This window comes from Camelus bactrianus, unplaced genomic scaffold (assembly GCF_048773025.1).
Source record: "Camelus bactrianus isolate YW-2024 breed Bactrian camel unplaced genomic scaffold, ASM4877302v1 HiC_scaffold_28, whole genome shotgun sequence".
In the NCBI taxonomy this organism is placed as follows: domain Eukaryota; kingdom Metazoa; phylum Chordata; class Mammalia; order Artiodactyla; family Camelidae; genus Camelus; species Camelus bactrianus.
The window spans coordinates 541,424-613,512 of record NW_027413942.1 but is presented as its reverse complement, the minus strand read 5'-3'; the positions used below and the strand labels follow the sequence as shown (position 1 = coordinate 613,512).

Sequence of the window (72,089 nt, the reverse complement as noted above, 5' to 3'; positions counted from 1 at the left end):
TCACACACACACACAAAAATCCACATAAGCTATGAAAAGGGGCTGACCTCTTTAGTAATAATGGAAATACGTACTAAAACCACACTTGGAACACCATTAGACATCCACTAGAATAGTTAGTTGTTAAGTGATATGAAGCATTGGTGAGGTCAACAAGCAATGGGGACTCTTACACATGGCCAGTGGGAATATAAATTCTTACAAATACTTTGGAAATAGGCTTTTTGAATGAAAGTTATATATGTGTGTGTGTGTGTGTGTATATATGTACACACACACACATACACATACACACACACCCACACCCTATTACCAAGGGTAAGCCATATGTGTACCCTTCAGAAACTTCTACATCTGAGCACCAAAGGACATCCAGAAAATTCTCATGATCACTATTTGTTATACCCCCAAATAGAAAATGACCCAAACACTTGTCAACAATAAATACATAACCATAAGTGGTGGCACATGCATACAAGTTGTATACTTTAAAGCAATAAAAAATATACTAGTTTACAGAAAACACTAGTGGATGAATCTTACATAATGTTGAGTGGAAAGTACGGGACCAAAAATTTCAAAAGCAAAAAAACCAATCCATGGTGGCTGAATTTAGGATGGTGAGTCCATCAAAGGGGTGCCGTAGTAACTGGGAAGAAACCCAAAGTGGAACAGCAATGTCCTGTTTCTTGACTGGATGAAGGTTACATAGATGTGTTTACTTTGTGAAAAATCACTGAGCTGTATACTTAAGATGTGTTCACATTTAAGCATGTATACTATATTTGCATTTTTTAAAAAAAAGTTTGCTTGCAAAAAAAGATATCCAAACCCCAAGTATTTATCAGTAGGAGAATGGATAAAACAAATGATAGTATATTCAAACAATGGAATACTACTCAACAATAAAAAAGAACCAACTACTGATACAAGGATGAACCTCAAAAGACTAATTTATACATTTCATTGTCAGGTAAATTTTAACTCAGAAGGTAAACAAAACTGTAAACAGGCATGTGCCCTGGGGGGAGGGGTGCTGTAGCCTTTGTCTCCTCAGACCTGTGCCATTACTGGCACATCTCGCAAGAAGAGAGGCAGGGCTCAGCCACAGCTACCATCTCCTCCTGTGCATAGTGCCTGGGTGGGGGCGGGGCTGAGGCCTGAATCTGCACGTGGGGGCTCCACAACCTCCTAGGCAGGACTGAGACTTGTTTATAGCCCGAGGCAGAGAGGATCTTTCTACCCTGACACCTCAGAGAACTTGTGCTGCCAAGAGAAACAAGGAGCTCAGATTTGGCACAGAGCATAGGTGGGGCTGTTCCGCAGTCTTCCCCGAGCCCACCTACAGACCGCCTATCCGAGGCAGAGCAGGCAGCTGCACAGAGCAGCAGAGTGACCAGCACGAGGAGAGAGCAGGTGGGCAGCCACCCACCTTCTTAGCAGGAACACAGCACCTGACCACGGTGCTGGGACGGGGTGTGATCTGCCCACCTGCCTCCCCCTGATCACAGCATCTGACTGTGGCATCAGGAGGGGGAGTGACCTGCCCGCCCACCGGGTAAGAGCTCAGCTCCTGACCTAGTGTTAGGAGGGGACACAATCTGCTAGCTAACAGCCACTGAGAGCAGCACAGATGAGGGCGCCAACAGAAGGCCTATGAAACAGCAAGCTGAGTTCGCGAAGCAGGGTGAAGATACAAAGACCTCTTGATCAAATCATTAAGGGCACACCATCTCCAGGTTAAGTAGGTAACTGATACTCCTTAAGCCACGGTGCCAGAGAGATAGGAGCACTGTGAAGAAGCAGAGAAACCACTCCCAATTAAAAGATCAAGAGAAATCCCCTGAAAGCATGATCAAAGAAAAAGACATTGATGGCCTACTAGATCAAGGTTTCAAAAAAAGAGTGATCAAAGAACTGAAGGAACTAAAAAAAATAGTGTTTAGGGATATAAAATATGTCAAAAATGAAATAGAAACTATAAAGAAGAACCAAGTAGAATTAGTAAACTCATTGTCTGAGATGAGAGCTGACCTAAAGGCTGTGCAAAGCAGACTAGAAAATACAGAAGAACAAATATGTGATCTAGAAGACAGGACAACAGGAAGCACCCAATCAGAACAGCTGAGAGAAAAACAAATAAAAAACAATGAAAACAATATATGGGACCTATGGTGTAATATAAAGTGTGCCAATCTATGCATAATAGGAGTTCCAGAAGGGGAAAAAGAACAAAGGGGATTGAAAAGGTATGGGAAGGACTCATGACTGAAAACTTCCCAGACCTAAAGAAGGAATCATATCCAAGCACAGGAGGCTCAGAGGGTCCCAAACAGGAAGAACCCAAACATACCCACACCAAGGCATATCCTAATCAAGATAGCCAGGGTCAAGGATAAAGAAATGATCCTAAAGGAAGTGAGAGAAAAACAAAGAGTGAGTTACAAGGGAACCCCCATAAGGTTTTCAGCTGATTTCTCTACACTATTTACAACAGCTAAGACATGGAAACAGCCTAAAATGTCCATCAACAGATGACTGGATAAAGATGTGGGGTATTTATATGATGGGATAATATTAGCCACAAAAACTGACAACATAACGCCATTTGCAGAGACATGGATGCTCCTGGAGAATATTATTCTAGGTGGAGCAGAACATAAGAAAGAGGAATACCATATGAGATCACTCATGTGTGGAATCTTAAATATATGCAAGATCTTGTGGTAACTCACAGCAAAAAAAAAAAGTGACAATGAATGTATGTACGTTCATGTATAACTGAAAAATTGTGCTCTACACTGGAATTTGTCATAACATTGTAAAATGACTATTACTCAATAAAAAATGTTTAAAAATAAGTAAAATAAAATATAACCTTTAAAATACTGTATAATGAGAGGTGTGATGTTCTAGTATCTGTTCTAAGAAGTACGTTAGACACACATAAGAATAACCAATGGTCAGAAAGATCACATGTTACCAGCTACCACCCCATGCAAATTAATGGCATTTAGGAGATATTCATATATGTGTGTACATATGTAAAATATGTGTTAGTATATATGTAAATCAAATAAAATATTATAATCTAATGTAAAATCATATAAGCAAAAGCACTGTGCTGACATAAGTATCTTGGTGTAAATAGATTACAATTTTTTATTGAGTTGTCATAATGGGAATATTGTGAACCAAGTGGAAGTTGTAAAAAAAAAGTCATCCAAAAAAAAAAAAAAATCCTGACTACATGAAAAGATGCACAGTTACTATAAGGCCTCTCCCCTTATTTACTATCAGTGTCAGAAAGTCTCTTGGAATAAGTTAGGAGAATTAAAAACTCTTAACAAGACACAAAAATGCACTCTCTGTTAAAGAAAATAAACCAAAAGAAAAAAACAAATGAATGGACAATTAAGATCCTACAGATAAAAATACCAATTTTTATGGGAAATATAGCCTTAAAATAAAAAATGAGATTATATTCTAATTTCACCTTTTGAATAAAGATATACAAAATTTAGCTGAATACCTTCGTATTTTGCACTTACGAAGAAAAAATGTATTTGCAAATTATCCTGCCTTTTGAGTATTCTAAAGTTTTAGGTTTGAATATATTTCATCTTAAATGGTCTTAAGCACTATGCAGTGGTTGGTGTTTTAAAAATACCACTGTGTGTGGAACTTCTAAAAGTGATTCAAAAAATTTATATTTTTGTAATAATTTAGTAATGGCCTGGATATTATTTTTAACAAGACTACTCACCATGGAATGGTGCAAGATTTTTTCGATGAGTTTATATTCACACATGTTGAAGATGGTCACTATATTATGAGAAAATGTCAACCATGGCAGTATTTTGACTTGAAAACGAGATAAGCTGAGAAGCATATTTTAAGTATAAAATAAATGATTGCATGCCTTTAAAGACAAGAAAGTAAAAGCACGATAAACTCTGACTTTGACACATTTAAATATAAAAATTAACATAATGTGATTTACACACTTCTCTTTAACTCTTTCAGTACTTTCTCAGCCCCTTTCCCATTACACCTGCGTCCCCGCTCCTGACCCGCGGTGTACACACCCCCGATCACACGGGGGAGCGGGGACCCGGGCAGTGAGGACCAGGGACGCGGACACTCACCCGGTCCCTGCGGGCGAGGAGAATAGTCGAAGCGGGCCCGGCAGCGCACCCGTCCCCTCCTGCCCAGCCGGCCGGGGCCCCAGCTCGGTCAGGTCCACACACACCCCGGCAGGAAGCGGGCGCAGGCAGTGGGAAACCGGCGTAACTTCAGACAGCGGGCGGGGAGCGTCCTCCTCCCGCGGACACGCAGGCAGCCCTGTCCTGGAGCCTCCATGGCGCCGCCCGCTCAGTCCTGAGGAAAACAAGCTCCGCCCCCAGGGAAGATGCTGGCTGCTGACGCGGACTGCGCATGCGCACCGCCACTTAAGACACGCTGGCTTCGCGCGCCCCCTTCAGGTCCTCGAGGGCGGTGCAGTATACTCAGAACTCACTGTAGAACACATGACCCCTCCCAGCCAGGATGCTAAATCACTGGAAATCTCAGTGCCCTGGCCTCTTTGTTGATGGCACTGGCGATGCGCTCATCCAGCCATGCCTGCTCTCTTGCCTGGCACATGCCTCAGTCATTGGAATCCCGCCTGAATCAGATTCTGTTCTGGAGGAAGGACAGGTGCAGAAGAATCTCAAAATTCTAGACTTAGAAGATGATCAGGAACCCAAACTCAACTCTGTCAATTCCCTGGGGTCCCCTGAGGAGTGTGGTTTTCTCAGAACCATCTGCCCTGTGTCAGGAGCAGACCAAGCCTCAGGTAGCTTAGAGAGGCTATCATGCAGCACATGCTTTGGACGGTTCTCAGTTCTGACCTGCATGATCTTGAGACCCTTTTGTAACTCCTAACACTGTTTTCTCATACGTACAGTGACGGTTATTGACGACTGAGTTAATCCTCTTACAATGCTGAGGTGCTATTGTTCCTTGGAAAACAATATTTTGAAGGGATCAACTGTTTATCACTTCCCCCTAATTAAGTATGTTTTTAAAATTAGAAATGTTTCAGGGGGCACTCAGGTCCTCCTCTTGCACCAGTTCCTGGTGTTGGCAGTTTCTGCTCTGAGCTCCAGATCCTGATCCAGCCGGTGGTCTATGGTGATGCCAGTGTGTGCATGCTCTTCCTTGTGCACCGGTGTGGAAAGGAGACAGCCCTTCCCCTACATGAGGCTGCAACATTCTGACACTCAAAGCAGGCACAATGAAGAATCAGCTAGAGCCCCCGGTACCAGCTGTCCCAAGTAGAAACATCACCTACACCACAGTGTTCCTGTGCTCCTATCAGGCCTTCACTACTCCCAGCAGGCCATGCATGAGCAGTGTGACAGGTGACTGCCTGTCCCAGCACAGCATGGTGGTGATGATCCCACCTTATCTGTTTGTCTTTGGAGTGTCCCCACACCTCTCTGAGCTTCACTTTGCTCTTCTCACAGGCAGGGTTGTACAGGCATGAACCTCACAGTGTTATGATAGGTAGTCATGGTAGCTGCTCACCCAGTGGCAAGCTCTGCCGAGAAGGCTCCTGGGAGTGCTGTGTGTCTTCACACTTGTCCTTCACTCTCCCCAATGAAAACACTCTTTGCCTTATCCTTCCCTGGCCTGTGGCCTTTCTGTGTTTGCAAAAGAACATGGAAACAATCTGTTTGCAAAGAGGTTTTGAGGTTCTGTCCATCTGGTCCAGGAAATGCTGACTCTGCTAGATGTGCTGTTGGGTGGGCTCTCATGGGAGAGGCTTGAGCAGGACTTCCCTTGGCAATAAGCTGCCCCACCCAGGCCTTTCCATGATCCAGACTCCTGGGACCAGGGTGCAAATCCCCAGCTCCCCACTTGTCAACAATGTGACCTGGGCAACTTTCTCAAACCCAAGCTTTGTCCACCCAAATTCATCAGAGATGGGGGATAACAGGATGTCCTGCACAGAATGTCTGTGCAGATTAAGTGAGGTAGAACAGACAGAACAGTGGTGGGGCCTGGCCCATTGGTTGGCAGAAGGGAGCTCACCATGTGCAGCAATTTCCGCCGGTCACCCAGCAATCTGCCCAGAGGCTTAGCCACTCCATCACTATCATGTGTCTGAAGTCCACTTAACCACATGGGAGAGAAACAAACACATATTCTGAGTGTAGCTGCCACAGGGAAAAGTGTACCTGAGCGGGGAGTAATACCAGAGGGTGATCAGGATGGTGGAAGATGCCCCCTGAGGTTGAGCAGAGTGGAGCTGCCCTCCAGAGCCTGGGGTTAGTGAGGATGTGCTTGTAGAAATGCCTCTCTCCTTTAACCATCAATGCTAGGTCCTGCCGGTACTGAGTCCCACAATCGGTGTGCTGCTAGTGCCCTCAGCACAGAGAAAAACCCAGGGGTTCCCACAAGGCTTCTGCCATGTCCTCTGCTTCCTGAACTCCCATTCTGGTGACCCCACCTGGGATGCAGAGATGAGGTGAGGCAGGGGCTTGCGCTGTCAACACCACTGCTCTACCCTGGGAATCTGACACACAGTAGGTGCTCGGTAAGTCATTGTTGAATGAACAGCAATACTGGGCCAAGTTTCTGTGGGTGTCTGTGCCCCCAGATCAGGGACCCCTCAGGGCCCACCTCACAAGTGACATGAAAATAATAATGCCACCAGGAGCAATAACAGTTCCTCAGAATAAGTGGGCTTTTCCAAGCACTCTCCACCTGTTGCAAAGGCCTCCCAGCAGGGAAGTGGACTGTCAGGGGCAACACTGCACTCTCCACTGTAACAAGGAGAAAGCCAAGGGCCACAGAGAGGAGTGCCTTTCCAGTGTCACTGCTCACTTTCCCACCTTTTGGGATACTGGGAGGCTTTTCTACTACATTCTGGCTCTGAAGCACCAATACTGTTTGGACATGCCTCCCTCCCTGGAGCAGGGAACCACTAAGTGACCTGTCACTTGTCACCAAGCAGACAGGCTCATTTCAGCTCATTGTGCCACCTGCAGGTTGTACTAGTAGCAGGATCCTCTGGGAGACATCACACTCTCCCAACCTGAAAACAGGTGAACAGCTCACAGGTTTCCTGGAGAGGATGGTCACATGGCCTTGATCTGGCCAATCAGCATTTTCCATCCTCCCTGGCCACTGTGATTGGCTCAGGGCTGGGCACCAGCCCAATCAGGCTCCACGGAGGTCAGGCCTAGTTACTGGAATCCTGGGAGCAGAGAAGTTCTATTTCAGTTGGGAGTTGAGGGGTGATGATGTCAGCCTGTGGCAGTTGGTGACTATCTTGCTCTCATAAAGGCAGAGCCATGTGAAGATGACACCAGTGGCAGAGCCCAGAGGTGGGGAAGGATGACTTCTGCTGATGTCACTGAGCACCAGGTACAGCCCTGCCTGAAGCTATCTCCCTGTGGATGTCTCAGTTAGGTAAGTCATTCTCTCCTGCCCTGTTTGCTTCTTTAAGCCACTTTGGTTTTCTGTCACTGGTTTTAAGAAAAAGTTTGACTATTCCTTCAAGCTGGCTAAATGGAGACCCTGGAACTGCAACAGTGTGGTGACAGGCAACAATGTGGCTAATAGACTCCAGAGGCCTCTGTTCAAAGAGGGAATTGTAAATGACAAGGGAGAGTACACATGGCCTCAGTGAACAGATTTGCTAGTGGTAGCTCGCAGTTCCTGGATATTAGAGTGCATGCACTCAGCCAAGTCTCAGCTCTGCTCTCACACCTGCTAACTCATACATCTCCTCTCCCACCTGCCCGGCCTAGGGGGGCTGGACACCCCCGGGCACCTGAAACAGCCCAGGGCTTTGTGTTGTAATTTACACAGGCTGCCCCCACTTCTGAGGGTGAGGTTGACTGGGTTCCAGTTTACAGAGAAAACAGACTAGACGGTCTCACTGGTGAGCTGTGGGGGTGGGACCCCAATCTACCATCTGACCTATGACTTCAGAGTGGACAGCCTCCCCACCCTCAGCCAGGATGCTTGCAAAGCCTAGGGGCTCAGGAGTCCTGCTCCCTCCAGCACCCCTCCTGGAGGTGAGAGTGGGGGGTGGCTCTTCCCTATACAACATTCACCACTGCAGGGGCACACGTGTGACCTCACAGTCTGTCATCCCTTCCTTATGACCTGGACCTCCTTGGCAGGGCATGAGAGGTGCCTTTATGTGTGAGAACTGCAGTTCATGGGTGCATACGTGGGCAGGTGCACCATGACTGAGAGGACAGCACCCCAATTTAAGCCCCCTCCATGCTCAGATGATTACATCCTGGAATTGAGGGGTTCCCAGGGGTCAGGTGGCCAATTCTGGCCTTAGGGGCAAATTCTTATCACCCAGGGGGCTAATTTTTAAATTAAATTACACATTTACAATTCAATAGTCAAGCCCCTTTCTCAGCAGCCTTGTAGCCTCTCAGCTTTTACCCCTCGCTGTGACCATGTTCTTAGCTTCAAATTGAGTGCCATTGTGGACATGAACATGTCCCTGTCATGTGTCAACTTCAGATTAAGGGGCCACCCAAAACTCCCCTCCCTTCCCCTTGTTGATACCTCCACACAGGGAGTAGGGCCCTTTCGATGCAATTGTGCAAATGTGTGAGCTAAGGGTTTAGAATGACCAGGCTAGGAGGGGTCTGCCCCACATGGCAGGGCAGGTGGGCTGGCAGGGGGTGATTGTTCACTTGTAAAACTCAGCTGGTGTCAGGCAGCGACAACAGACTGGCAGCCAAGGGCTCAGCTGGTGCAGAGTAAGCGGATTAAATGTGTTCACCCAGACGCCTCGGGGATGGCAGCCCCGGAGTAAGACTACAAGTGGGGAAGGTGGAGGGTCCCCAGTGCCTGGACCTCCACCTTCTAAAAATCAGGACTGAGATGTGGATTTGAAATCAGAACACTGGAGTTCAAAGCTTCCCCCACCACTCGGTCAATAATTCAAAGCAAATGAGCCTCAGTTTTCTCATGTGTAAAATCGGAACATTGAAGCCTCTCCCTCTGAGGGTGTGGAGGGAAGTAAATGCGGTGACAGCAGAGCACAGGAGCTGTCTGGGCTGAGCCTGCACACAGCCAGGCCGTTGTTGCTGCCATGACCACCGTCTTCCAGGGCAGGGTCTGCACACTCTCCCTGTGAAGGTCCAGACAGTAAACATTCTAGGCTTTGAGGGACCTACAGTCCCTGTCACAACTACCACTCTCTGCTGTTGGAGGGCAAAGGCAGCTCCTGCAGTAAGTAATCCAGGCTCGCACCCCCGCTTCCTGGGATAAATATTCCTGAGATACAATTGTCACATAACTTTGTTGGCTTTAGGTGTGCAGCATAATGACTTGTTACATGTGCATATTGTGAAATGATCACTGCATTAAGTTTACTTGACGTCTGTCATCACCCATAGTCACACACTATTTTCCTTGTGATCAGAAATTTTAAGAGGTTCTCTCTTAACAACTATCAAATGCACAGCGCAGTGTTGTTAACTACAGTCACCTTGCAGTACATTATGTCCCCAGGACTTGTTTATCTTCTAACTGGAAATTTGTACATTTTGATTATCTTCCCGAATTTCAATCACCCCCTGACTCACCTCTGGCAACCACCAACCTGATCTCTGTTTCTATGGGTTTCGGTTTATTTTGTAGATTCCACATATAAATGAGATCATAGGTATTTGTCTTTCTCTGTCTTATTTATTTCACTTAGCATAATACCCTGAAGGTCCATCCAAGTTGTCACAAATGGCAGGATTTCATTTTTTTAATGTCTGAATAAGATTCCATTATATATACATATATATGCATCACGTTTTCTGTATCCATTCATCTGTTGATGGACACAGGTTGTTTACATATCTTGGTTATTGTAAATAATGATACAGTGAACGTGAGGGTGCAGTTGTCTCATTGACATAGTGATTTCATTTCCTTTGGATATATTCCCAGCAGTGGACTTGCTGGATCATACGGAAGTTCTAATTTTAAATTTTGGGGGAGTCTTCTTACTCTTTTCCAGAGTGATGGCACCAATTTACATTCCCACCAACATTGCAGAAGTTTCCCTTTTCTTCACACCACCACCATCACTTGTTATCTCTTGTATTTTGATGACACCCACCCTGACAGGTGTGAGGGGATATCTCATTGTGGTTTTGATTTGCATTTCCCTGATGGTGAGTGATGTTGAGCACCTTTTCATGTACCTGTTAGACATCTGTGTGCCTTCTTTGGAAAAATGTCTATTCAGTTCCTCTGCCCACTTTTTAAATCAGATTGCTTGTTTTTTTGCTGTTGAATTGTAAGAGTTATTTATATGTTTTGGGTGTTAACCCCTTATCAGATACATAGTATGAAAGTACTTTCTCCCCTTCTGTCTGTTACCCTAACCTCTGCTTTCTGGATGACAGGGGTCCAGGCACTTGGGAATCTCTGCTTCTCACATGTTTCCAATGGTGGGTGGGTGATGGCTGTGTTCTGATAAAACTGTGCACAACCGTGGGTCACTACCCCTTCTTTTAGAAGGTGGGCTCTGAAGAGTGCAGTGTGGGCAGGGATGTTTCCCTGAAGTCATCATTTGGATGGTCATGTGCCCTGGAACTCACATCTTCTAGCCCGGATGTGATGGGGGAATTTGCAAAGGGAGGACCTTGCAGCTAAGAGACTGACCAGGTGTTTTTGTGTCTTGTTGGAAGCACCTGGAAAAAAAGTTGTGTGGAACAGGGACTCCTCCAGGTCACAAGGCTCAGTTCAGGCTTCTGGGATGCAGAGGCCTGCTCTGAGCCACTCACTGAGGAGGGAAGGGCCTCAGGCAGGAGGGAGGGGTTGCTAGATTTCACTTGCCCTGTTTGTCAAGTATCAGCTCTGGTGATGTGTGGCACATGGGCTTAGCTTTGGGCATGTAAGAGGAGAGGTTCCTGGGGAAGGGCTGGCTTTTTCCTCTGATTGAGGTCCTACTGTGTGCCAAGCACAGCAGTCCTCTGAGTCAGAGCTGGAAAGCCAGGCACAGAGAGGTCAGGGAGTTTCCATGTCACACAACATTAGGGGCATCATTAGGGTCTGATGCAGACCTGACGCCCAGCCTACATTCTCTCTCCTTTCCCAGGACCATCATGATCCCACATGTCAGCATCACCCAGAGAGGCCCAGGTATGGGCACTGGGACCTTTCCTGCCTAACATGCCAGGAGCCTTAAGAGGGAGGACAAGACACTTCCTGAGTCCATGATGCCCAGAGGCTGCTCTCAGCGAGAGGCCCAGCACACACTCTTGGATGAATCCTAGCTCTGTCCTGAGTCACTCTGTCCTCCCTGCCTCAGTCCTTCTGCCCACATGGGGCTGGAAACAGCAGCCACTTCACAAAGGTCTAAGGAATCTCCAGGATCCTGGAAGCAGCGCCCTCACACAGGGAGCATGGTGGGGTCAGCCTCCATTGTCTCCTTAACTTTTCCTCACCTCTTTGCTGGATGAGGAGTCCTAGCAGGGCCCTAGCTTGTCCCAATTCTCACCCCAGATCAGGGTCCAGCAGGGGGTGGTGTCCAGGCTGGACTCTGTCCTCTGCCCCTTCTGGGCACCCTCATTCCCTACACCTTGGCTGCCTGGACACTGTCTTCCAGGGGCCACTCTGTGCCTCCCACACCTACCTAGCATCCACCCACCCTGGGTTACTCCATCGCCCTCTGGCCCGTGGACACACACCTACTCCGTGTTGAGTGGAAATGAGGTGACAGCCATGCTGGGCCTCCTGGACAGTCTGGGGGAGCCCGATATCCCCATCCTGCCCACCGCCCCAAGAGCCCAAGTTGGGGAGAGGGTGTGCCTCCATTCATACTCTGATTTGCTCAGATTCTTAGCACCTACTTTGCTGGGTGGATATGGGGGCAGAGGGATGATGTAAAAGCAGGAGACCTGGACAGCAGAGCATGAGAAGGGGGCTAGCCCAGGCTGGTCTCATAACCCCCTTAGCCTTGGCTTTCTCATCTTTAAAGTGGGACAGACTATTGTGAGGTGAGCAGGATCCTGACCCATAGCCAGGCACTGTCCTACACGCATAAGAGATCACTGACTCCTCATGAAAATCTGTGGGGCAGGGACAGGCGTAATCAACCATTTCTGCAGAAGAAGTAACTGAGGCACAGAGAGAACAGGGGAGGTGACCACCCCAGATTACAGAGCCCAGGCCATCTGGTTCCAGTGTCCAGGCTCATGGTCAGTGCCCACTCTGGGTTTCCTTCCTCCCTTCACCCTCCACTAGGACCCATGGCTGCAGCCTCATCTCAGTGTGATTGTTCATGGGGAGCAGGATGGGGGCTCTGAGGGCCCGTTTCTCTGAGCACTGCTTTCCCAGAAGGCTCAAGGGGTTGACTGTATTCACTATTGGACACCCAGGCCTGGGCCCAGGCCAGCCACACTGCAAGGCCTGAATCAATGATTGTTGAGTGAATACCTGGACCTCTGCATATACCTGCATGTTGCTCCCATTTCCTCATCTCCACAGCTGGCTACCCGGCCAACACCTTATGTCATCAGGCCTCTGCCAGGACAGTCAAGGGGACCAGAGCTGCTCATCTGGGGACAGGGAGCCTCAGGGGCCCTGTGTCTGTCCCAAGCATCTCCTGGGCCAATTCACAGGGAAGCCCAGCCAGCTTCCAGGAACAGCAATCAGGTCCCAATCCCAGGGGTGTATAGTAGGTCTTGAGGGGTGTTTCCTGAGACTGACTTTGTGTATGAAGGGGTCCTGGGGGTCAGGCTGCTTTCAACCTCCATTCCAGGCCCATACCCCTGCTGGCAGCATGGAGCTAGTCATAAAGTACACAGGCTGTGGGTTCAAGACTATAGCAGGGCTCTGCTCCCTCTCTGTGGCTCAGTGTCCTCATTTGTAACAGAGAACTAGTAACAGGGCAATGGGAGGGCTCACTGAGACCCTCCTCTGTGGCTTTGGTTGGACACTGCCCTCTCTCTGCTCAGTGCCCTTCTCTGTAATAGAGAACTAGTAACATTTTTCTTAGCCCCTTTTGGCCCCATTTTTCTGAGTCTCTTTCCACATTGAGCCCAGGGCTTTCACAGAGATCACAGACTTGGGAAGTAATCAGAGTGTGGTCTCAGCCCTAGTGGTCCCAACTGAGGCCAGAGGAACTTCAGGAGGGGTGGGAATCCAGAAGTGCTTCATGGAGGAGGTGAGATCTGAGCTGTGTCCCCAAGGATGAGCTGTCATCCAGCTGAGGCCTGGCACTGAGCAGGACCCATGTACATGGTGAATGAGGGTGTGAATGAATGAATGGGCACCCCTCTAACAGAGAGTGAGGGGGGAAGTCCCCCAGGCCAAAGCAGGAAACACAGGGCACCCTGGGGGAACAGAGGGCGGGGCTGCAGTGTGATGCCTGCCTCACCCTTTATGGGTGTCTTGCCCCCACTTTAGCCTGTGTTCTGGTGGATTGGGAGCCCTTGCCTCTCCTCTGCTCCAGGATCCTGCTCTTCATTCCCAGCAACACCCACCTGTGTCACCTCAGTGTCCCCAAGTGGACCTGGACCTGTCTTGTGGGAGATTGTGAAGAGGGATTTGGTGTGCAGCCCGACTGAAGTGGGAGGGAGAGGATAATAGGGACCTCCAGAGGGGATCATGGGCTGGGGGAAATCAGAGGGGTGGGGAAGGCAGAGACTCAGGGCTGAAGGATCCTGCTAGTGGTGGCTCCTTCTCAAGGGGCTTCACAGGGAGGAAGCATTCATGGGGTAAAGGCAGAGCTCAGTTTGGGGCTCGCTGACATGGAACATCTCATCACAGAGACGTCCAGAGGAGCTGGATATAGGGAACAAAGGTGCCACTGATGTCAGTGTCAGAGACTGAGACCCAGATGAAGTGGGGCGGTGGTGCAGGGTAAGGGGCTTGAGGATGTCAAGATGTTAATTCATTGGGGTCCTCAGGGTGGGGACATTCATGTTCATTTCACATGGTGCCTGACAGAGCTAGACTTAGGGAGCTCACTGAGTAGACACGTGCTGCCAACCTAGAGTCTCCTGTTTCCACATAAAGTCACTGGTGTGAAACCAGCTGGCACTCTTTAGAGTCATACACCCTCACACCTGGGCTCTCTGTGTGCCTAGAGCCCAGTGACACCTTACCTCCCACTCCCCACTGCAGGACCCTTTGCACACCTGCATTTCCACAAGCTATAAAACATCTTCTCTTGCTGTGTGTTTACCCTATGAAAACTCATTGCCCTAGGAAGAGAGGCCTCACATCCTGCCCTTATTAAAGTGGTAAAGACTGTTGTTCAGAGAAGCCCCTGTCAGATCTCACAACCAACCAGGTACCTGTGCAAGAATTGATCATGCAGCCCCCTCCTCCTTGTGTGCACAGCACCCTCCCAATAACAGACCCCACAAACTCAACCTTGGCCCTCGTGTAGGCACCTCTTGCCTGTGTGGCCTGATGTTGCCTATAGCAGTGTCCCTATTAAACTTTCCTAAACCCTTCTCAGATGCTGGTAATTCTTTACCAACCCAAGTAACTAGCCCGCCATTGTGCCCACAACACCTGAAACAGAATTGGCTAAATTATGCAGATTGATGATGCAGGTTAATTTGCTGTAAATGTGAAATCAATTGTTTACAAATAAAAGCAACATACATACTCACGGCAGGACTAAGAACTCACACAGATAACTAAGACCCTCCAAGCGCATCCCACTGTGGCCTCAGGGCCTTTGCGCTGGCTGCTCTTTCAGCCAGGATCTCTCTCTGCCTGCTTCTTAAACACCTCCAGGAATCTGCTCAATTTTCCTCCCTGACCTTATTTTTCTCCATGGAACATATCACCTCCGGACACTGTGCATATTTTACTTAATTTTCTCTGTGTCCCCCACCAGGCTGTCTGCTGCATGAGAATGGAGACCTGCCTGCTTCACTACCTGCTGTGCCCGGTATCTGGAACCCGCCCAACACACAGTAGGACGTCAGCGAATGTGTGAAGGGTGTGTGATCACTGTAGGCCACAGACAAAAGTCTTCCCAGCAGTGATGGTAAGAGTCATTCATTCTCTACTTACTGAGCCCTACTGTGCACTGGATACTGACCTGGGTGGGAGGCATGCAGTGGATGAGACACAGTGAGCACACACAGCATGTTAGGAGGGACACGTGCTCTGGAGAGCACACAGGGCTGGGGGAAGTCAGGAGTGCAGGAGTGGAGGAGAAGAGGGCGAGGTGGAGACAGTGGTGGCAGAAGAGACAGAGAGGTGGGGCCCAGGTCTTGCAGGGCTTGATGGCTCCTGTGAGGGCTTTTCCTCAGGGCAGCGGAACCATGGCTGGGCGTGGAGCAGGGGCCCGTGTCCTGAATGCTATGCAGGAAATGGAGAAGGTGTCTGCTGGGGAGATGTGCGTGGAGGAGGCTGTCCCTGTAGACTGTGCAGGCAGGGAAGGCTCCTCTGAGGGGCTGACATCTGAGCTGAGCCCTTGTATGGACCGTGTTTCCACCTTCTGTAGACTGGATGCTTTCGTCTGCCCTGCAGGCCTATGCAGGACACACCCTGTTCTCAGTCACCTGGACTTGGCCTCCTGCCTCCCTTGTGGGCCCTCCCACCCCAGAAGGAGTCCTTCTAGATCTAACGCACTACCTCCTCCACTGGACTTGGACTCACACTGAGCCACTGTCCACCTGCCCAACTCACTCAGAGTCAAGTCCAGACACTTGGGGGAGCCCCTACACCCTAGAGCCCATGAACTTACTCAAATGGCCAGTCCTCAGCCTGCTCACATGCCTCACCCTCCCCTCCTGCAGAAACCCTGTGACAGATCCTGTCCACAGCACCCTGCTTCTCCGATCCTGACCCCAGGCTTTCCCATGGTGTGTGACCCCGCATGGGGTGCAGTCCCGTCCTCCAGTCTGGTGAGTAGAAACTACCTTTTCTTTTTTCTTTTGTTAATATATTTATTTTTTAATTTTTATTTTATTGAGTTATAGTCAGTTTGCATTGTTGTGTCAATTTCCAGCATAGAGCATAATTTTGTCAATTGTGTTTACTCTTTCAAGAAACCATCTCTTGGCTTGATTTTTTCAAATGTTTCTAATATCTCTATTTTATTTATTTCCTCCCTGATCTTTATTATTTCCTTCCTTCTGCTTCCTTTTGTTATTTTTTGCTCTTCTTTTTCTAATTCTTTTAGGTGGTAAGTTTGATTGTTTATTGCAGTTTTTCCTCTTTTTTGAGGTAGACCTGATACTCTCGCTATAAACTTCCCTCTAAGCACTGCCTTTTCTGGATCCCATAGGTTCTGTGTGGTTGTGTTTTCATCATCATTTGTCTCACTGTGTTTTTTTATTTCTTCTTTGATTTCATCATCCACCCATTTTTTTTTAAAGCAGTATGTTGTTTAATCTCCATGCTGTCATTTATTTCTCCTTTATTTTTCTGTAGTTAATTTCTACTTTTATGGTATTGTGTTCAGAAAAAGTTGCTTCAAATATTTTCTATCTTCTTCAAATTGTTAATGCTTCTTTTGTGCCAAAGTATATGATCTATCCTAGAAAATGTGGTACGTGCGCTTGGGAAGAATGTATATTCTATTTTAGGGAAATATAATGTTCTGAAAATATTAACTAAGACAAATTGTTCTATTTTATCATTTAATTTCTATGTTGTCTTATTAAATTTATGTATGGAAGATCTGTCCAGTGATGTTAATGGATAGTTAAAGTCTTCTACCATGACTGTATTCCGATCAAATTTTCCCTTTTTATCTGTTATGTATTTAGGTGCTCCTATGTTGGGTTCATATATGTTAATGAGTGTAATATCTTCATCTATGACTCCTTTAATCATTATAAAATGTCCTTCTTAATCTTTCTTTATAATTTTTGTTTTAAAGTCTATTTTATTTGAAATCACTGTTGATATTCCTGCTTTCTTGTCATTTCCATTTTTGTGGAATATCTTTTTCAATCCTCTCACTTTCAATCTATGTGTGTCCTTCTCCCTAACGTGGGTCTCTTGTATACAGTGTATTGTAGATACTTGCTTTATTATCCACTCTGCACTCTATATCCTTTGATTAAAGCATTTAGTCCATTGACATTTATAATAATTATTGATAGATATGTGTTTATTATATTTTGAACTTTGTTTTGCAGTTGATTTTGTATTTCCTCTTTGTTCCTTTCATTTTCTTTTTGTGGTTTGATAATTTTCCTTTTTATTATCTTGGTGTCTTCTTAGTTTTGTGACTCTATTGTAACTTTTTGGCTTGTGGTTACCCTACTTTGTACATATATTAACCCATTACTATATCTGTTTATTTTAAACAGATAGTAATATAAGCTCAAACTCATCCTACCAAGAACAAGAGAGAGAGAGAGAGAGAGAGAGAGAGAGAGAGAGAGAGAGAGAGAGAGAGAAACCTGTACATTTTCTTGTTCGCCTCCCCCACCCTTAATGATTTAGATGTCCTCTTTTATGATTTCATGTTTATTCTATTGTAATTCATTTTAGCAATCACCTTTCCAATCATGGTTTTCTCCTTTTTGTAGCATCCTGCTTCTTTTCTGTTTAGAGTAGGTCTTTCAATATTTCCTTTAGCATAGGTTTAGTGTTGCTAAATTCTTTTAGTTTTTGCTTGTCTGTGAAGTTCTTTATCTCTCCTTCTATTCTAAAGGATAGCCTTGCTGGATAAAGTATCGTAGGCTGCATCATTTTTTCATTCAGGACTTTGAATATTCCTTGCCCCTCCCTTCTGGCCTGTACTGTTTGTGTAGAGAAATCAGCTGAAAATCTTATGGGGGTTCCCTTGTATCTCATTCTTTGTTTTTCTCTTTCTGCCTTTAGAATCATTTCCTATTCTCAACCCTGGTCATCCTAATTGTAATATGTCTTGGTGTGGGTCTGTTTGGGACCTCCTTGTTTGGGACGCTCTGTGCTTCCTGTACTTGGATATCTGATTCCTTCTTTAGGTTTGGGAAGTTTTCAGTCATGATTTCTTCAAATACCTTTTCAATCCCCTTTGTTCTTTCTTCTCCTTCTGGGACCCCCATTATGAGTAGGTTGGCATGCTTTATGTTATTCCATAGGTCCCTTATATTGCTTTCATTGGTTTTTATTTGTTTTCTCTCAGCTGTTCTGTTGTCCTGTCTTCTAAGTCACATATTCATTCCTCTCAATTATCTAGCCTACATTTTACAGCCTTTAGCTCAACTCTCATCTCAGCAAATGAGTTTTCCAATTTTCACTGGCTCCTCTTTAGAGTTTCAATTTCGTTTTTTGACATATTCTCTGTCTCTATAGACAATCTCTTTTAGTTTCTTCAGTACTTTGATCACTCCTTTCTTGAAATCATCTAGTAGACTATCAATGTCTATTTCATTGATTGTTCTTTCAGGGGATTTATCTTGTTCTTTTAATTGAGAGAGGTGGCTCTGCTTCTTCATCTTGCTTATATCTCTCTGGCACTATGGCTTATGGAGTATCAGTTATCTACTGTCGTCCTTTAGGAGTTTATTTATTTATATAAAGTGGATGCAGAAATAAAACTAAGCACAAAGAAATTAGTTTTAAAGCAGTATAATCAATAACAGAAGAACATATTGAAACAAGATAACAATTGAGTTGGGATGAATTTTTAAAACATTAAAGGAAGAAAAATATTTGAGAACAGAGTATCATCATAACAGAAGAACAAAACAAAGATAAAAATGAAATTGGACAAATTGAAAGATAATAATATTAGTATTTTAAAAGAAAATTTTAAAAGGGATTAAAAATAGAAATATAAAAATTATTTAAGAAGTAACATTTAAAAAGTAAAAGAAAATGGAACAGAAAAAGAAGAGAGGATGTTCCCGTGGAGATTGTGTGCCCTTAATAATTTTATCAAGATGTCTTTCTTAAATAAGTGTGGTTGCCAAGTCTTACTTCTGTGCCTTTTGTCTGTTATCCCTTTGGTTACGGATGTGGCCGTTAACCTGTTTACCAGAGCCTACCCTGGCTATTGAATGGGGACTCCTATTTGTTTTGTGGTTGTCACTGCTCCTGCCCCTGCCTTGTTTCATGAACTCAGCTCATTGGTTCCAGAGACCCTCTGGTCACACCCTTGGTCTGTGCTGCTCCCAGTGCCTGTAGGTAGACATGTCACATCTCCTCCCAATGCTGCATCTTGGTGCTGCTCTCCTGCATGGTAGGTGGGCAGGGTGTGCCCCTTCCCAATGCCGTGTCCAGGTGCAGCAGTCCTGCACAGTAGTTGGGTTGGTTGCTCCCCTGTTCAGTGCTACTCCCCACACCACATCTGTTCCACACGCTGTAGGTGGGCTTGAGGCAAATGGCCACTCCAGCCCTAGTCCCTGCTCTTTGCCAGAACTCTGCTTCTTGTTCATTTGTCTTAGAGGTGCGAGTTCATAGACGCACCAGGACAGAACCTTCCTATATGTCTGGGGATGTAAACAAGTCTCAGTCCCACCTATGAGGCTGCAGAACTGCCAGGTACATATTCAGGTTTCAACCCTGCCTCTGCCTGGGTGGGTATGATGGCTGTGGCTGAGCCTCATCTCTCTTCTTCTGAGAAATCACCAGTTATGTTGCTGTGGGTCAGCAGAGACAAAGGACAAAACTCCCCTTTCCTCAGGCAAGCCAGCAGTGTTGCTTTGCTTTATTTTTTTTTCTTATTTTATGGGGGGCCCAGGCTGTTCTGATCTGTATACAATCCAAGCAGTTGTCCACAGCACACTGTAGTCCCCCAGGGTTACCTCTGTACAGTCAACCAGAGTCTGCCTGGATCCAGCAGCCTGTCCCTTCCCATCCCTGATTCACTTCTAGGTTTGGGGGTTGTTGACAAACTTTGTGCCCATGTAACTTGATTCTGTCAGTCAAGGGCGGTTCTGTACACATCTGAGCCTCAGAGGTTCCCTGTCCATCCTGCTGACCTCTCCGTTGGAAAGGGGGAGACCCAGTCAACCAGCACTATCCCTCCTTTGCTGCTCCCTCTTCAAAGGACCAACCCCAAGCCATTTTGCATTTCTTCCTTCTTTTTTCCGTTTCTCCTACCAGATTGGTGGCACATTTTGTCTTTTGAAGATAGCAATGTTTTATCAAAGTTCAGCAGAAGTTCTGAGTGGATGGGTGTGTCTGTGAATGTCAGTCTTGGTGTATTTATTGGAGAGGATAAGATACAAGTATCCTTCTACTCCACTATCTTGGACTTTCTCCAAGAATATGCACTCTTAATAATTTTGTCATAAGGTTGTTTTTAATTATGGGTGGTTGCCAAGTCTTCCTTCCATGCCTTTTGCCTGTTATCCCTTTTGTTGGTGGTGTGGCTGGTGTTCTGGTGGCCTGAGTCTGCCCTGGCTATTGAGCAGGAGCTCCTTTATTTCCTGTGGTTGTCACACTCCTGCCCATATCCTGCTGTGAAAACTCCACTTGCTGGTTCCAGAGGCCCTCCAGTCATGCTCCTGGTCTGTGTTCCAGCATCAGTTTGTGGGTGGTCTGCACCCCCACCAGATGCCTGGTCCCAGCACCACACTTGTGCAAGATAGTTGGCAGGTAGCTCCCCTGCCGCATTAGGTCCATGCTTCATAGGTGGACTCAGAGAAAACAGCTGCACTAGCCCTCACCCCTGCTCTGTTCCAGAACACTGCTTCTTGTCCATTTGTCTTAGAAAAGCCAATTCAGAGAGGCATCGGTGTGTAATGGTCCCCTCTGCTTGGGACTGTAAACAAATCTCAGTCCTACCTATGAGGTTGCGGAGCCCCTAGGTAGGGATTTGGCTTTTGACCCCTCCTTCACCTGGGAACCATGAACCAGAAAATATGGTGGCTATGGCTGAGCCTTGACACTCTTCTCCCAAGAAGTCTCCAATAATGGCACTGTGGGTCTGTGGACACAAAGGCTACGGATCCCCTTCCCCCCAGGGCAGACCAGCAGTGTTGCTTTGCCTTTTTTTTTTTTTTTTTCTGGATTTTATGGGGGACCCAGGCTGTTCTAATCTGTATACTCTCCCAGCCATGGCACACAGAACATTGCAGTCCCCCAAGGTTTCCTCTTTACAGTCAGCCCGAGTCCTCTGCTTGAATCAGACAGCCTGTCCCATCCCACCTCTGCTGGTTCACTTCTAGGGCTGGGGATCATTGGGACTCTTTGTGCCCAATTAACTTAGTTCTGTCAGTCAAAGGCTGTTCTGTACAGATCCGAGCCGCAGATGTTCCCTCTCCATCTTGCTGAACTCGCCATTGGAGTTGGGTAGACCCAGTGTATTAATGCTATTACTCCTTTGCAGCTCCCTCCTCATTGGAATGGTCCTGAACTATTTTCCTTTTTCTTCTTTTCTCCTACCAGATTTGTGGAAAATTTTATCTTTTGAAGAAGGCAATATTCTGTCAAAGTTCAGCAGGTGTTCTGAGTGGTGGGTGTGTCTGTGGATGTCACTCTTGGTGAATTTGTGGGAGAGGGTGAGCTCTGAGCATCTGTTTTACTCCACCATCTTTCCTCCTCCTTCACTTTTTCTTTTGATTGGAACACTTAGTCCATGGACATTTATAGTAGTTATTTTATAGATGTGGTTTTATTGCCATTTTGAAATTTGTTTTCCAGTTGATTTGGTATTTCTTATTTGTTACTTTCTTTTAATTTTTTTTTTCATTTTTGTCATATGATAAATTTCTTTTCTATAAGCTTGGTTTCTTTTTGGGTTTTATGACTCTTTATATACTTCTGATTTGTGGTTATCTTGTCTTTCAAGTATGGTAACCCCTTACTTCATCTGTTTGGTTTTAGTTGATAGTCATGTAGGCTCAAGTGCATCCTAAAAAGAAAGAAGACAAAAAGAAAGAAGAAAAAAAAAGGGAAAAAATCTATATTCTCTTGTTCTCCTCTTTCACCTTTTATGATTTTGCTATTCTTTCTTGCTTTCTTGCTTTCTTTATTGACTTACTGACTTATTTATATCTTCATGTTTTCCCTTGCAATTCACTGTATTTATTGCATTTCCAATTATGGTTTCCTAATTTCTATAGCTTCCTGTTTATGTTTTATTTAGATTAGAACTTTCAATTTTTTTTTTAGCATAGATTTAGTACTGCTGAATTCTTTTAGTTTTGCTTGTCTGTGAAATTCTTTCTCTCTCTTTCTGTTCTAAAGGAGAGTCTTTCTAGATAGAATATCCTAGTTTGCAGCCTTTTCTCATTCAGGACTTTGAATATATCTTGCCACTCCCTTCTGGCCAGAAGTTTTTATGTAGAGAAATCTGCTGAATGCTTATGGGGCTCCCTTGTAACTAATATTTTGTTTCTCTCTCACTGCCTTTAGAATATTTTCTTTATCTTTAACTTTAACCATTTTAATTATAATATGTCTTGGTGTAGGTCTGTTTGGTTTCTTCTTGTTTGGGACCCTCTGTGCCTCTTGTACTTGGATAATTCTTTCCTTCTTAAGATTTGGAAAGTTTTCAGTCATGATTTCTTTAACTATCTTTTCAATCCCCTTTTCTCTTTCTTCTCCTTCTGGGACCCACTATTATACATAGGCTGGCGCACTTTATATTATCTTGCTTTAATTGCTTTTTATTGGCTTTTATGTCTGCTGTATTGGGTTATTTCTTTTATCTTGTCTCCTATGTCATTTATTCATTCCTCTGCATTATCTAGTCTGTTTTTGATTGCCTGTAGTTGAATTTTCTATTTTTAACTAGCTCTTCTTTATAGTTTAAATTTTCTTTTCAAAGTTTTCTGTCTCTATTGATAGTCTCTTTTAGTTCTTTCAGTGTGTTGATCATTCCCTTTTTGAAGTCTAGTAGACTATCAGTCTATTTTACTGTTTGTTCTTTCAGGGGATTTCTCTTGTTCTTTTAATTGAAAGTGGTTCCTCAGCTTCTTTATTTACTTATATTTCTCTGGCTCTATGTATTTCTTCTAGACCCGTTTCTGAGCTGTGGTGTGTAGTAGGCAGGGTGGGAGCACTTCAGTTGTGAAGAAAAATAGGCAGGAGATTTCCACTGGGGAGTTCCCTCTGTGGTGTTGTCTGTCACTTGTTATGCAGACTTACAAAGTACAATTTGTTGATGTTGGCTTTATCCCTGCTTTAGCTATGGGAATGTCAGCCACCTACTCAGGTGCCACTCAGGTTCTGAGCCCCAGGAAACATCAGTGCAGATCCAGCAGTGTCAGTCCCTTGGACCTGCCTTAGCAAGTGTGTATTCACACACATGAATTTGTGGTCCACTACAGGTTCAGCTCAAACCCCAATCCCGCATCCACATATGGAACCATACACCACCCTGTTGTAAATACCCTCACTGGCCACCCTTCTTGAGTCAGAACTCCACTCACTGCCTGTAAGTCCCAGAGTTGTGGATCCACAAAGTGACCAGAGAGAGCAAATCCACCCTCTCTGCCTGGGGCTGTAAACAAATCTCAGTCCCGCCTGTGAAGTTGCAATGGCACAGGATATGGATTCAACATTCAGCTCTGCCTTTGTGCAGCAGTGTTGGCTATGACCAAGCCCCATTTCTCTTCTCATGAGAACACACCAACAATGGAGCCAAGTGGAGAAAGTGACTTTGGCACAGCCATGCGTCATTCCTCCCCAATTATACCAATATTGGTGCATTTTTATGAGAGTTTCAGTCTGTTCTGTTCCACACATACACACACACACACAGCCAGAGCTCACACTGCCCTCTAGTTTCCTGATGCTGCCTCTCTGCAGTGTGACCCAGCCCTCTGCCTGGGCTCTTCACTGACTCCAGTAGCCAGTCCTGGCTCATCCCTGCTAGTTCATGTCTAGGGCTGGTCATCACAGGGACCCTCTGTGTCAGTATTCCCCAGTTCTGCCTGTCATGCAGTTTCCACTGTCTCCTCCAAATCTTGGAAGCTCTGCTTCTTTCCTAGCTGATCTCCCAGCTAGAGAGGTTGTGTCCCAGTGTGAGGGTGCCTTTCTTCCTATGCTACTTTTTCCCTGCAGGATCAGTCCTGCACTGAATTTGTCTTTTTTCTTTTTATTCTTTACCATATTTTGTGAGAATCTTCCTGTATTTCAAAATGAGAGACACTCTGCCAGAGTTCAGGAGGTTTCTGTGCAATTCAATGTTTTTGTAGATGTAATTCTTTGTGTATTTGTGGGAGAGGTCAAGCTGTGAGTCTGTCTACTCTGTCACTTTGGCTCCTTCAAATTTTAAAATAGGGCTAGGTCTTTCTTAATTACTCTCAACAAGCTGTTGTAGTTTCCAGCGTACATGTCTTGTAATTTTTCCTTGCCTCTATTGGATGCTGATTCAGAACATACACAACCTTCTAGAGAAGCCTGTCCCACCCTGCCATTTGCTGCCAACTAGCTGGCCTGTGTCTGAGTCACCAAAAGGTTTTGTTCTTTATCTCATTCTTAATTCTTTAGAATTTATCATTTTACTCTCATAAATGCTGATTGTACTTGTAACAAATACTTTAAAATAAAAATAATAAACTTTATGCTGTGGATTCAATATGAATGAATCTCAAGTAACATATGCTTTAAATACCTTAGTATTAGAAAAGCAATATAGATACCTTATGAACACTTGAAATGTTGCCTAAAGGAAAAGTGCAGAGATTTGCAAATCCCACCCCCAGAAGTGACCGTCATGAATGGCTTGGTGAACATCTCTCAGTCTCTATCTCTCTTATTCTCTCTGCCTCTGTCTCTCACACACCACAAGATTCATTTACATCTATGATGATTTGACACATATGTGGTCATAGATGGCATCTGGGATGTAGATGATGGATTAACAAGCATCCAAACTGAGGGCTTCCTTGACATCAGGTAAAGACCTAGCACTCATTTTTCCAGCTAAACAACAATCATTCCTCCATGTGAACCAGAACTGATGATTCCCACCCCCTCTCCATGAACATTAGTGTTGCTTCCAATCTCCTACTAGTTAAACCAGAACTGTGATGAAAATCCTTGAAAAGACGTCTTTGAAAAATTGTGCAAGAATTTTAGTATGATCAGCACTAAGCATCAGCACTACTCGGAAAGGGGTGAACTTGTGGAACTGTAATTCATCCTGCATAATGTTCTCCCAGAGAGGAGTGTCTGCTCACTCTTCCCTCCAGGGGATCTACTGTGGCCTCTGCCTCCTCATGTTGTCACTAGAGCTGGTTGTCACCAGGCTAAAGTCCTGCCAGTGTGATGGTGACCAATGCTGTCTCCAAAGTGTGTACATCTGTGTGCATCCTCACTTGAGAAGTCAAGCACCTCTAATATACACTGGCCACCTGCATTGCCTCCTGTTGGAATTGCATGTGTTTGTTCTGTTTCTGTTTAGAACACAGTGTTTCAAGAAGTTTTTGGACCACAGGGATGTGAAACCTTTCTCTGACTTTAGGTTATGAAAAATGATTTTTCCAGGTTGTGGTTTGTCTTTCATGGATTTGAATATTATTATTTTTTATTTTGTAGGTTATGTTTTGCCACAGGAAGAGCTAAGCATCTCCCTTCTGGCTCTGGTTTCACACATAGAATAGCAGTGCCTATCTCGAGATTATGCACATAGTTACTAAAAATTTTCATTTTGTACATCTCATGTTTAATCCACCTGGGTTTCCCTTTCAAATAACCAAAATGCTACTTCAAGTAAAAAAAAAAAAAAAAAACCAGTCCCTTGTTAAAATATGAGAGCAGACACAAACAGCCATCTTTTGTATGATTTCATTGATAGGGAACATCCAGGGTAGGGAAAGACACACAGAAAGAAATAGGATTAGGGCTTGTCAGGGGCTGGGGGAGGGAGAAAAGAGAATGTGTGCTTTGGATACAGGGTTTTATTATGAGGAAAGAAACAGTCTGAAACTAGACAGTGATGATGGTTACACAGCATTTTGAATGCACTTAATGCTCCTGAATTGCACAATTTAAAATGGAAAAACATCTAAATTTTATTATTGTAAACTTAAAACATAAAAATAGATGATACTCTAAATGACATGAAAGAAAACAAGGAAATTACAGAAAAAACAAACAAAAATGATGCCAGGAGAAGGGAAGTAAAGTTTGGGTCTGGGAGTGGGTTGATTCTGAGAATTAGATGACAGTGTTGTTGTTTGCAGAGGCATCTCAGCCCGTAGGGGTGGTGATGCCTGAATTGGCTCTGGGTCTCATAGAAGTGTGTGTGTAGGTGCAGGAGGAGCTACAATATCAGGCTCAGGGTCTCCCTGCAGGACTGGTAAAGTAACCTGTCTCTAGGTCTCCTGTAGGGCTAGTCTTACAGTCTCCCTGCAGAGCTGGTGGGATGTGACACGGTTCTGTGTTTTTTGCAGGTGCAGGTTCGGGTTCCCCTGCAGGGTTGGTAGAATGGGACCCAGTCCTGTGTCTCATGCAGGATCCAGCTCAGGATCTCATGCAAGACCAGGCTCAGGGTCTCCTTGTAAGGCTTGTGGAATGAGACCCCATCCTTTTTCTCCTGCAGCAGCAGATTCATGGTGTCCCTGCATGGTTTTGCAATTTCACCTTACTCTGTATCACCTGCAGGAGCAGGCTCAGACTGTCCCTGCTGGGTTGATGGAATATGACCCATCTCTGATTCTCTTGCAGAAGCAGGCTCAGGGTCCCTCTACAGGGCTAGTCAATTTTGTTCCAGTCCCTGGTCCCTTGCAGGTGCAGGATTGGAGTCTTCTTTCAGGGCTGGTGAAATGTGACTCAGCTGTTGGTCTCCTGCAGAAACAGGCAGAGTTTCTCCCTGCAAGCCTTGTGGAATGAGACCCAGTGCTGGGTCTCCTACAGGAGCATGCTCGGGGTCTCTATGCAGGGCTAGTGGAATTGGACCTGGCTAATGGTCTCCCTGCAGTGCTGTTGGAATTGGTCCAATTCTTGGGTGTCTTGAAGGTGCAGGCTCTAAATCTCCCTGCATTGCTTGTGAAATGTGAGCCAGTTGTGGTTCTCCTGAAGGAACAGTCTCAGGGTTTCCCTGCAGGGCTGGTGGATGGGACATAGTCCTGGGTCTCCTGGAGGAGCAGGCTCTGTGTCATTTTAGAACTGTTGCAATATGACCAATCTCAGGTTCTCCTGCAGGAGTAGGCTCGGGGCCTTCCTGCAGGGCTAGTGGAATTGGACACGGCTCATGGTCTCCCTGCAGTGCCATTGGAATTGGTCCAATTCTTGGGTCTTTTGAAGGTGTAGGTCCTAAGACTCCCTGCATTGCTCATGGAATGTGACCTGGCTCTGGGTCTTCTGCAGGAGCAGGCTGATAAATTACCTGTAGGGCTGGTGGAATGTGACATGGCTCTTAGTCTCCTGCCAGAGCTGATTCAGGGTCTTTCCACGGGGCTGGTAGAATTGGCCCCAGGCCTGGGTCTCCTGCATGTGCAGGCTCAGGTATCCCTGCAGGGCTTGTGGAATGTGACTGGGTTTGTGTTTCCTTCAGGGGCAGGCTCAGACTCTCCTTGCAGTGTTGCTGGAATGGCACATGGCTCTGAGTTTCCTGTAACAGCAGTCTTATGTTCTTCCTACAGGGCTAGTGGAATATGACTCAGACCTTGGTCACTTGCAGGAGCAGGCTAGTTTTCTCCCTGCAGGGATGGTGGAATCAGACCCTATCCTGGGTCTTCTGCAGAAGCAGGCTCCAGGTCTTCCTGCAGGGCTGTTTGAACATGACCCCATCACTTGTTCTGCTTCAGGAATAGGCACAGGGTCTCCTTGCAAGGATAGTGTAATTGGACCCAGCTCAGGGGTCACTACAGGGCTGATGGAATGTGACCTGGCTCTGTGGTTCCTGCAAGTGTAGGTTCTGTGTCTCCCTTCAGGGTTGGTTTAATGGGACCCATTCCTGGGTCTCCTGTAGAAGTAGGCTCAGAGTCTCCCTGCAGGGCTGATGGAATGGGACCCATCTCTGGGTCACCTGCCAAAACAGATTTGGACTCTACCTTCAGGCTGGAGGAATTGGGCCTGTTCTTGCATTTCCTACAGGAACAGGCCTTGGGTCTTCCTGGAAGAATACTGTAATATGACCCACCTCTGGTTCTCTTGCAGGAGAGGCTCATGGTCTCCCTAGAAGGTTAGCAGAATTTGCCCCATTCCTTGGTCCAAGGCTCAGGGTATCCCTGCAAGGTTGGTGGAATGGGACCTAGTCCTGTGTCTCCTGCAGCAGCAGGTTCTGTTCTCTTTGCAGGGCTGGTGGAATGTGACTCCACTCTGTAGTATTTTTTGCAGATGCAGTCTTAGGGACCCCACCAGAACTGATGGCTCTTAGTCTTCTATGGGAGCAGGTGAGGGATTCCCTGCAGAGCTGGTGGAATTCGTCCCAGTCCTCGGTCTCTTGCAATTGCAGACTCAGTGTCTCCCTGCAGGATTTGTGGAATATGACTTGGCTGTGGGTATCCTGCAGGAGCAAGCTCAGTGTTTCCGTGCAGGGTTGGTGGAATGAGATCTAGTTTTGGCTCTTCTACAGGAGGAAGCTGGGGTTCTCCCTGGAAAGGCTGATGGAATTGGACTGGGATGTCTGTCTCCTGCAGGAGCAAGCCTAGGGATTACCTGCAGAGCTGGTAGAATGTCACACAACTCTTGTTCTTCTGCAGGAGCTGGCTCATGTTCTCTGTGAAGGTCTTGGTCTCCCCCAGGAGCAGGTTTGTAGTCTCACTACAGGGCTGGTGTTATGTGACCCGCTCTGTGTTTTCTGCAGATGCAGTCTCAGTGTTTGACTGCAGGTTTGGTGGAATGGGACGAAGTCCTGGGTTTCCTGGAGTAGTAGGCTCAAAGTCTCCCTTCTGGGGAATTGGAATGTGACCCAGTCATGTGTTTCCTGCTGAAGTGGCCTCAGGATATCCCTGCAGGGCTGTTGGAATTGTACCTTGCTCTGTATCACCTGCAGAATCAGGTTTGTGCTCTCCCAGCAAGGCTGGTGGATTTGGACCTATTCCTGGGTCTCCTGCAGGAGCAGGTTTTCAGTCTTCCTGCAGGGCTTCTGGAATATGACATATCTCTAATTTTCCTGCAGGATCAGGCTTGTGGGTCACCCAGCAAGGCTAGTGGAATTGGACCCACTTCAAGGTCTTAGTGCATGGTTGATGGAATTGGACCCAGTCCTGGGTCTCCTGCAGGAATTGGCTCAGAGTCTCCCTGCAGGACTGGTGAAATTGGACCCATTCCTGAGTCTCCTGCAGGAGGAGGCCCTGCATCTTCCTGGAGGGATGGTGGAATATGACAGAGATCTGGTTCTCCTGCAGGAATAGGCTCAAGGTCTCCCTACAAGGCTAGTGGAATTGGACACATTCCTGGATCCATTGCAAGTGAAGGCTTGGGGGTCTTCCTACACAGCTGGTGGAATGTGATTTGGCTCTGAGTCTCCTGCAGGAATAGGCTCAGGGTCTCCTTGAAAGATTGGTGAAATGGGACACAGTGCTGTGTCTCCTGCAGTAGCAGGCTCAGGTTCTCCCTACAGTGTTGGTAAAATTGGACCTGGCTCTAATTCAACTGCAGTAGCAGACTGAGGGTATACCTGCATGGCTGGTTTAGTGTGAAGGAACAGCAAGTCTTAATACATTGGCCCACTACTGGGAAAAGTATAAACAGGGCTTGGTGCATGGTCTCTTGTATTGTCTGAAAAAGCCCCTTGAGATGTGTTGATTCTGATGACCTCTTCCAAGAACTTGAACACTTTTAGAATCTCTGCCAACTCATCTTGTTTAGACTGAAGGAATCTGCCTTTCATCAGTTCTTGGAATAGAGATCAACACAAAATGAAAGAGGGAAGAAAAAATTACCAATCTATCTATTAAGAAATCAGCTGAAGACATAAGAAAGTTCTCTTGCAATGCACTTGTTTCTATTTTGGTGCATTTAGAATCATTTCTTATTATCAACTTTGGCCATTTAAATTAGAATATATATTGTTGTAGGCCTACTGGGGTTCATTATGCTTGGACCCTCTGTGCTTCCTGTGTTGAGATAGCTGGTTCTATCTTTGGTTTAAGAAAATTTCAGTCTGATTTCTTCAAATATCTTTTCAAACCATTTGTCTTTCTTCTTTTCCATGTGGGATCCCTATGAGTCATAGACTGGTATGTTTTCTCTTATCCCAGGTTTCAGTTGCATTGCTTACATTGGTTTTCACTTGCTTTTCTAAGTCATGTTCTGACTGAGTGATTGTGGTTATCCTGCTTTCGAAGTCACTTATTTGTTCCTCTGCATTATCTAGTCTGATTTGGACTGTCTTTAGCTTAGCTATTCTCACCATTGAGTTTTCTGATTCTATTTGGCTCATCTAAAGTGTTTCTCTTTCCATTTATACTAGCCTGCATTTGTATTCATAGATTCAAGATTTCCTTCAGTGTTTTTATGTCCTCCCTTTTCAAGTCATGTTCTAGTAAATTTTGGTGCTCTAATACATTGGATGTTCTTTCAGGAGACTCCTGTCTTTTGAAAATTTGGAATGGTTCTTTTAACTTTATTATATCTCTCTATCGTTATGGGTTAAGGATTATCAGTTATCTATTATAGACTTGAACAGCTATTGTAAGTGAAATCATTTCTGTGCACATTTAGTATTAATGCTGTGAGGATTGTTTTTGGTATGTAATGATGCCATGCATTCCTTCTGTGTCTGTTGCCTGTTATATCTATGATTGCTAGTGTGGTTTTTGTTGTGGTGAATACAACCTATTTTAGTAAAGTTAGCAGAGTGTCATTTTGGTTAAATGCTTATCATAGCTCTGACAGTGCTGGGACTAGTAATTTTTGCTGGAATAGAGGCTTCCAAATGGTTTCTGGGCTGCCGGCTGGATATGTGTATAGGGAATGTTTCCAATACACACTCATGAAAGTGCATTCATCCTTACTATTGCCACGGAAAAGTCAAAATTTTATAATGGGTTCCCTCAGGTTCTCTGCAAACAAAAACATAAGTGGAAACAAATCTAATGATGTCACACATTAGAACCTGTTGAAGCATGCAGTGCCACAGTTGGGTCCTTAGTGTAGTACTGGGTCAGCACCACAACTATTGTTGCATTAGCATGTGGTAGTCAGGGCTGATGGAAAGGCTTCAAATTCACCTATTGTTCAGCAGATCTCTGCTCCAAGAACTCTTGCAATAAGGCATTGGAACTCAAAGGCAAGCATGAGGCATTTCAAAAACCTCTGCTTTGGACAATAAGAAATTTCAATCCTGCCTATGAAAGTTGCAGATCCTTGGGCTATAGAATCTGATTTCAACAAAAAATTGCCCTGAATTCTAGAAACTAGATGAAGATGGCTCTGAATGAGAACGATTTCTCCTTTATGGAGAAAATGAACAATTATACCGTGAATGTGGAAAGACTGTGACTAAGGCCCTGGGTTACTAATCTAATCCACAACACATATGCCAGCAGATTTAATATTAAGAGAGGACCCAGGCAGATCTGTTCTCTAGATAGTACCAACCACAGCCCAAAACAATCTCCAAACCCCTGGGAATAAATTTGTGACATCAGCCACAGCACTAACACACAGATTCCACAGGCAATACTAGCTCAAAATTAACAGGTTGAGTATTGGTCTGGAAATGAATTGCAGAGAAATTTTGTGATTATTGCTTTCAGATATGTCAACCAAACGTCCACTATGCACTCTTTTAACCCTCAGCACATTGTCTTCAATCTCAAATGACCTGTCCACTTTACAGTGTGCATTCCAGGAAAACACAGTTTCCCCTTTACTTTAGCAGATCCTAAAGTTTTAATACTGATTTCAAACCCGAGGGCCACTGAATCCCTCAGACCAGATGCACGGCTTCTCTAGTTGAGACCCACACGTGCTCTATTGGCAAAATGCCAAATTGATCCTGGGCCTGCAAAATGCAGTGGATGTGGCCATGGAACATATCGAAAAACTCAACCACACACGCCAATGTTGTTGCTTTCTTACTGGGGTAACAGGTCGTTTTGCTCTCTTGATAGAACCCACCACAACCCACAACGCACTCCAGATCCCTGAGACTAAGCGTGTGCCATTATCTGTAGCACTATACCTAATTTTCCGCTGCCTCTGCTATCTCAAGTTTGGCAGATCAGATCTTGGTCTCAGAATCAATTGTGGGGATATTTTGTGCTGATTTCTATGAGTTATGTCAGCCAAGCATCTGCTGTGCACTCTTCTAACACTCAGCGCATTACCTACATTCCCATGTGTGCTGTCCGCTTAAGAGTGTGCGTCCACTTAAAACAGAGTTTCACCTTTGCTGCTCCAACAGCAGAGGTCAGATCCTGCACAGATTTTGATTCTCTACTTTGCCTTCTACTGCTTCCAGGTTTTCTGAGGCCTCAGCCTGTCTTTGGAAGTAACAGACCACTCTTCGGAAAGTGTCCTGTGCCAAGGGCTGGGTGACTGGAAGTTTACATTGCTGTGTAAATGGGAGGGAGTGAGTGCAGGGTGCACTGGTTCTCTGCCAACTGGGCATCGATAAATCAACACTTTCCAGATGTAATTCACATAAATGTGATGTTTGATTAGCTCTGCTTTCTATAAAGCCATGGTTGGAGGGATTGTCCGAAGACTCCAATTTTGAAATTGTGTTGATAACACAGTTGCAGTTTTTAAGAAGGTCAATAGGATTGATTTACCTGTTTTGGGATTTATATGAAAATGAATTTAGTGTTTGAAACGTACTAAATTTACCTAGAAGACAGACTTGTCAATTTTTTACATTATGTCAGCTCTAAGAAAAATGTAGACAGATAGAAAGTAAAATCGCAGTCCAAAATGTTGAAGGGAACATGTCAACTCCTTACCTTTGAAGCCTCCAACAACAACAGGAACCATGAAGTACCTATTGAAACCATGAAATTACCGAGAACCTGGGTTTCCGTTGTGTATGTGGTGCCCTATATTCCCAAAGACACATACTGGCCAATGTTGGCATTTCAAGGGGTAACATTCTTCTCTAGGAAAGTACAAGAATAACCAAACAAAATATATACATTTAGGCTTGGTTCCAAAAGCACATTCAGGCATTTTAGCTATGAGAAACCTGCTGCAGCTATGCTAGGCTACTGAAAAGCAGGTGTTCTTCTATCAGTAATGAGAACCCTTAATCATCCGATCATGTTGGGTAAAGCAATTTAACACAACCAAGTCTGCACCCCCAATATATCATGCACCCGGTGCTTGGCTGAAGAGAAAGACGGTCCAACATATCTGTGTCTTTAAAGGCTTTCACAACTTTTACAGTTCAGGTCACTATCTGACAAAATGTTTACCTATACTGTCTTGAAAAACTGAGGCCTAGTACATATTCAAGTTCAAAGATTCCTCTCAATTACCACACTCCCCTCACCCCACAAACGACATAAACCCAGCATTTGCTGAATCTAGGGGAAGGTCATCATTTCTTTGTGTGAGATAAGTATTCAATACCCAACTATATTAGGCGAGAGTATTTGAACTTTCAGGAGTTCACTGTTGTTCACAGAGTGTGAAGATGGAGGAAATCTGTTTCTAGGAGGGGCTTGCTCTTCTCCTACTGGCTTCATTGCAACTCAGGTTCTGATCCTTTAAAATGGATGCCTGAGTCGAGGAGAGGGAACAGCATGTACTTGATAGCAAGGCCCAAACCTGGGAAAAGGCTTACATGGGCTTGGTGCATTTTGGTATGTATGGTTTGTAAATGCCCTTTGGGACCTGTGGATTCTCATGACCCCTTCCAAGAACATGAGCGCTTTTATCATCTCTGCCAACTCTTCTCTTTTAGACGTCAGGAATCTTGGAGCCGTTCTTGGATCAGAGAATTGAGTGAATTCCTCAAGTGCACGTTGACACTCCGAATGATTCTGCCAGTATCACAGAGTTCAGTAGGTCTCATGAATGCCTTTCGAGCCTGGTATTCTCTAGAGATGTCTCTATGCTGGTATTCTCCATTGTAGCGGAACAACTCTCATCAATTTGTTCGCATCTCCCCTCAATCCCTGCAGCCAGCTTTTCTGAGAGCTTCTCTTCGTGTCTCCCATAAAGTCGGCTTCAAAAGGACTGGGCAAGTCTGAAAGAACCTCGGAGCCTCACCAGTAAGCTGATGACAGGCAGATCTTCCACTGTCTGCCCTTTCAGGTTCTAGAAACTTACCCGTGAACTTAGGTCTTTGGGCAGCAGCATTGTCTCGAACTTACACAGCGTCCCGAACAAAAGACCTAAACCAATCTCCACAAAGGGCGGCAGCCCCTCCATCACACTGATCCACCCACAGAATTCTGCCCAGTTACCTTGGATCCACCAGCCAAAACAAGCCTCGCGGTACACACCAAGATTCCACCTAGAATCCAACCGGTACCTGCCATCCCAAATGGTTGCTGAATATTATCAGTGTTGGGGGAGGGGCTGCATCAAACGAGAGGTTCCTAAGCTAAATGTGATTCTATCCACTAGCGTGCCACTGTCCTTTTATCTTCCCTCTTTCCTTTGGTTCAGATTTGTATATACAGTACAAACGGAGTGAAATGTGTCCATTTTTAGTTTATGGTTTCACACGTCTTGAATCTTTCTAACAGCTCACAGTACACAGAGACCCCACTAAAGGAAACTCATGTTTGTGTAATATCCATTCACCCAGAATACATATCCGTCTGTTGCTTTCTGCTGAAACACCCACGCTCTCAGAAAACGGATCCAATTGCTTCATGGGGGCTGAAATTCCGAGAAATGAAACCAATCCCAATGTGCACTTTACTGTCTGTCTCGTTTGCTCTTAGTACAGTTTTGCAGAGCTACTTGTCTTTGTTATAGGCTTATGCCGTTTCTTCTCTACTTAGGGTAGAATATGGCATTCATTCTTGCTGTTGGAAAAATTGTAATTCTATATCATGGACTATGACCAAATCTTATTCAAAATCGACTTTTGGGTTAGGTCACGATATGCTCTTTTGAATCAAAATTTATGAATATTAACGCAAGCGTCTGTGTTCTGAATACAAGTGTGTTGGGTACATTTAAGCTGGGATACTGGGTCGGTGCGTGCTGAATGATTCTTGACATCACTTTGCGTATTTTGTTTTGAATACTCATGGTTTCTTTGGTATATGTCAGCCAACCGTAACCTTTTGGTGTCTGTTTGTTTGTTTGATTGTTTGTTTGTTTGCTTGTTGTTGGTTTTCCAAACAAATTAGGCCATGCATCACTCCGTTTGCTTCAATCAGAGAGTCATATATGTGAATCACTTCAGATAGTGCTTAAATTCACACATGATTTCCTGCTACCCTCTCCCATTTATGGCTTTGATGTCCTCCTTGCCTTCTTCTTGTTTCTTGTTTGTAAATCACGCTCGTCTTGCATTTCCAATAATGGTTTTTCTTATTTCCATTTCATCTTGCTACTTTTCTATTCAGGGTAGAATTCTCAATCTTTCTTTTAGGATAAGTTTTGAACTGCTGAATTCTTTTAAGCTTTGCTGGTATGTGAATTTCCCTAGCTCTGCCGTTATTAGAAATGGCAGTCATGTGGCATAGGCTACCCATGATTACAGCTTGTTCTCATTCAGGTTATGTCCTATGTCTTTGCACTCCTCCCTGTTCTGCAATTTTTCTGCCGAGATATGAGCTGAAACCCCTCTGGAGTTTCTGTTGTGACTAAATTGCTTTCCTCTAGATGCATTTTAAATCACTGGGGTGGTCATGAACTTTGTTGATTTGAATTATACAGGTGCAAGTAGGTCTATTGGGATTCCAACTCCTTTGGATGCTGTGTAGTTCCTGAATCCGTATAGATGATTCTTTCTTGTCTTTCAGTAAGTTTCGGTTTGACTTTTCTACAAATATCTTTTCAGGCTTTTTTTTATTAATCTTGGTTTTCCATCTGGGACTCTTACGAATCATACTTTTTCATGCTTTGTCTTACCACAGGCTTCAACAGCAATGTTTGCATTGCTTTGCACTTCTTTTTCTATGTCTTCTTCTGATCGAGGGATTTCTGTTCCCCTGTCTTCACAGTATTTCACGAGTCCGTCTGCATTAACAAGTCTGCTTTGAAATGGCTTTAGCCCTGGTATTGTCTCATCCTTGGGTTTTCTGATATTATTTGGCTCGTTTTTATTGTATCTATTCTCCTTACCCGGTATACTGCCTTTTGTGATTCTGAGACACTGTTGTACTTCATGTTTTCCTCACCTCAGTTTTCAATACATGCTCTGGTAGCGTTTTGCAGTCTAGGTGTTTGAAAACTTATTTTTTGGGCCTTCAAACTCTTTGGAACTGAAAATGGTACTTCCTGTTTCTTTTACTATACTTCTTTATCTCTACTGGTCCAGTAATATCAGGTATCTAATATAGATTTATAGGGCTTTGTTAAGTGAAAATTTTAGACAATTGGGTGTACAAAGTTCCATGATATTTCTGTGAGGACAATTTTCCTTAGGCATTGATGCCATGTTCTGTTCCTGTGTGTGTTGTCCGGTACATATATATTTGCTGGTGTTGCCTTGTTGTGATGAGCACACCTTAATATTTCTATCAGTTGAACTTCGTTTTATTGCACATACCTCACAATTCTGAAAGTGCAGAGTACATTTCGTCTTCTGGAAATGAAGCTTAAAGCTTTTCAGCTCGATATTCTGCTTTACGTCATCTTGGAATCTTTCCAAAAGAGCAAATTGAGAGTGCGCTTGAGCTTTCTATTGCCATGGGAATGTCCCAATGATACCAGTTCTTCCCAGAGCTTCTCTGTCTACAGAAACACCAGTGGAAACATATGTATGGATGTCATACATCAGGGCCTGCTGGAGTGATCCCACAGACCGATCTTTGTGTCCTCTGGGCAGTAGCATGTCAGTGCCATCCAAAATGTAGCATTTGCATTTGGGAGATAATGCTGAAGAAAATGCTTTAACTTCTCACGTTGCGGACTTTGACCACTCTCCCTTGATCCCTCATACTTGGGTCATGGGTGCACGAATGTAACTACAGAGTTGTACCGAATTCTCTTCCTCAAACCAATCCTTAATCCCTGTCCAGGTTATGACTGTAGCAGATCCTAAACTTTGAATACTGATTTCCAACCAATGGGCCACTGAATCCCTCAGACCAGATGCACGGCTTCTCTATTTGAGCCCCACACGTGCTCTATTAGCAAAACGCCAAATTGATCCTGGGCCTACAAGATGCAGTGGATGTGGCCATGGCACATATCGAAAACCTCAACCACACACACCAATGTGGTTGCTTTCTTACTGGGGTAACAGGTCGTTTTGCTCTCTTGATAGAACCCACCACAACCCACAACACAGTCCAGATCCCTGAGACTCAGCGTGTGCCATTATCTGTAGCCCTATACCTCGTTTTCCGCTGCCTCTACTAGCTCAAATTTGGCAGATCAGATCTTGGTCTCAGAATCAATTGTGGGGATATTTTGTGCTGAGTTCTATGAGTTATGTCAGCCAAGCATCTGCTGTGCACTCTTCTAACACTCAGCGCATTACTTTCAGTCCCATGAGTGCTGTCCGCTTGAGAGTGTGCGTCCAAGTAAAACAGAGTTTCACCTTTGCTGCTCCAACAGCAGAGGTCAGATCCTGCACAGATTTCCATTCTCTACTTTACCTTCTCCTGCTTCCAGGTTTTCTGAGGCCTCAGCCTGTCTTTGGAAGTAACAGACCACTCTTCGGAAAGTGTCCTGTGCCAAGGGCTGGGTGAGTGGAAGTTTACATTGCTGTGTACATGGGAAGGAGTGAGCGCAGGTTGCACTGGTTCTCTGCCAACTGGGCATCGATAAATCAACACTTTCCAGATGTAATTCACAGAAATGTGATGTTTGTTTAGCTCTGTTTTCTATAAAGCCATGGTTGGAGGGATTGTCCGAAGACCCAATTTTGACATTGGGTGATAACAGAGTTGCAGTTTTTATGAAGGTTAATAGAATTGATTTACATGTTTTGGGATTTATATGAAAATGAAGTTAGTGTTTGGAACGTACTAAATTTACCTAGAAGTCAGACTTGTCAATTTTTGTAACATTATGTCAGCTCTAAAAAAAATTTAGACAGATAGAAAGTAAAATCGCAGTCCAAAATGTTGAAGGGGACAAATCAACTCTTTACTGTTGAAGCCTCCAACACCAACAGGAACCATGAAGTACCTATTGAAACCATGAAATTACCGAGAACCTGGGATTCAATTGTGCATGTGGTGCCCTATATTGCCAATGACACATACTGGCCAATGTTGGCATTTCAAGGGGTAACATTCCTCTCTAGGAAAGTACAAGAAAAACCAAACAAAATATATACATTTAGGCTTGATTCCAAAAGCACATACAGGCATTTAAGCTATGAGAACCCTGCTGCAGCTATGCAAGGCTACTGAAAAGCAGGTATTCTTCTATCAGTGATGAGAACACTTAATCATCCGATCATGTTGGGTAAAGCAATTTAACACAACCAAGTCTGCACCCCCAATATATCGTGCACCCGGTGCTTGGCTGAAGAGAAAGACGGTCCACCAAAACTGTGTCTTTAAATTCTTTCACGACTTTTACAGTTCAGGTCACTATCTGACATAATATTTACCTATACTATCTTGAAAAACTGAGGCCTAGTACATATTCAAGTTCAGTCAAAGATTCCTCTCACTTACCACACTCCCTTCACCCCAGACAAGACATAAACCCAGGATTTGCTGAATCTAGGGGAAGGTCATCATTTCTTTGTGTGAGCTAAGTATTGAATTCCCAAATATTTTAGGCGAGAGTATTTGACCTTTCAAGAATTCACTGTTGTTCACAGAATGTGAAGATGGAGGAACTCTGATTCTAGGAGGGACTTGCTCTTCTCCTACTGGCTTCATTGCAGCTCAGGTTCTGATCCTTTAAAATGGATGACTGAGTGGAGGAGAGGGAACAGCATGTGCTTGATAGCAAGGCCCAAACCTGGGAAAAGGCTTACCTGGGCTTGGTGCATTTTGGTCTGAATGGTTTGTAAATGCCCCTTGGGACGTGTGGTTTCTCATGACCTCTTCCAAGAACATGAGCGCTTTTATCATCTCTGCCATCTCTTCTCTTTTAGACGTCAGGAATCTTGGAGCCGTTCTTGGATCAGAGAATTGAGTGACATTCTCAAGTGCACGTTGACACTCCAAATGTTTCTGCCAGAATCACAGAGGTTCAGTAGGTCTCATGAATGATTTTCGAGCCTGGTATTCTATAGAGAAGTCTCCATGCTGGTATTCTCCATTGTAGCGGAACAACTCTCATCAATTTGTTCGCATCTCTCCTCAATCCGTGCAGCCAGCTTTTCTGACAGCTTCTCTTCGTGTCTCCCATAACGTCGACTTCAACAGGACTGGGCAAATCTGAAAGAACCTCGGAGCCTCACCAGTAAGCTGATGACAGGCAGATCTTCCACTGTCTGCCCTTTCAGGTTCTAGAAACTTACCCGTGAACTTAGGTCTTTGGGCAGCAGCATTATCTCGAACTTACACAGCGTCCCGAACAAAAGACCTAAGCCAATCTCCACATGGCGGCAGCCCCTCCATCACACTGATCCACCCACAGAATTCTGCCCAGTTACCTTGGATCCACCAGCCACAACATGCCTCGCGGTACACACCAAGATTCCACCTAGAATCCAACAGGTACCTGCCATCCCCAATGGTTGCTGAATATTATCAGTGTTGGGGGAGGGGCTGCATCAAACGAGAGGTTCCTAAGCTAAATGTGATTCTATCCACTAGCGTGCCACTGTCCTTTTATCTTCCCTCTTTGGTTCAGATCTGTATATACAGTACAAACGGAGGGAAGTGTGTCCATTTTTAGTTTATGGTTTCACACGTCTTGAAACTTTCTAACAGCTCACAGTACACAGAGACCCCACTAAAGGAAACTCATGTTTGTGTAATATCCATTCACCCAGAATACATATCGGTCTGTTGCTTTCTGCTGAAACACCCACGCTCTCAGTAAACGGATCCAATTTTTCATGGGGGCTGAAATTCCGAGAAATTAAACCAATCCCAATGTGCACTTTACTGTCTGTCCCGTTTGCTCTTAGTACAGTTTTGCAGAGCTACTTGTCTTTGTTATAGGCTTATGCCATTTCTTCTCTACTTAGGGTAGAATATGGCATTCATTCTTGCTGATGGAAGAATTGTAAGTCTATATCACGGACTATGACCCAATCTTTTTCAAAATCGGCATTTGGGTTAGGTCACGATATGCTCTTTTGAATCAATATTTATGAATATTAAGGCACGCATCTGTGTTCTGAATACAAGTTTGTTGAGTACATTTAAGCTGCGATACACTGTCGGTGCGTGCTGAATGATCCTTCACATCACTTTGAGTATTTTGTTTTGAATACTCATGGTTTCTTTTGTATATGTCAACCAACCGTAGCCTTTTGGTGTGTGTTTGTTTGATTGTTTGTTTGTTTGCTTGTTGTTGGTTTTGCAAACACATTAGGCCATGCATCACTCCGTTTGCTTCAATCAGAGAGTCATATATGTGAATCACTTCAGATAGTGCTTAAAATCACCTATGATTTCCTGCTACCCTCTCCCATCTTATGGCTTTGATGTCCTCCTTGCCTTCTTCTTGTTTCTTGTTTGTAACTCACACTCTTCTTGCATTTCCAATAATGGTTTTTCTTTTATCTATTTCATGTTGCTACTTTTCTACTCAGGGTAGAATTCTCAATCTTTCTTTTAGGATAAGTTTTGAACTGCTGAATTCTTTTAAGCTTTGCTGGTATGTGAATTTCCCTAGCTCTGCCGTTATTAGAAATGGCAGTCATGTGGCATAGGCTACCCATGATTACAGCTTGTTCTCATTCAGGATATGGCCTATGTCCTTGCACTCCTCCCTGTTCTGCAATTTTTCTGCCGAGATATGAGCTGAAACCCCTCTGGAGTTTCTGTTGTGACTAAATTGCTTTCCTCTAGATGCATTTTAAATCACTGTGGTTATCATGAACTTTGTTGATTTGAATTATACAGCTGCAAGTAGGTCTATTTGGATTCCACCTCCTTTGGACGCTGTGTCGTTCCTGAATCCGTATAGATGATTCTTTCTTGTCTTTCAGCAAGTTTCAGTCTGTCTTTTCTACAAATATCTTTTCAGGCTTTCTTTTTTAATCTTGCTTTTCCATCTGGGACTCTTACGAATCATAGTCTTTCATGCTTTGTCTTACCCCAGGCTTCAACAGCAATGTTTGCATTGCTTTGCACTTCTTTTTCTATGTCTTCTTCTGATCGAGGGATTTCTGTTCCCCTGCCTTCACAGTCTTTCACGAGTCCGTCTGCATTATCAAGTCTGCTTTGGACTGACTTTAGCCCTTGTATTGTCTCATCCTTGGGTTTTCTGATATTATTTGTCTCGTTTTTAGAGTTTCTCTTCCCCTTTCACGGTATAATGCCTTTTGTGATTCTGAGACACTGTTGTACTACCAGTATTCCTCACCTCAGATTTCAAAACTTGCTCTGGTAGCGTTTTGCAGTCTAGGTGTTTGAAAACTTATTTTTTGGGCCTTCAAACTCTTTGGAACTGAAAATTGTACTTCCTGTTTGTTTTACTATAATTCTTTATCTCTACTGGTCAAATAATATCAGGTATCTAATATAGATTTATACGGGTTTTTAAGTGAAAGTTTTAGACCATTTGGTGTACAAAGTTCCATGATATTTCTGTGAGGACAATTTTCCCTAGGCATTGATGCCATGTCCTCTTCCTGTGTGTGTTGTCTGGTACATCTCAATTTGCTGGTGTTGCCTTTGTTGTGATGAGCACACCATATTATTTCAATTAATAAAACTTCATTTTATTGCACTTGCCTCACAATTCTGAAAATGCAGAGTTCACTTCCTCTTCTGGAAATGAAGCTTAAAGCATTTCAGCTCAGCATTCTGCTGTACGTCTTAATCGAGTCTTTCCAACACAGCAAACTGAGAGTGCGCTTGTGCTTTCTATTGCCATGGGAATGTCCCAATGATACCAGTTTTTCCCAGAGCTTCTCTGTCTACAGAAACACCAATGGAAACATATGTATGGATGTCATACATCAGGGCCTGCTGGAATGATCCCGCAGACCGAACTTTGTGTCCTCTGGGCAGTAGCATGTCAGTGCCATCCAAAATGTAGCATCTGCATTTGGGAGATAATGCTGAAGGAAATGCTTCAACTTCTCACGTTGTGGACTTTGACCACTCTCCCTTGATCCTTCATCCTGGGGGCATGGGTTCACGAATGTAACCACAGAGCTGTACCGAATTCTCTTCCTCAAACCAATCCTTAATCCCTGTCCAGGTTATGACTGTAGCAGATCCTAAAGTTTGAATACTGATTTCAAACTAAAGGGCCACTGAATCCCTCAGACCAGATGCACGGCTTCTCTAGTTGAGACCCACACGTGCTCTATTGGCAAAATGCCAAATTGATCCTGGGCCTGCAAGATACAGTGGATGTGGCCATGTCACATATCGAAAACCTCAACCACACACGCCAATGTGGTTGATTTCTTACTGGGGTAACAGGTCGTTTTGCTCTCTTGATAGAACCCACCACAACCCACAACACAGTCCAGATCCCTGAGACTCAGCGTGTGCCATTATCTGTAGCTCTATACCTCGTTTTCCGCTGCCTCTACTAGCTCAAATTTGGCAGATCAGATCTTGGTCTCAGAATCAATTGTGGGGATATTTTGTGCTGAGTTCTATGAGTTATGTCAGCCAAGCATCTGCTGTGCACTCTTCTAACACTCAGCGCATTACTTTCAGTCCCATGAGTGCTGTCCGCTTGAGAGTGTGCGTCCAAGTAAAACAGAGTTTCACCTTTGCTGCTCCATCAGCAGAGGTCAGATCCTGCACAGATTTCCATTCTCTACTTTACCTTCTCCTGCTTCCAGGTTTTCTGAGGCCTCAGCCTGTCTTTGGAAGTAACAGACCACTCTTCGGAAAGTGTCCTGTGCCAAGGGCTGGGTGAGTGGAAGTTTACATTGCTGTGTACATGGGAAGGAGTGAGCGCAGGTTGCACTGGTTCTCTGCCAACTGGGCATCGATAAATCAACACTTTCCAGATGTAATTCACAGAAATGTGATGTTTGTTTAGCTCTGTTTTCTATAAAGCCATGGTTGGAGGGATTGTCCGAAGACCCAATTTTGACATTGGGTGATAACAGAGTTGCAGTTTTTATGAAGGTTAATAGAATTGATTTACATGTTTTGGGATTTATATGAAAATGAAGTTAGTGTTTGGAACGTACTAAATTTACCTAGAAGTCAGACTTGTCAATTTTTGTAACATTATGTCAGCTCTAAAAAAAATTTAGACAGATAGAAAGTAAAATCGCAGTCCAAAATGTTGAAGGGGACAAATCAACTCTTTACTGTTGAAGCCTCCAACACCAACAGGAACCATGAAGTACCTATTGAAACCATGAAATTACCGAGAACCTGGGATTCAATTGTGCATGTGGTGCCCTATATTGCCAATGACACATACTGGCCAATGTTGGCATTTCAAGGGGTAACATTCCTCTCTAGGAAAGTACAAGAAAAACCAAACAAAATATATACATTTAGGCTTGATTCCAAAAGCACATACAGGCATTTAAGCTATGAGAACCCTGCTGCAGCTATGCAAGGCTACTGAAAAGCAGGTATTCTTCTATCAGTGATGAGAACACTTAATCATCCGATCATGTTGGGTAAAGCAATTTAACACAACCAAGTCTGCACCCCCAATATATCGTGCACCCGGTGCTTGGCTGAAGAGAAAGACGGTCCACCAAAACTGTGTCTTTAAATTCTTTCACGACTTTTACAGTTCAGGTCACTATCTGACATAATATTTACCTATACTATCTTGAAAAACTGAGGCCTAGTACATATTCAAGTTCAGTCAAAGATTCCTCTCACTTACCACACTCCCTTCACCCCAGACAAGACATAAACCCAGGATTTGCTGAATCTAGGGGAAGGTCATCATTTCTTTGTGTGAGCTAAGTATTGAATTCCCAAATATTTTAGGCGAGAGTATTTGACCTTTCAAGAATTCACTGTTGTTCACAGAATGTGAAGATGGAGGAACTCTGATTCTAGGAGGGACTTGCTCTTCTCCTACTGGCTTCATTGCAGCTCAGGTTCTGATCCTTTAAAATGGATGACTGAGTGGAGGAGAGGGAACAGCATGTGCTTGATAGCAAGGCCCAAACCTGGGAAAAGGCTTACCTGGGCTTGGTGCATTTTGGTCTGAATGGTTTGTAAATGCCCCTTGGGACGTGTGGTTTCTCATGACCTCTTCCAAGAACATGAGCGCTTTTATCATCTCTGCCATCTCTTCTCTTTTAGACGTCAGGAATCTTGGAGCCGTTCTTGGATCAGAGAATTGAGTGACATTCTCAAGTGCACGTTGACACTCCAAATGTTTCTGCCAGAATCACAGAGGTTCAGTAGGTCTCATGAATGATTTTCGAGCCTGGTATTCTATAGAGAAGTCTCCATGCTGGTATTCTCCATTGTAGCGGAACAACTCTCATCAATTTGTTCGCATCTCTCCTCAATCCGTGCAGCCAGCTTTTCTGACAGCTTCTCTTCGTGTCTCCCATAACGTCGACTTCAACAGGACTGGGCAAATCTGAAAGAACCTCGGAGCCTCACCAGTAAGCTGATGACAGGCAGATCTTCCACTGTCTGCCCTTTCAGGTTCTAGAAACTTACCCGTGAACTTAGGTCTTTGGGCAGCAGCATTATCTCGAACTTACACAGCGTCCCGAACAAAAGACCTAAGCCAATCTCCACATGGCGGCAGCCCCTCCATCACACTGATCCACCCACAGAATTCTGCCCAGTTACCTTGGATCCACCAGCCACAACATGCCTCGCGGTACACACCAAGATTCCACCTAGAATCCAACAGGTACCTGCCATCCCCAATGGTTGCTGAATATTATCAGTGTTGGGGGAGGGGCTGCATCAAACGAGAGGTTCCTAAGCTAAATGTGATTCTATCCACTAGCGTGCCACTGTCCTTTTATCTTCCCTCTTTGGTTCAGATCTGTATATACAGTACAAACGGAGGGAAGTGTGTCCATTTTTAGTTTATGGTTTCACACGTCTTGAAACTTTCTAACAGCTCACAGTACACAGAGACCCCACTAAAGGAAACTCATGTTTGTGTAATATCCATTCACCCAGAATACATATCGGTCTGTTGCTTTCTGCTGAAACACCCACGCTCTCAGTAAACGGATCCAATTTTTCATGGGGGCTGAAATTCCGAGAAATTAAACCAATCCCAATGTGCACTTTACTGTCTGTCCCGTTTGCTCTTAGTACAGTTTTGCAGAGCTACTTGTCTTTGTTATAGGCTTATGCCATTTCTTCTCTACTTAGGGTAGAATATGGCATTCATTCTTGCTGAGGAAGAATTGTAAGTCTATATCACGGACTATGACCCAATCTTTTTCAAAATCGGCATTTGGGTTAGGTCACGATATGCTCTTTTGAATCAATATTTATGAATATTAAGGCACGCATCTGTGTTCTGAATACAAGTTTGTTGAGTACATTTAAGCTGCGATACACTGTCGGTGCGTGCTGAATGATCCTTCACATCACTTTGAGTATTTTGTTTTGAATACTCATGGTTTCTTTTGTATATGTCAACCAACCGTAGCCTTTTGGTGTGTGTTTGTTTGATTGTTTGTTTGTTTGCTTGTTGTTGGTTTTGCAAACACATTAGGCCATGCATCACTCCGTTTGCTTCAATCAGAGAGTCATATATGTGAATCACTTCAGATAGTGCTTAAAATCACCTATGATTTCCTGCTACCCTCTCCCATCTTATGGCTTTGATGTCCTCCTTGCCTTCTTCTTGTTTCTTGTTTGTAACTCACACTCTTCTTGCATTTCCAATAATGGTTTTTCTTTTATCTATTTCATGTTGCTACTTTTCTACTCAGGGTAGAATTCTCAATCTTTCTTTTAGGATAAGTTTTGAACTGCTGAATTCTTTTAAGCTTTGCTGGTATGTGAATTTCCCTAGCTCTGCCGTTATTAGAAATGGCAGTCATGTGGCATAGGCTACCCATGATTACAGCTTGTTCTCATTCAGGATATGGCCTATGTCCTTGCACTCCTCCCTGTTCTGCAATTTTTCTGCCGAGATATGAGCTGAAACCCCTCTGGAGTTTCTGTTGTGACTAAATTGCTTTCCTCTAGATGCATTTTAAATCACTGTGGTTATCATGAACTTTGTTGATTTGAATTATACAGCTGCAAGTAGGTCTATTTGGATTCCACCTCCTTTGGACGCTGTGTCGTTCCTGAATCCGTATAGATGATTCTTTCTTGTCTTTCAGCAAGTTTCAGTCTGTCTTTTCTACAAATATCTTTTCAGGCTTTCTTTTTTAATCTTGCTTTTCCATCTGGGACTCTTACGAATCATAGTCTTTCATGCTTTGTCTTACCCCAGGCTTCAACAGCAATGTTTGCATTGCTTTGCACTTCTTTTTCTATGTCTTCTTCTGATCGAGGGATTTCTGTTCCCCTGCCTTCACAGTCTTTCACGAGTCCGTCTGCATTATCAAGTCTGCTTTGGACTGACTTTAGCCCTTGTATTGTCTCATCCTTGGGTTTTCTGATATTATTTGTCTCGTTTTTAGAGTTTCTCTTCCCCTTTCACGGTATAATGCCTTTTGTGATTCTGAGACACTGTTGTACTACCAGTATTCCTCACCTCAGATTTCAAAACTTGCTCTGGTAGCGTTTTGCAGTCTAGGTGTTTGAAAACTTATTTTTTGGGCCTTCAAACTCTTTGGAACTGAAAATTGTACTTCCTGTTTGTTTTACTATAATTCTTTATCTCTACTGGTCAAATAATATCAGGTATCTAATATAGATTTATACGGGTTTTTAAGTGAAAGTTTTAGACCATTTGGTGTACAAAGTTCCATGATATTTCTGTGAGGACAATTTTCCCTAGGCATTGATGCCATGTCCTCTTCCTGTGTGTGTTGTCTGGTACATCTCAATTTGCTGGTGTTGCCTTTGTTGTGATGAGCACACCATATTATTTCAATTAATAAAACTTCATTTTATTGCACTTGCCTCACAATTCTGAAAATGCAGAGTTCACTTCCTCTTCTGGAAATGAAGCTTAAAGCATTTCAGCTCAGCATTCTGCTGTACGTCTTAATCGAGTCTTTCCAACACAGCAAACTGAGAGTGCGCTTGTGCTTTCTATTGCCATGGGAATGTCCCAATGATACCAGTTTTTCCCAGAGCTTCTCTGTCTACAGAAACACCAATGGAAACATATGTATGGATGTCATACATCAGGGCCTGCTGGAATGATCCCGCAGACCGAACTTTGTGTCCTCTGGGCAGTAGCATGTCAGTGCCATCCAAAATGTAGCATCTGCATTTGGGAGATAATGCTGAAGGAAATGCTTCAACTTCTCACGTTGTGGACTTTGACCACTCTCCCTTGATCCTTCATCCTGGGGGCATGGGTTCACGAATGTAACCACAGAGCTGTACCGAATTCTCTTCCTCAAACCAATCCTTAATCCCTGTCCAGGTTATGACTGTAGCAGATCCTAAAGTTTGAATACTGATTTCAAACTAAAGGGCCACTGAATCCCTCAGACCAGATGCACGGCTTCTCTAGTTGAGACCCACACGTGCTCTATTGGCAAAATGCCAAATTGATCCTGGGCCTGCAAGATACAGTGGATGTGGCCATGTCACATATCGAAAACCTCAACCACACACGCCAATGTGGTTGATTTCTTACTGGGGTAACAGGTCGGTTTGCTCTCTTGATAGAACCCACCACAACCCACAACGCACTCCAGATCCCTGAGACTCAGCGTGTGCCATTATCTGTAGCACTATACCTAATTTTCCGCTGCCTCATCTAGCTCAAGTTTGGCAGATCGGATCTTGGTCTCAGAATCAATTGTGGGGATATTTTGTGCTGATTTCTATGAGTTATGTCAGCCAAGCATCTGCTGTGCACTCTTCTAACACTCAGCGCATTACCTAAAGTCCCATGTGTGCTGTCCGCTTGAGAGTGTGCGTCCAAGTAAAACAGAGTTTCACCTTTGCTGCTCCATCAGCAGAGGTTAGATCCTGCACAGATTTCCATTCTCTACTTTACCTTCTCCTGCTTCCAGGTTTTCTGAGGCCTCAGCTTGTCTTTGGAAGTAACAGACCACTCTTCGGAAAGTGTCCTGTGCCAAGGGCTGGGTGAGTGGAAGTTTACATTGCTGTGTACATGGGAAGGAGTGAGCGCAGGTTGCACTGGTTCTCTGCCAACTGGGCATCGATAAATCAACACTTTCCAGATGTAATTCACAGAAATGTGATGTTTGTTTAGCTCTGTTTTCTATAAAGCCATGGTTGGAGGGATTGTCCGAAGACCCAATTTTGACATTGGGTGATAACAGAGTTGCAGTTTTTATGAAGGTTAATAGAATTGATTTACATGTTTTGGGATTTATATGAAAATGAAGTTAGTGTTTGGAACGTACTAAATTTACCTAGAAGTCAGACTTGTCAATTTTTGTAACATTATGTCAGCTCTAAAAAAAATTTAGACAGATAGAAAGTAAAATCGCAGTCCAAAATGTTGAAGGGGACAAATCAACTCTTTACTGTTGAAGCCTCCAACACCAACAGGAACCATGAAGTACCTATTGAAACCATGAAATTACCGAGAACCTGGGATTCAATTGTGCATGTGGTGCCCTATATTGCCAATGACACATACTGGCCAATGTTGGCATTTCAAGGGGTAACATTCCTCTCTAGGAAAGTACAAGAAAAACCAAACAAAATATATACATTTAGGCTTGATTCCAAAAGCACATACAGGCATTTAAGCTATGAGAACCCTGCTGCAGCTATGCAAGGCTACTGAAAAGCAGGTATTCTTCTATCAGTGATGAGAACACTTAATCATCCGATCATGTTGGGTAAAGCAATTTAACACAACCAAGTCTGCACCCCCAATATATCGTGCACCCGGTGCTTGGCTGAAGAGAAAGACGGTCCACCAAAACTGTGTCTTTAAATTCTTTCACGACTTTTACAGTTCAGGTCACTATCTGACATAATATTTACCTATACTATCTTGAAAAACTGAGGCCTAGTACATATTCAAGTTCAGTCAAAGATTCCTCTCACTTACCACACTCCCTTCACCCCAGACAAGACATAAACCCAGGATTTGCTGAATCTAGGGGAAGGTCATCATTTCTTTGTGTGAGCTAAGTATTGAATTCCCAAATATTTTAGGCGAGAGTATTTGACCTTTCAAGAATTCACTGCTGTTCACAGAATGTGAAGATGGAGGAACTCTGATTCTAGGAGGGACTTGCTCTTCTCCTACTGGCTTCATTGCAGCTCAGGTTCTGATCCTTTAAAATGGATGACTGAGTGGAGGAGAGGGAACAGCATGTGCTTGATAGCAAGGCCCAAACCTGGGAAAAGGCTTACCTGGGCTTGGTGCATTTTGGTCTGAATGGTTTGTAAATGCCCCTTGGGACGTGTGGTTTCTCATGACCTCTTCCAAGAACATGAGCGCTTTTATCATCTCTGCCATCTCTTCTCTTTTAGACGTCAGGAATCTTGGAGCCGTTCTTGGATCAGAGAATTGAGTGACATTCTCAAGTGCACGTTGACACTCCAAATGTTTCTGCCAGAATCACAGAGGTTCAGTAGGTCTCATGAATGATTTTCGAGCCTGGTATTCTATAGAGAAGTCTCCATGCTGGTATTCTCCATTGTAGCGGAACAACTCTCATCAATTTGTTCGCATCTCTCCTCAATCCGTGCAGCCAGCTTTTCTGACAGCTTCTCTTCGTGTCTCCCATAACGTCGACTTCAACAGGACTGGGCAAATCTGAAAGAACCTCGGAGCCTCACCAGTAAGCTGATGACAGGCAGATCTTCCACTGTCTGCCCTTTCAGGTTCTAGAAACTTACCCGTGAACTTAGGTCTTTGGGCAGCAGCATTATCTCGAACTTACACAGCGTCCCGAACAAAAGACCTAAGCCAATCTCCACATGGCGGCAGCCCCTCCATCACACTGATCCACCCACAGAATTCTGCCCAGTTACCTTGGATCCACCAGCCACAACATGCCTCGCGGTACACACCAAGATTCCACCTAGAATCCAACAGGTACCTGCCATCCCCAATGGTTGCTGAATATTATCAGTGTTGGGGGAGGGGCTGCATCAAACGAGAGGTTCCTAAGCTAAATGTGATTCTATCCACTAGCGTGCCACTGTCCTTTTATCTTCCCTCTTTGGTTCAGATCTGTATATACAGTACAAACGGAGGGAAGTGTGTCCATTTTTAGTTTATGGTTTCACACGTCTTGAAACTTTCTAACAGCTCACAGTACACAGAGACCCCACTAAAGGAAACTCATGTTTGTGTAATATCCATTCACCCAGAATACATATCGGTCTGTTGCTTTCTGCTGAAACACCCACGCTCTCAGTAAACGGATCCAATTTTTCATGGGGGCTGAAATTCCGAGAAATTAAACCAATCCCAATGTGCACTTTACTGTCTGTCCCGTTTGCTCTTAGTACAGTTTTGCAGAGCTACTTGTCTTTGTTATAGGCTTATGCCATTTCTTCTCTACTTAGGGTAGAATATGGCATTCATTCTTGCTGATGGAAGAATTGTAAGTCTATATCACGGACTATGACCCAATCTTTTTCAAAATCGGCATTTGGGTTAGGTCACGATATGCTCTTTTGAATCAATATTTATGAATATTAAGGCACGCATCTGTGTTCTGAATACAAGTTTGTTGAGTACATTTAAGCTGCGATACACTGTCGGTGCGTGCTGAATGATCCTTCACATCACTTTGAGTATTTTGTTTTGAATACTCATGGTTTCTTTTGTATATGTCAACCAACCGTAGCCTTTTGGTGTGTGTTTGTTTGATTGTTTGTTTGTTTGCTTGTTGTTGGTTTTGCAAACACATTAGGCCATGCATCACTCCGTTTGCTTCAATCAGAGAGTCATATATGTGAATCACTTCAGATAGTGCTTAAAATCACCTATGATTTCCTGCTACCCTCTCCCATCTTATGGCTTTGATGTCCTCCTTGCCTTCTTCTTGTTTCTTGTTTGTAACTCACACTCTTCTTGCATTTCCAATAATGGTTTTTCTTTTATCTATTTCATGTTGCTACTTTTCTACTCAGGGTAGAATTCTCAATCTTTCTTTTAGGATAAGTTTTGAACTGCTGAATTCTTTTAAGCTTTGCTGGTATGTGAATTTCCCTAGCTCTGCCGTTATTAGAAATGGCAGTCATGTGGCATAGGCTACCCATGATTACAGCTTGTTCTCATTCAGGATATGGCCTATGTCCTTGCACTCCTCCCTGTTCTGCAATTTTTCTGCCGAGATATGAGCTGAAACCCCTCTGGAGTTTCTGTTGTGACTAAATTGCTTTCCTCTAGATGCATTTTAAATCACTGTGGTTATCATGAACTTTGTTGATTTGAATTATACAGCTGCAAGTAGGTCTATTTGGATTCCACCTCCTTTGGACGCTGTGTCGTTCCTGAATCCGTATAGATGATTCTTTCTTGTCTTTCAGCAAGTTTCAGTCTGTCTTTTCTACAAATATCTTTTCAGGCTTTCTTTTTTAATCTTGCTTTTCCATCTGGGACTCTTACGAATCATAGTCTTTCATGCTTTGTCTTACCCCAGGCTTCAACAGCAATGTTTGCATTGCTTTGCACTTCTTTTTCTATGTCTTCTTCTGATCGAGGGATTTCTGTTCCCCTGCCTTCACAGTCTTTCACGAGTCCGTCTGCATTATCAAGTCTGCTTTGGACTGACTTTAGCCCTTGTATTGTCTCATCCTTGGGTTTTCTGATATTATTTGTCTCGTTTTTAGAGTTTCTCTTCCCCTTTCACGGTATAATGCCTTTTGTGATTCTGAGACACTGTTGTACTACCAGTATTCCTCACCTCAGATTTCAAAACTTGCTCTGGTAGCGTTTTGCAGTCTAGGTGTTTGAAAACTTATTTTTTGGGCCTTCAAACTCTTTGGAACTGAAAATTGTACTTCCTGTTTGTTTTACTATAATTCTTTATCTCTACTGGTCAAATAATATCAGGTATCTAATATAGATTTATATGGGTTTTTAAGTGAAAGTTTTAGACCATTTGGTGTACAAAGTTCCATGATATTTCTGTGAGGACAATTTTCCCTAGGCATTGATGCCATGTCCTCTTCCTGTGTGTGTTGTCTGGTACATCTCAATTTGCTGGTGTTGCCTTTGTTGTGATGAGCACACCATATTATTTCAATTAATAAAACTTCATTTTATTGCACTTGCCTCACAATTCTGAAAATGCAGAGTTCACTTCCTCTTCTGGAAATGAAGCTTAAAGCATTTCAGCTCAGCATTCTGCTGTACGTCTTAATCGAGTCTTTCCAACACAGCAAACTGAGAGTGCGCTTGTGCTTTCTATTGCCATGGGAATGTCCCAATGATACCAGTTTTTCCCAGAGCTTCTCTGTCTACAGAAACACCAATGGAAACATATGTATGGATGTCATACATCAGGGCCTGCTGGAATGATCCCGCAGACCGAACTTTGTGTCCTCTGGGCAGTAGCATGTCAGTGCCATCCAAAATGTAGCATCTGCATTTGGGAGATAATGCTGAAGGAAATGCTTCAACTTCTCACGTTGTGGACTTTGACCACTCTCCCTTGATCCTTCATCCTGGGGGCATGGGTTCACGAATGTAACCACAGAGCTGTACCGAATTCTCTTCCTCAAACCAATCCTTAATCCCTGTCCAGGTTATGACTGTAGCAGATCCTAAAGTTTGAATACTGATTTCAAACTAAAGGGCCACTGAATCCCTCAGACCAGATGCACGGCTTCTCTAGTTGAGACCCACACGTGCTCTATTGGCAAAATGCCAAATTGATCCTGGGCCTGCAAGATACAGTGGATGTGGCCATGTCACATATCGAAAACCTCAACCACACACGCCAATGTGGTTGATTTCTTACTGGGGTAACAGGTCGTTTTGCTCTCTTGATAGAACCCACCACAACCCACAACGCACTCCAGATCCCTGAGACTCAGCGTGTGCCATTATCTGTAGCACTATACCTAATTTTCCGCTGCCTCATCTAGCTCAAGTTTGGCAGATCGGATCTTGGTCTCAGAATCAATTGTGGGGATATTTTGTGCTGATTTCTATGAGTTATGTCAGCCAAGCATCTGCTGTGCACTCTTCTAACACTCAGCGCATTACCTAAAGTCCCATGTGTGCTGTCCGCTTGAGAGTGTGCGTCCAAGTAAAACAGAGTTTCACCTTTGCTGCTCCATCAGCAGAGGTTAGATCCTGCACAGATTTCCATTCTCTACTTTACCTTCTCCTGCTTCCAGGTTTTCTGAGGCCTCAGCTTGTCTTTGGAAGTAACAGACCACTCTTCGGAAAGTGTCCTGTGCCAAGGGCTGGGTGAGTGGAAGTTTACATTGCTGTGTACATGGGAAGGAGTGAGCGCAGGTTGCACTGGTTCTCTGCCAACTGGGCATCGATAAATCAACACTTTCCAGATGTAATTCACAGAAATGTGATGTTTGTTTAGCTCTGTTTTCTATAAAGCCATGGTTGGAGGGATTGTCCGAAGACTCCAATTTTGACATTGTGTTGATAACACAGTTGCAGTTTTTAAGAAGGTCAATAGGATTGATTTACCTGTTTTGGGATTTATATGAAAATGAAGTTAGTGTTTGAAACGCACTAAATTTACCTAGAAGTCAGACTTGTCAATTTTTGTAACATTATGTCAGCTGTAAGAAAAATGTAGACAGATAGAAAGTAAAATCGCAGTCCAAAATGTTGAAGGTTACATGTCAACTCTTTACTGTAGAAGCCTCCAACACCAACATTAACCATGAAGTACCTATTGAAACCATGAAATAACCGTGAAACTGGGTTTCCGTTGTTCATGTGGTGCCCTATATTTCCAATGACACATACTGGCCAATGTTGGCATTTCAAGGGGTAACATTCCTCTCTAGGAAAGTACAAGAAAAACCAAACAAAATATATACATTTAGGCTTGATTCCAAAAGCACATACAGGCATTTTAGCTATGAGAACCCTGCTGCAGCTATGCTAGGCTACTGAAAACAGGTGTACTTCTATCAGTGATGAGAAGCCTTAATCATCCGATCATGTTGGGTAAAGCAATTTAACACAACCAAGTCTGCACCCCCAATATATCATGCACCCGGTGCTTGGCTGAAGAGAAAGACGGTCCACAAACCTGTGTCTTTAAAGGCTTTCACGACTTTTAGAGATCAGGTCAGTATCTGACATAATATTTACTTATAATTTCTTGAAAAACTGAGGCTTAGTACATATTCAAGTTCAGTCAAAGATTCCTCTCACTTACCACACTCCCTTCACCCCAGACAAGACATAATCCCATCATTTGCTGAATCTAGGGGAAGGCCATCATTTCTTTGTGTGAGCTAATTATTCAATTCCCAACTATTTTTGGCGAGAGTATTTGACCTTTCAGGAGTTCACTGTTGTTCACAGAAAATGAAAATGGAGGAATTCTGATTCTAGGAGGGGCTTGCTCTTCTCCTACTGTCTTCGTTGCAGCTCAGGTTCTGATCCTTTAAAATGGATGCCTGAGTGGAGGGAAGGGAAGATCATGTGCTTGATAGCAAGGCCCAAACCTGGGAAAAGGCTTACCTGGGCTTGGTGCATTTTGGTCTGAATGGTTTGTAAATGCCCCTTGGGACGTGTGGATTCTCATGACCTCTTCCAAGAACATGAGCGCTTTTATCATCCCTGCCATCTCTTCTCTTTTAGACGTCAGATATCTTGGAGCCGTACTTGGAGCAGGGAATTGAGTGACTTTCTCAAGTTCACGTTGACACTCTGAATGTTTCTGCCAGTATCACAGAGGTTCAGTAGGTCTCATGAATGATTTTCGAGCCTGGTATTCTCTAGAGATGTCTCTATGCCAGTATTCTCCATTGTAGCGGAACAACTCTCATCAATATGTTTGCATCTCTCCTCAATCCGTGCAGCCAACTTTTCTGACAGCTTCTCTTCATGTCTCCCATAAAGTCGACTTCAACAGGACTGGGCAAGTCTGAAAGTACCTCGGAGCCTCACCAGTAAGCTGATGACAGGCAGATCTTCCACTGTCTGCCCTTTCAGGTTCTGGAAACTTACCTTTGAACTTAGGTATTTGGGCAGCAGCTTTATCTCGAACTTACACAGTGTCCCGAACAAAAGACTAAGCCAATCTCCACAAAGGGCGACAGCCCCTCCATCACACTGATCCACCCACAGAATTCTGCCCAGTTACCTTGGATCCACCAGCCAAAACAAGCCTCGTGGTACACAACAAGATTCCACCTAGAATCCAAACGGTACCTGCCATCCCCAAATGTTGCTGAATATTGTCAGTGTTGGGGGAGGGGCTGCATCAAACGAGAGGTTCCTAAGTTAAATGTGATTCTATCCACTAGCGTGCCACTGTCCTTTTATCTTCCCTCGTTCCTTTGGTTCACATCGGTATATACAGTACAAACGGAGGGAAATGTGTCCATTTTTAGTTTATGGTTTCACACGTCTTGAATCTTTCTAACAGCTCACAGTACACAGAGACCCCACTAAAGGAAACTCATGTTTGTGTAATATCCATTCACCCAGAATACATATCCGTCTGTTGCTTTCTGCTGAAACACCCACGCTCTCAGTAAACGGATCCAATTGCTTCATGGGGGCTGAAATTCCGAGAAATGAAACCAATCCCAATGTGCACTTTACTATCTGGCTCGTTTGCTCTTAGTACACTTTTGCAGAGCTACTTGTCTTTGTTATAGGCTTATGCTGTTTCTTCTCTACTTAGGGTAGAATATGGCATTCATTCTTGCTGTTGGAAAAATTGTAAATCTATATCACGGACTATGACCAAATCTTATTCAAAATCGGCATTTGGGTTAGGTCACGATATGCTCTTTTGAATCAATATTTATGAATATTAAGGCACGCGTCTGTGTTATGAATACAAGTGTGTTGAGTACATTTAAGCTGCGATAATGGTTCAGTGCGTGCTGAATGATCCTTGACATCACTTTGAGTATGTTGTTTTGAATACTCATGGTCTCTTTGGTATATGTCAGCCAACCGTACCCTTTTGGTGTCTGTATTTTTGTTTGATTGTTTGTTTGTTTGCTTGTTGTTGGTTTTGCAAACACATTAGGCCATGCATCACTCCGTTTGCTTCAATCAGAGAGTCATATATGTGAATCACTTCAGATAGTGCTTAAAATCACCTATGATTTCCTGCTACCCTCTCCCATCTTATGGCTTTGATGTCCTCCTTGCCTTCTTCTTGTTTCTTGTTTGTAACTCACGCTCTTCTTGCATTTCCAATAATGGTTTTTCTTATTTCCATTTCATCTTGCTACTTTTCTATTCAGGGTAGAATTCTCAATCTTTTTTTTAGGATAAGTTTTGAACTGCTGAATTCTTTTAAGCTTTGCTGGTCTGTGAATTTCCCTAGCTCTGCCGTTATTAGAAATGGCAGTCATGTGGCATAGGCTACTCATGATTACAGCTTGTTCTCTTTCAGGTTATGGCCTATGTCCTTGCACTCCTCCCTGTTCTGCAATATTTCTTCCGAGATATGAGCTGAAACCCCTCTGGAGGTTCTGTTGTGATTAAATTGCTTTCCTCCAGATGCATTTTAAATCACTGTGGTGATCATGAACTTTGTTGATTTGAATTAAACAGCTGCAAGTATGTCTATTGGGATTCCACCTCCTTTGGATGCTGTGTAGTTCTTGAAATCGTATAGATGATTGTTTCTTGTATTTCAGCAATTTTCACTCTGACTTTTCTACAATTATCATTTCAGGCTTTTTTGTGTTAATCTTGCTTTTCCATCTGGGACTCTTACGAATCATACTCTTTCATGCTTTGTCTTACCCCAGGCTTCAACAGCAATGTTTGCATTGCTTTGCACTTCTTTTTCTATGTCTTCTTCTGTTCGAAGTATTTCTGTTCCCCTGTCTTCACAGGCTTTCAAGAGTCCATCTGCATTATCAAGTCTGCTTTGGACTGACTTTAGCCCTGGTATTGTCTCATCCTTGAGTTTTCTGATATTATTTGGCTCGTTTTTAGAGTTTCTCTTCCCCTTTCCCGGTATACTGCCTTTTGTGATTCTGAGACACTGTTGTACTTCATGTTTTCCTCACCTCAGTTTTCAATACTTGCTCTGGTAGCGTTTTGCTGTCTAGATGTTTGAAAGCTTATTTTTTGGGCCTTCAAGCTCTTTGGAACTGAAAATGGTACTTCCTGTTTCTTTTACTATACTTCTTTATCTCTACTTTTCAAGTAATATCAGGTATCAAATATAGATTTATAGGGCTTTGTTAAGTGAAAATTTTAGACCATTGGGTGTACAAAGTTCCATGATATTTCTGTGAGGACAATTTTCCCTAGGCATTGATGCCATGTCCTGTTCCTTTGTGTGTTGTCTGGTATTTCTCTAATTGCTGGTGTTGCCTTTTTTGTGATGAGCACACCATATTATTTCAATCAGAAAATCTTCGTTTTATTGCACTTACCTCACAATTCTGAAAGTGCAGAGTACACTTCCTCTTCTGGAAATGAAGCTTAAATCTTTTCAGCTCGGCATTCTTCTGTACGTAATCTTGGAATCTTTACAAAACAGCAAGCTGAGAGTGTGCTTGTGCTTTCTATTGCCATGGAAATTTCCCAATGTTACCAGTTCTTCCCAGAGCTTCTCTGTCTACCGAAACACCAGTGGAAACATATGTATGGATGTCATACATCAGGGACTGCAGGAATGATCCCACAGACCGATCTTTGTGTCCACTGGGCAGTACCATGTCAGTACCATCTAAAATATAGCATCTGTTTTGGGAGATAATGCTGAAGGAAATGCTTCAACTTCTCACGTTGTGGACTTTGACCACTCTCCCTTGATCCCTCATCCTTGGGTCATGGGTGACCGAATGCAACCACAGAGCTGTACCAAATTCTCTTCCTCAAACCAATCCTTAATCCCTGTCCTGGTTATGACTGTAGCAGATCCTAAAGCTTTTGATACTGATTTCAAACCCAAGGGCCACTGAATCCCTCAGACCAGAATCACGGCTTCTCTAGTTGAGCCCCACACATGCTCTATTGGCAAAATGCCAAATTGATCCTGGGCCTGCAAATGCAGTGGTTGTGGCCATGGCACATATCAAAAACCTCAACCTCACACGCCAATGTGGTTGCTTTCTTACTGGGGTAACAGGTCGGTTTGCTCTCTTGATAGAACCCACCACAACCCACAACGCACTCCAGATCCCTGAGACTCAGCGTGTGCCATTATCTGTAGCTCTATAACTCATTTCCCGCTGCCTCTACTAGCTCAAATTTGGCAGATCGGATCTTGGTCTCAGAATCAATTGTGGGGATATTTTGTGCTGATTTCTATGAGTTATGTCAGCCAAGCATCTGCTGTGCACTCTTCTAACACTCAGCGCATTACCTACAGTCGCATGTGTGCTGTCCGCTTGAGAGTGTGCGTCCAAGTAAAACAGAGATTCACCTTTGCTGCTCCATCAGCAGAGGTCAGATCCTGCACAGATTTCCATTCTTTACTTTGCCTTCTCCTGCTTCCAGATTTTCTGAGGCCTCAGCCTGACTTTGGAAGTAACAGACCACTCTTCGGAATGTGTCCTGTGCCAAGGGCTGGGTGAGTGGAAGTTTACATTGCTGTGTACATGGGAGGGAGTGAGCGCAGGTTGCACTGGTTCTCTGCCAACTGGGCATCGATAAATCAACACTTTCCAGATGTAATTCACAGAAATGTGATGTTTGTTTAGCTCTGTTTTCTATAAAGCCATGGTTGGAGTGATTGTCCGAAGACTCCAATTTTGACATTGTGTTGATAACACATTTGCAGTTTTTAAGAATGTTAATAGAATTGATTTACCTGTTTTGGGATTTATATGAAAATGAAGTTAGTGTTTGAAACGTACTAAATTTACCTAGAAGTCAGACTTGTCAATTTTTGTAGCATTATGTCAGCTCTAAAAAAAATGTAGACAGATAGAAAGTAAAATCGCAGTCCAAAATGTTGAAGGGGACATGTCAACCCTTTACTGTTGAAGCCTCCAATACCAACAGGAACCATGAAATACCTATTGAAACCATGAAATAACCGAGAACCTGGGATTCCGTTGTGCATGTGGTGCCCTATATTGCCAATGACACATACTGGCCAATGTTGGCATTTCAAGGGGTAACATTCCTCTCTAGGAAAGTACAAGAAAAACCAAACAAAATATATACATTTAGGCTTGATTCCAAAGGCACATACAGGCATTTTAGCTATGAGAACCCTGCTGCAGCTATGCTAGGCTACTGAAAACAGGTGTACTTCTATCAGTGATGAGAAGCCTTAATCATCCGATCATGTTGGGTAAAGCAATTTAACACAACCAAGTCTGCACCCCCAATATATCATGCACCCGGTGCTTGGCTGAAGAGAAAGACGGTCCACAAACCTGTGTCTTTAAAGGCTTTCACGACTTTTAGAGATCAGGTCAGTATCTGACATAATATTTACTTATAATTTCTTGAAAAACTGAGGCTTAGTACATATTCAAGTTCAGTCAAAGATTCCTCTCACTTACCACACTAGCTTCACCCCAGACAAGACATAATCCCATCATTTGCTGAATCTAGGGGAAGGTCATCATTTCTTTGTGTGAGCTAAGTATTCAATACCCAAATATTTTAGGCGATATTATTTGACCGTTCAGGATTTCACTGTTCTTCACAGAGTGTGAAGATGGAGGAATTCTGATTCTAGGAGGGGCTTGCTCTTCTCCTACTGGCTTCATTGCAGCTCAGGTTCTGATCCTTTAAAATGGATGCCTGAGTGGAGGGGAGGGAAGAGCATGTGCTTGATAGCAAGGCCCAAACCTGGGAAAAGGCTTACCTGGGCTTGGTGCATTTTGGTCTGAATGGTTTGTAAATGCCCCTTGGGACGTGTGGATTCTCATGACCTCTTCCAAGAACATGAGCGCTTTTATCATCTCTGCCATCTCTTCTCTTTTAGACGTCAGGAATCTTGGAGCCGTTCTTGGAGCAGAGAATGGAGTGACTTTGTCAAGTGCACGTTGACACTCCGAATATTTCTGCCAGTATCACAGAGGTTCAGTAGGTCTCATGAATGATTTTCGAGCCTGGTATTCTCTAGAGATGTCTCCATGCCGGTATTCTCCATTGTAGCGGAACAACTCTCATCAATATGTTCGCATCTCTCTTCAATCCGTGCAGCCAGCTTTTCTGACAGCTTATCTTCGTGTCTCCCATAAAGTCGACTTCAACAGGACTGGGCAAGTCTGAAAGTACCTCGGAGCCTCACCAGTAAGCTGATGACAGGCAGATCTTCCACTGTCTGCCCTTTCAGGTTCTGGAAACTTGCCCGTGAACTTAGGTCTTTGGGCAGCAGCATTATCTCGAACTTACACATCGTCCCGAAAAAAAGATATAAGCCCATCTCCACAAAGGCGGCAGCCCTTCCATCACACTGATCCACCCACAGAATTCTGCCCAGTTACCTTGGATCCACCAGCCAAAACAAGCCTCGCTGTACACACCAAGATACCACCTAGAATCCAACCGGTATCTGCCATCCCCAATGGTTGCTGAATATTGTCAGTGTTGTGGGAGGGGCTGCATCAAACGAGAGGTTCCTAAGTTAAATGTGATTCTATCCACTAGCGTGCCACTGTCCTTTTATCTTCCCTCTTTCCTTTGGTTCAGATCTGTATATACAGTACAAACGGAGGGAAGTGTGTCCATTTTTAGTTTATGGTTTCACACGTCTTGAAACTTTCTAACAGCTCACAGTACACAGAGACCCCACTAAAGGAAACTCATGTTTGTGTAATATCCATTCACCCAGAATACATATCCTTTTGTTGATTTCTGCTGAAACACCCACGCTCTCAGAGAACGGATCCATTAGTTTCATGGGGGCTGAAATTCCGAGAAATAAAACCAATCCCAATGTGCACTTTACTATCTGGCTCGTTTGCTCTTAGTACACTTTTGCAGAGCTACTTGTCTTTGTTAATGGCTTATGCCGTTTCTTCTCTACTTAGGGTAGAATATGGCATTCATTCTTGCTGTTGGAAGAATTGTAAATCTATATCACGGACTATGACCAAATCTTATTCAAAATCGACTTTTGGGTTAGGTCACGATATGCTCTTTTGAATCAATATTTATGTATATTAAGGCACGCATCTGTGTTCTGAATACAAGTGTGTTGAGTACATTTAAGCTGCGATACTGAATCGGTGCGTGCTGAATTATCCTTGACATCACTTTGAGTATTTTATTTTGAATACTCATGGTTTCTTAGGTATATGTCATCCAACAGTACCCTTTTGGTGTCTGTTTGTTTGATTGTTTGTTTGTTTGCTTGTTGTTGGTTTTGCAAACACATTAGGCCATGCATCACTCCGTTTGCTTCAATCAGAGATTCATATGTTTGAATCACTTCAGATAGTGCTTAAAATCACCTATGATTTCCTGCTACCCTCTCCCATCTTATGGCTTTGATGTCTTCCTTGCCTTCTTATTGTTTCTTGTTTGTAACTCACGCTCTTCTTGCATTTCCAATAATGGTTTTTCTTATTTCCATTTCATCTTGCTACTTTTCTATTCAGGGTAGAATTCTCAATCTTTCTTTTAGGATAAGTTTTGAACTGCTGAATTCTTTTAAGGTTTGCTGGTCTGTGAATTTCCCTAGCTCTGCCGTTATTAGAAATGGCAGTCATCTGGCATAGGCTACCCATGATTACAGCTTGTTCTCATTCAGGATATGGCCTATGTCCTTGCACTCCTCCCTGTTCTGCAATTTTTCTGCCGAGATATGTGCTGAAACCCCTCTGGAGGTTCTGTTTTGACTAAATTACTTTCCTCTAGATGCATTTTAAATCACTGTGGTTATCATGAACTTTGTTGATTTGAATTATACAGCTGCAAGTAGGTCTATTGGGATTCCACCTCCTTTGGACGCTGTTTAGTTCCTGAATTCATATAGATGATTCTTTCTTGTCTTTCAACAAGTTTCAGTCTGACTTTTCTGCAATTATCTTTTCAGGCTTTTTTGTGTTAATCTTGCTTTTCCATCTGGGACTCTTACGAATCATACTCTTTCATTCTTTGTCTTACCCCAGGCTTCAACAGCAATGTTTGCATTGGTTTGCACTTGTTTTTCTATGTCTTCTTCTGATCGAGGAATTTCTGTTCACCTGTCTTCACAGTCTTTCACGAGTCCGTCTGCATTATCAAGTCTGCTTTGTACTGACTTTAGCCCTGGTATTGTCTCATCCTTGGGTTTTCTGATATTATTTGGCTCGTTTTGAGAGTTTCTCTTCCCCTTTCCAGGTATACTGCCTTTTGTGATTCTGAGACAATGTTGTACTTCATGTTTTCCTCACCTCTTCTTTCAATACTTGCTCTCATAGCGTTTTGCATTCTAGTTGTTTGGAAGCTTATTTTTTGGGCCTTCAATCACTTTGGATCAGAAAATTGTACTTCCTATTTCTTTTCCTATGCTTCTTTATCTCTACTGTTCTACTACTATCAGGTATTATTTGTAGACTTATACGGCTTTTTTAATTGAATATTATAGACTCTTGGGTGTACGCAATTCCATATTTCTGTGAGGACAATTTTTCCTAGTCTTTGATGCCAAGTCATGTTCCTGTGTGTGTTGTCTGTTATATCTGTAATTGCTGGTGTTGCTTTGTTGTGGTGAACACACTATAATATTTCGAGTATTATATCCTCATTTTTATTATGCTTATCTCAGAATTCTGGTAGTGCACAGGATACTTCCTCTTGTGGAAATGAAGCTTCTAAACATTTTCAGCTCTGCATTTTGCTGTATGTCATTTTGGAGTGTTTCCAAAACAGGAAACTGACAGTGAGTTTGTGCTTTCTATTGCCATGGGAATGTCCCAATATTACCAGATCTTCCCAGAGCTTCTCTGTCTACAGAAACACCAGTGGAAACTTATCTATGGATGTCATACAACAGGGCCTGCTGGAATGATCCTGCAGACCGATGTATGTGTTCTCGGTTCAGTAAAATTTCAGTGCCATCGAAAATGTACCATCTGCATTTGGGAAAATGCTCAATGAAATTCTTCATCTTCTCACACTGCGGAGTTTGACCACTCTTCCTTGTTCTCTCATCCTTTTGTCATGTGTGCACGAAGGGAAGAACAGCTGTTCTGCATCCTCTGCCTCAAACCAAAATGTAATCCCACTCCAGACATTGAATGTAGCAGATCCTAATGCTTTTAATACTGATTTCAAACCCAAGGCCTCTGGTTCCCCCAGACCTGATGCACAGTACCTCTGATTGAGCCCAACATGTGCTCTCTTGGCAAAATGCCAAATTGGTCCCTGGTCCTGCAGATGCAGTGGATGTGGCCATGGGACTTATTGATAAACTCAAACTCGCAAGCTAGTGTGGTTGCTTTCTCATTGGGGTCACAAGTCAGTTTGCTCTCTTGATAGGACCCACCACAACCCACAACGCAATCCAGATCCCTGAGAGTAAGCGTGTGCCGTCATCCGTAGCCCTATCCCTCATTTACTGCTGCCTCTGCCAGCACAAATTTGGCAGCTCGGGTCTTGGTCTCAGATTAAATTCTGGGGATATTTGGTGCTGATTTCTTTGAGTCCTGTCAGCCAAGCATCTGCTGTGCACTCTTCTAACACTCCACTCATCACCCTCAATCCCATGTGTGCTGTCTGCTAGAGAGTGTGCATCCAAGTAAAGCAGAGTTTCACCTTTGCTGCTCCATTACCAGATGTCAGATCCTGTAGTGGTTTCCATTCTCTACATTGTCTTCTCCTCCTTCCAGGTTTCTGAGGCCTCATCCTGTCTTTGGAATTAACAGACCACTCTTCAGCAATGTCCTTTTCCAAGGGCTGGTTGAGTGGATGTTTACATTGCTGTGTACATAGGAGCGAGTGAGCACATGATGCACTTGTTCCCTGCCAACTGGGCAGTGATAAATCAACACTTTCCACATATAATTCACAGAAATATGATGTTTACTTAGCTCTGTTTTCTATAAAGCCATGGTGGAAGTGTTTGTCCGAACACATTAGTTTTGACATTGTGTTGATAACTCAGTTGCAGTCTTTAAAAATGTTAGAATAATTGATTTACATGTTTGAAATTTATATGAATATGAAGTTAGTTTTCAAAACATACTAAATCTGCCTAGAGGAAAGACTTGTCAATTTTTGTTACTTTTGTCAGCTCTAAGGAAAAAATAGACAGATAGAATATAAAATAGCAGTCCAATATTTTGACGGGGCATGTCAACCCTTTAATGTTGAATCCTCCAACACTGACAGAAAGGATGAACTAACTATTGGAAACAAGAAATAACCCCCAACCTGGGATTCCATTGTGAATGTGTTGCCTTTTCTTCCCAATGGCACATATTGGCCAATGTTTTCATTTCAAGGGGTATCATTCTTCTAGAGGAAAACACAAGAAAAACCAAATAAAATATGTACATTTTGGCTTCATTTCAAAAGCACCTAGAGGCATTATATCTATGAGAATCCTGCTGTAGCTATGCGAGGCTATCGAGAATCAGGTGTTCTTTTATCAGTGATGACAAAGATTAATCGTCTGATCATGTTGGTAAAGCAATTTAACATAACATTGTCTGCATCCCATGATATAGTGCACCCGGTGCTTGAATGAAGGGAAAAGACGGTACACATAAATTATGTCCTTTAATGTCCTTGGTGACTTTTACAGTTCAGTTCAATAACTGACATAATATTTACCTATACTGTCTTGAAATACTGAGGCATAATACCTATTCAAGTTCAGTCAAAGATTCTCCTCACTTACCACACTCCCTTCACCCCAAAAAGACATAACCAGAGCATTTGCTGAATCTTGGGGAAGGTCATCATTTCTTTGTGTTAGCTAAATATTCAAATCCTAGCTATTTTAGTTGAGAGTATTTGACCTTTGAAGATTTCACAGTTGTTCACAGAGTGTGAAGTTGTAGGAACTCTGATTCTAGGAGGGGCTTGCTCTTCTCCTACTGGCTTCATTGCAGCTCAGGTTCTGATCCTTTAAAATGGATGCCTGAGTGGAGGGGAGGGAAGAGCAAGTGCTTGATAGCAAGGCCCAAGCCTGTGAAAAGGCTTACCTGGGCTTGGTGCATTTTGGTCTGAATGGTTTGTAAATGCCCCTTGGGACATGGGGATTCTCACAAATTATTCCACCAACATGAGCGATTTTATCATCTCTGCCATCTCTTCTCTTTAGACGTCAAGAATCTTGGATCCATTCTTGGAGCAGAGAACTGAGTAACTTCCTCAAGTGCATGTTGATACTCCATAATTTCTGCCAGTATCAACGAGGCTCAATATGTCTCATGAATGTCTTTTGAGCCTGGTATTCTCTACAGAAGTATCCATGCCTGTGTCCTCAGTTGTAGCAGGACAACTCTCATCAATGAGTTCTCATATCTCCTCAATCCATGTAGCCAGGTTTTCTTCCAGCTTCTCTTTAAATCTCCCATAAATTAGACTTCTACATGACTGGGCAAGTCTGAAAGATCCTCGGAACGTAACCAGTATGCTGATGACTGGCAGATGTTCCACTGTCAGCCCTTTCAGTTTCTGGAACCTGACCAGTGAACTCAGGTATTTGGGCAGAAGCAGTATCTCGAACTTACCCAGCTTCCCGAACTAAAGACCTAAGACAAGCTCCACAGAGGGTGGCAGCCCTTCCATCACACCGATCCACCCACGGAACTCTGCCCAGTTACCTTGGGCCCACCAGCCACAACAAGCTGCACTGTACACACCAAAATCCCACCTGGAATCCAAACAGTACCTGCCATCCCGAATGGTTGCTACATCTTGTCAGTGTTTGGGAGGGGCTGCATCAGATGAGAGGTTCCTAAGGTAAATGTGAATCTCTCCGGTAGCATCCCATGGTCCTTTTTTTCTTCCTTCTTTCCTTTTGTTCTCATCCCTATACACAGTACAAACGGAGGGAAGTGTGTCCATTTTTAGTTTATGGTTTCATACGTCTTTAAACTTTCTAACTGTTAACAGTACAAAAAGACCCACTAAAGGAATCTTATGTTTGTGTAATATCCATTCACCCAGAATACATATCTGTTTGTTGCTTTTCTGCTGAAACACCCACACTCTAAGAACATGTATCCATTTGTTCCATCGGGGCTGAAATTCCTAGAAATGAAACCAATCCCATTGTGCACTTTACTGACTGACTCTTTTGCTCTTAGTACAGTTCTGCAGAGCTACTTTCCTTTGTTTTAGGCTTATGCCATTTCTTCTGTATGTAGGGTAGAATATGCCATTCATTCATCATGTTGAAAGACTTCTAAATCTATACCACGGACTAGGAATCCATTTTAATCAAAATAGAGATTTGGGTTAGGAGACAATGTGCTATTATGAATCAAAATTTATGAATATTAATGCACGCATCTGTTTTCTGAATACAAGTCTTTTGAGTACTTGCATGCCTCGAAACTTTGTCAATGCGTACTGAATGATCCTTGACATTACTTTGAGTATTTTTATTTAATTTATCATGGTTCCTTTGGATAGATGTCTGCCAAGCGTACTCTTTTGATGTTTGTTTCTTTGTTCAATTGTTTGTTTGCTTATTCTTTGTTTTGCAAACTCATTTGGCCATGCATCTCTCCGTTTGATTCAGAGAGTCATATATGATGATTAACTTAGTATAGTGCTGAAAATCACCTATGTTTTCCTGCTTCCCTCTCCCATCTTTAGGATTTTGATGTCCTCCTTGCCTTCTTCTTGTTTATTCTTTGAAACTCATTGCTCTAATTGCATTTCCAATAATGGTATTCTTATATCCATTTCGTCTTGCTACTTTTCTATTCTGTTTAGAATTCTCAATCCTTTTTTTAATATTAGTTTCGAACTGCTGTAATCTTTTAAGTATTGTCGGTCTGTGAAATTCTCTAGTTCTGCCATTATTAGAAATGGTAGTCTTGTGGCATAGGCTACCCTAGATTGCAGCTTTTACTCATTCAAGGTTTGGTATATGTCCTGGCACTATTACATCTCCTGTACTATTTGTGTCGAGATATCAGCTGAAAACCCTCTGGAGATTCTGTTGTGACTAAGTTGCTTTCCTCTACGTGCATTAAGAATCACTTGGTTGACCATGAACTTTGTTGCTTTGAATAATACAGCTTCTTGTAGGTCTATTTTAATTCCACCTCCTTTGGACACTTGTACTTCCTGAATTCGTATAGATGACTGCTTCTTGGCTTTAAGGAAGTTTCTGTCTGATTTTTCTGCAAATATATTTCAGACTTTTCTTCTTTATCTCTTGCTAATTCATCTGGGACACTTATGAATCATAATCTTTCATGCTTTGTATTACCCTGTGATTCAACAGCGATGATTGCATTGATTTTCACTTGCTTTTCTATGTCATCTTGTAATCGAGGGATTTCTATTCCTCTGTCATCACAGTCATTCAAGAGTCCCTCTGCATTATCTATTCTGCTTGGGAATGACTTTAGCCCTGGTATTATCTCATCCATTGAGTTTTCTGATATTCTTTCGCTCATCTTTAGAGGTTCTCTTCCCCTTTTCTGGTATTCTGTCTTTTGTGATTCTGAGACACTGTTGTTCTACAGTGTTTTCCTCACCTCAGTTTTCAATACATTCTCTGGTAGCGTTTTGCCATCTAGTTGTTTGAAAGCTTATATTTTGGGCCTTCAAACTCTTTTGTACTTAAAATAGTACTTCCTGTTTCTTTTACTATACTTCTTTATCTTTACTGGTCAAGTACTTTCAGGTATCTAATGCAGACTTATAGGGTTTTGTTAAGTGAAAATTTTATACCATTGGATGTACGCAATTCCATGATATTTGTGTGAGGACAATTTTTCCTACACATTGATGCCATGTCGTTTTCCTGTGTGTGTTGTCATGTATATCTCTAATTGCTGGTGATGCCTTTGTTGTGATGAACACAACATACTCTTGTCGTTTAGTATAATGTCATTTTTACTACTCTTATATCACTGTTCTGAAAGTGCACAGGACCCTTCCTCCTGTGGAAATGAAGCATGTAAAGGTTTTGAGCTTTGCAGGCTCTTTAATGTCATTTTTTGTGTGTGTGTTTCAAAAGCAGCATCATGACAGTGAGCTTGTCCTTTCTATTTCCATGGGAATTTCCCAATGTAACGAGTTCTTTCCAGAGCTTCTCTGTCTACAGAAAAAACTGTGGAAACATATATAAAGATGTCATGCATCAGGGCCTGCTGCCATTTTTGGGCAGCCCCAGCTAGGTGTCCTCGGTGCCGTAAACTTTCAGTGCCATTCAAAATGTAGCATCTGCATTTGGGAGATAATGATGAAGGAAATGCTTCATCTACTCATGCTGTGTACCTAGACCACTGTTCTTTGTTCTCTCATCCTTGTGGCTTGGGACCACGAATGCAACCACAGAACTGTCCCTCATAATCTGCCTCATACCAAACGTAATCTCAGTCCACGCTATGTATGTAGCAGATCCTAAGCCTTTGGAAAATGATTTCAACCACAAGGCCCCCTGGATCACTCAGACCATATGCATGATATCTCTGATTGAGCCCCACATGTGCTGTATTGGCAAAATACCAAATTGGTCCCTGGGCTTACAGATGCAGTGTATGTGGCCATGGGACATTTCAAGAAACTCAACCTCATGCACCAGGTTTATAGCTTTCTCATTGGTGTCCCAAGTCAGCTTCCATTCTGGATAGGGAGAACCACAATCCACAACACACTCCAGATCCCTGAGGTTCAGCATGTGTCATCATCCATTGCCCTATCCCTCATTGTTCGCAGGCACTGTGAGCCCAAATATGGCAGCACCAATCTTGGTCTCAGAATCAATTGTAGTGATGTTTTGTGCTGATTTCTTTGAGTTCTGTCAGCCAAGCATCTGCTGTGCACTCTTCTAACACTCAGCACATCGCTTTCAATCCCATGCATTCTGTCCGCTTGAGAGTGTGCTTCAAAGTAAAACAGGGATTCACCTTTGCTTCTGCATTAACAGAGATCAGGTCCTGCACTGATTTCCATTCTCTAATTTGACTTCTCCCCCTTCCATGTATTCTGAGGCCTCATTCTGTCCTTGGAAATAAGAGATCACTGTTTGGCAAGTGTCGTGGACCACGCACTGGGTGAGTGGATGTTTATCTTGCTGTGTAGATGGGAGTGAGTGAGTGTAGGTTGCACTGCTACCCTGAAAACTGGACATCAATAAATCAACACTTTCCATGTATAACTCACAGAAATGTGATTCTTGTTTATCTCCATTTTCTATACAGCCATGGTGGGAGGGTTTTTCTGAAGACTACAGTTTTGAAATTGTGTTGATACCTCAGTTGCTGTCTTTCAAAAATTTAGTAGAATTGATTTATGTTTTTGGGGATTTATATGAATATGAAGATAGATTTTGAAACATACTAAATCTGCCTACAAGCCAGACTTGTCACATTGAGGTACCATTTTGTCAGCTCTAAGGGAAAAGAAGACAGAATGTAAAAAAGCAGTCCAAAATGATGAAGGGGACAGGTCAAATGTTAAATGTTGATGCCTCCAACACAAACAGGAACCATGAAATAAATATTGGTCCCATGAAATTACCTTCACAAAATGTTTCCCATTTGCATGTATTGCCCTTTTCACCCAGTGAATTGTACTGGCCAATGTTGTCATTTCTATGGGTAACATTTCACTGTAGGAAGACACAAGGTAACCCAAACTACTTATTTATATATACGCTTGGATCCAAAAGCAACTACAGGCATTAAAACTATGAGAAAACTGCTGCAGCTTTGATAGGCTATTGAGAACCAGGTGCCCTTTTATCAAAGATGAGAATGCTTAATCTTCCAATTATGTTGTGTAAAGTAATTAAACACAACCATGTCTGCACCCATATGATATACTGCACCAGGGGCTTCAGTGAAGGAAAAGACTATCAACATATCATGTGTCCTTACATGTCTATGGCGACTTTTACAATTCAGTTCACTAACTGACTTATACTAGTTACCTGGACTGTATTGAAAAACTGAGGACATATACATATACAAGTTCAGTCAAAGATTCCCCTCACTTACCACACTCACTTCACCCCAAAGAAGATGTAACCACAGTATTTGCTGAATCTAGGGGAAGGTCATCATTTCTTTGTGTGAGTTAATATTCAATTCCTACCTATTTTTGTCGGGAGTATTTGACCATTGAGGAGTATAGTGTTGTGCATGGAGAGTAAAGTTGGAAGAACACTGATTCTAGGAGGGGCTTGCTATACTCCTACTGGCTTCAATGCATCTCAGGTGCTGATCCTCTGAAATGGATGGCTGAGTGTAGGGGAGGGAAGAGCAAGTGCTTGATAGCTAGGACCAACCCTGGGAAAAGGCTTACCAGGGATTCGTGCCCTGAGGTCTGAGTGATTTATAAATGCCCCTTGGGACGTGTGGATTCTCATGACCTCTTAAAAGAACAAGAGGCATTTTATCAACTCTGCCTTCTCTTCTCTATTAGACGTCAGGATTCTTGGACCAGTTCTTGTAGCAGAGAATTGAGTACCTTCCACAAGTGCACGTTGACCCTCCACAGGTTTCTGTCAGTATCAGCAAGGCTCAATATTTCTCATGAATGTCTTTTGAGCCTGGTATTCTCTACAGAAGTCTGCATGCCAGTATTCTCCATTGTAGCAGAAGAACACTCATCAATGTGTTCACATCTCTCCTCAATCCGTGCACTCATCCTTCTGACAGCTTCTCTTGGTGTCTCCCATGTAGTCAACTTCTACAGGACTGGGCAAGTCTGAAAGTCCCTCGGAGCGTCACCAGTAAGCTGATGACAGGCAGATCTTCCACTGTCTGCTGTTTCAATTTCTAGAAACTGACCCGTGATCTCAAGTCTTTGGGCAGCATCAGTATCTCGAAATTACACAGCTTCCTGAAAAATAGACCTAAGCCATGTTCCACATAGGGTGGCAGCCCCTCCATGACCCTGATCCACTCACAGAGCTCTGCCCAGTTACCTTGGATCCACCAGCTACACCAAGACTCACAGAACACACTGACATTCCACCTGGAATCAAACCGGTACCTGCAATCCACAATATTTGCTACATCTTGTCAGTGTTGGGGGAGGGGCTGCATCAGACGAGAGTTTCCTAAGGTAAATATGATTCTCTCCATTAGCATCCCATGGTCCTTTTTTCCCTACCCTCTTTGCTTTAGTTCAGATCTCTATACACAGTACAAACCGAGGGAAGTGTGTCCATGTTAAGTTTATGGTTCCACACGTCTTTAACCTTTCTAAAAGTTAACAGTTCACAAAGACCCCACTATAGGAATCTTAAGTTTGTGTAATAGCCATTCACCCAGAATACATATCTGTCTCTTGCTTTTTGGCTGAAACTCTCACACTCTCAGATCATGGATTCATTTGATTCATGGGGGCTGAAATTCCTAGAAATGAAGCCCATCCTAATGTACACTTTAATGTTTGTCTCTTTTGCTCTTAGTACAGTTTTGTATAGCTACTTTTCTTTGTTATAGGCATATGCCATTTATTCTTAAGTAGGGTTGAATAGGAGATTCATTCATCCTGTAGGATGTCTAGTAAATCTATATAATGAAATACGAATCAATGTTATTCAAAATAGGCATTTGGTTTAGGTCACGATATGCTCTAATGAATCAACTTTTTGAATATTAATGCACGCATCTGTTTTCTGAATACAAGTGTTTTGAGTACATGCCAGCAGCGATAATGTATCGATGCGTGCTGAATGATTCTTGACACCCGTTTGAGTATTTTCTTTTGAATTATCATGGTTTCTTTGGGTATATGTCAGCCAACCATAGTATTTGGTGTTTGTTTGTTTGTTTGATTTTTTGTTTGCTTGTTCTTTGTTTGGCAAACACATTAGGCCACGCATCTCTCCGTTTGAAGCAGAGAGT

The 72,089-nt window shown here is 43.4% G+C and overlaps 1 protein-coding gene and 3 long non-coding RNA genes across 4 annotated transcripts in view; all 4 read left to right on the top strand.

Annotated features, from left to right (window-relative positions):
* LOC141576755 (uncharacterized) overlaps positions 1-2,896 on the top strand; it is a 25,422-nt gene extending 22,526 nt beyond the window's left edge. Inside the window, exon 11 of the mRNA XM_074360156.1 lies at positions 1-2,896. This exon is cut by the window's left edge and continues 3,635 nt beyond it. The gene's annotated coding sequence lies outside the window, so the exon portion shown is untranslated.
* Positions 2,897-5,142: 2,246 nt separating this feature from the next.
* On the top strand, positions 5,143-16,344 carry LOC141576754 (uncharacterized). The gene is made up of 3 exons (XR_012505178.1): positions 5,143-7,461; positions 14,882-15,034; positions 15,792-16,344. It is a non-coding gene; the product is annotated as an uncharacterized LOC141576754 (long non-coding RNA).
* A 22,650-nt stretch (positions 16,345-38,994) lies between these two features.
* LOC141576742 (uncharacterized) lies at positions 38,995-53,430 on the top strand. The gene is made up of 6 exons (XR_012505144.1): positions 38,995-39,545; positions 42,809-42,881; positions 44,253-44,820; positions 48,083-48,155; positions 49,527-50,094; positions 53,358-53,430. It is a non-coding gene; the product is annotated as an uncharacterized LOC141576742 (long non-coding RNA).
* A 1,379-nt stretch (positions 53,431-54,809) lies between these two features.
* LOC141576746 (uncharacterized) lies at positions 54,810-61,091 on the top strand. Its single transcript, XR_012505146.1, has 3 exons — positions 54,810-55,370; positions 58,645-58,717; positions 60,089-61,091. It is a non-coding gene; the product is annotated as an uncharacterized LOC141576746 (long non-coding RNA).
* Positions 61,092-72,089: the final 10,998 nt, after the last annotated feature.